Source organism: Benincasa hispida, chromosome 12 (assembly GCF_027475165.1).
Source record: "Benincasa hispida cultivar pf3 chromosome 12, pf3_genome.v1.1, whole genome shotgun sequence".
In the NCBI taxonomy this organism is placed as follows: domain Eukaryota; kingdom Viridiplantae; phylum Streptophyta; class Magnoliopsida; order Cucurbitales; family Cucurbitaceae; genus Benincasa; species Benincasa hispida.
Window position 1 is genome coordinate 52,568,840 of NC_143489.1, and position 72,089 is coordinate 52,640,928.

A 72,089-nucleotide genomic window follows, 5' to 3' on the forward strand; every position below is an offset into this window, starting at 1 on the left:
AGTGGTACAATTGTATATAGTCTTAGGCTAATTTACAATTAATAAAATTAAAATCTTTATGACATAATTGTAGGGTATTCTGATTTAATAGACTTTTTATTATGTTTAAATGATAAATTATTTTCATTAAATTTAAAAGTGAGAAAAGAGAAACAAAAATGGAAAAAGAAAAAGAAAAAAAAAAAGATGGACAGATAAAATTAAAATCCAATTGCGACTAAAATACATATTGAATCTGTCAATTTTCGATTATTTAAGTTAAGAAGACAATAGTTTTTTTTTTAAGTTAAGAAGACAATAGTTTTTTTTTTTAAAAAAAAAAAAATTATTATTATTATTATTATTAAATTATTTAAGCTTGTATAAGTGGCTAGGTGTTACTGTTCTATTTAAATTATAAGATGGGGTACGTTAGTTAAGATTTTGCAAATTTTTTTTTTGTTTGTAAAAAAATAACTTTTAATATTATATATTTTCTTACAATTTTATCTTATTTTATAGAAAACTAATATCCTATATTTAAAATTGTAATACAGATACAATATACTTGCTTAACTCGTTCTATAACGTTAACTTTATACTTTATATCCGAATTTTTTTTATATATATAAAAAAATATATATATCAGATATACAAAAACACATATCTAACACGTATCCAAGGTGTATCTGGATGAATTTATTGGGGATTGTGCACTAAATTTTGTGGTTTGTAATGTATAAACGAGATTCATTTATTTAATAAAATAAGGAGTTATTTTATTTGATATTTATAACTGTGTAACTCAATCTAATTAACTAGATCCAAGGTTATTTAATATAACTTAAACATGCATGTGGTTGGCATAAGAGTGGATCATAATGACCTAAATAGTTTGTAGTATATGGATAAGGTTTGGTGCATTATCATGGTGACACTACGAATACGACCCACTTGGTAATTGTTACAATACTTGTAAAGTGTTACAATGATTTGATCCTAATCGTTCATGCGGAGACGCGGATGGAGGTATCCTATACAAATATTTTGTATAAAGTCAGACAGTGAAATGATTAATTTTTCTTTATAACGTCGTTATTTGAAAAAACTTACATTTTACTAAGATGACCATAGGTAACTTAACCTTAATTCTGAGTAAGTTGTGAACTCCTGCTTATGAGGGCAATCATTTGATCTGTACAAGTGAGAGTAGTCTGATTTGTTGACTCAATATGCCTACCATTTAGGGGATTCCTCTGAATGGGGAGTTGGGAACACAGTTATATAAGATGGAATTCGCTTCTTTCCGGCCATAGGGTAAGTAGATGAATTTCTCCTTTAAGGATTGATTCCAGGTATTGAACAATGAGGTACCTTACCCTCTTACCCTCTTATTGGCCAAAAAATGGTATAGTTTATAGTTGGACTATAACTAGTTGTTCATTAGAGGAATCAGTGGTACTTAAAGAATTAGATGTAATTATAGAGGTAAAATGATAATTTTGACCCAACTATAGTCACAAGCGATTCATTAAAGGTTGACTCACTGTTGATTGGTTGTATCTATGGATACAGAAATATATCTACAACGTCAATAGTGCAACTATCAATCATTAGTGGAGTCACCAACAGTTAATAAATGTTGATTAATTAATTAATTAATTAAAGAGTTTAATTAATTAATCTTGTATCATTGAAGCTTCTAATCTATAGGGTTATTAGGTCATTCTACTAGCTTACTAAGGATAAAACAAGGAATAAATAGTTTTGAAATAATTTGAATTGTTCAAATTGTTTAAGAAAAATTTTACATTAATGTGATTAATATAAAATGTAATGTATATTGATATATTATAATACGTATTTTATTATGAACATGATTTATAATTAATACTGTGTAAAGGAATTAATATAATGTATATTGATACATAGTAGTTCGTTATGAATATAGTTCATTTTGAATATGGTTTATAATGAATGGGAAAGATAAATTTTTGATGAGATTCAAATTGATATAATGTATATTGATACATTATAATATATAGTTAATTATAAATATAATTTATATTTAATAGTAATATATAGTATATGGACGTGATATATTTGAATAAGATTCAAATATTATTTATAAAAATACTATAGGTTAAAATTTAATGTGGATATGATTCGTATCAAAATTACAGGTTATAAGAGATGTGCATTTTAATGTGATCAAAATGCATATCATATGATTAATTAAATTACTTAATTATTCATATAATATATAATGTATATTAAATAATTCCCCATTACATGGGAGTTATTTTCTTTTCACGATGGATGAGAGTTAAAATAACTTTCATTCTCCCTCTTCCTTGAAGATCTATATTGTGAATGCATGGATAAAAGGTACGTTGAACGTGAAAATGTGTTTTTTCTCTTAAGCTCTCTTACTTCCTCTCAAACTTATCGTCATTCTTTTCCTCTCCCAAAACACAACTTGGATCCCAAAATCCATTATTACTTATCGGAGAATAGCAAGAAAGTCCACGTGGTGGTAGTCATGAACAATTAATGAGCATGCTTCAAACTCATCTCTCAATCACAATTGGAGAGAGATTCAAGGTTGCTAATGATGCTAATCATGTAATAGGTGCGTGTTTATCTGCCTCATTCCCATTAGAAGGAAAATAATATCATTCTTGGATAATAGATTCAGGGCATTAAGTCATGTATGTTTTGATAAATAATAATAATAATAATAAACATCTGAAATGCAAATAATGTTGTTTTTATTTTACCTTATCAGCATCAAGTTGTTGCTGAAATAATTGTCGATGTAAAGTTACAAAAGATTTTGTTCTACATGATGTCTTATACATGCTGAATTTTAAGTACAACCCATTATTCCCAAGTCTTATTATACTCGAGACAAGTCTCAATTGAAGAAGATTGGCAAAGTTGGACTATTGGAGGTCTCTATCTCTTTTATAAACCAAAAGAAGTTGTTCATTCTGTCCATTCGGCCATGTCTACCCCTATATAAGAATCTGTTGATATTTGGCATAAGTGGTTGAGGCATATATCTCTAATCCGTCTCAATCATTTGAAGGATTATTTGGAGTTTACTGTTCCTAATAATCATGTTTGTCATATATGTCCATTAACTAAACGAAAAACGTTTAGTTTTTCCCTTCAATAATCACGTATCCCCTTTTTATTTTTTATTTAGTTCACTGTGATGTATAAGGAACCTGTAAAATTCTAACATATGCTGAGTATTCCTACTATTTGACTTTATTGATGATTGTTCTAGGTAACATGGGTATATCTCGTGAAAAATAAAAGTGATGATTTACATATTATTCCTAGATTCTTTAAACTTGTAGAGACACAATACATGAAGACCATTAAGGTTTTTCTTCAAACAATGCACTTGAACTCAAGTTTGAATAGTTTTTTGCTGCAAAAAGAACAATCCATCAGTTTTCGTGTGTCTCTACATTTCAACAAAACTCAATCGTTGGAAAAAAACATCAGCACTTACTCAGTGTTACTCAAGCTTTTATTTTTCAATTGAGACTTCCTATATCTTCCCTGAGAGATTGCATCCTCACAACCATTTATTTAACCAACAAAACTCCAGTTCCCTTACTTTCAAACAAAACTCCATATTATGTCCTGACTGATTTAGATATGGATTATATGCATTTAAGAGTTTTTGGATGTCTAGCATACGCATCCACTATTCCTGTTAATCGTTCGAAAGTTAATCCAAGAGCCAGAACAAGTGTCTTTGTTGGATATCTAGTCAGTATAGAGGGATAAACTTTATGCCATATATATATATATATAAGGAAACAATTATTCTATTATTGAGATGTCATCTTCTTTGAAGAGTTTTTTTCTCTCTTTCACGCTCTAATGAAGGAAGATAATTGCTCTTCTATCTTTGACAGACTTGTCTAGCCAAGAGATATTGTTCCTATTGTTGTTGAAAATCATCCAGGTGAGATTCCAAGCATTACAAATGATGATCCATTGCCTACATTATAACTACCACTACTGATATTGGTTAAAACAGTCAATTACCTTGATTGCTATTGATCAGGTAATTCAGAGAGATATTTCTAACCAACCTAATACTTCACTTTATTTAAGAAGACATTCCCGTTTTAAGAAACCATTTACAAGACTAAAAAGTTTCCACTGTAACGTGTTATCTCATGGGAAACAATTGCTATGTTATTCTCCCCATTCATTGGAGAATTTTCTGTCTTGTCACCAATCAGCTCCTTTTTTCCCATCGGTGTAAAGCTATGGGTGAAGAGATTAAAGCTATGGAATGCACTAGAACATGGAGTACTGTTTCTTTGCCTCAAAGGAAACATGTTGTAGGTTGCAAATGGGTATACAAGGTGAAGTATAAGGCAGGTGGATTTGTTGGAAGACACGAGGCAAGGTTGGTTTCTAAGGGATACAATCAGTTAGAAGGAGTAGATTATTTAGATACATTATCACCTGTTGCAAAAATTCTTACTGTCAAAATACTTTTAACCTTAGCTACCACCTATAATTGGCCATTGACATAGATAGATGTAAATAATGCATTCTTGAACGTAGTTCTTGATGTTTACACCCCAAACTTGAGGGGAGTATTACACAAAGTGGTTAAATGTAAATAATTAGTTTAAACCATTTTCTTGTATTATGTTTTTTTTTTTACGTCATCTATTTATATGTGACATATGATGTAATCAATAAGGAGTTTTAGTCGATGAACTCTTTTATACTCAAGCCCGTGTACACTTGTTAAACAGAAACGATATTTCATCCCATTGGAGTGCTTGTCATCTATAATATTCATGCATTATTAGACCAATTTAATGACCATATTCATAGCAAAGAAGAGGGAAAGATGGTGTTACATTGCACCACTAAACTATTTTAATGGGTCTTTGATTTGAGCAAAACTTAGTACTTTTGTTCTCATCTATGTTTATACTATATATAAAAAGGCGATGAGAAGAGAATCTTTACGTCTCCATTTTACCTTTCTAACTTTTTGTAATTCCTATTTTGTCCTTTGTCACAATTATTCGGTCGAGACGATTACTTTATAAGTGAAGTTATGTATTTATTTTATGCGTATGGATGTGATCTAGATCATAAACATGGAACATCATGATCTAACGATAGACACATGTTTAAACCGACAGCTTTGTCATTTTTCAGTTGTAACTATTTGAATCGAAGTGATAGATATTTTTGCTACGCATAAATGTGATGTAGACTATGGAAATTAATGTTGAGTTATATGCCCTAAAACTCATAAATAGTAAATGCAATTAATTGACTGACATCAATAAAGAGTTATCGATGTTATCTCAATAAATGTTATTGATTATGTTACGTCAATGAATAAAGAGTTATCGTTGTAATTTCAATAAATGTTGTTGATTGTGTTGTATTCTATTTTGTCTTAATAGCCCTAAATCCAATAAACTAATATCTAAGGTTGTCTTATGAGTCTTGAACACTATGTGGAGACTGAAAGAACTTTTTTTTACAGAGAACCTTTGAGCGGAAGCGAATCGTCCAAATCCCATTTCGATTGAACGCAACATTTACAGTCAAGAAAACAGATTATGCATTATAAACATAAATTACAACATGCTTTCTAAATAATAAATAAGAGTTTAAAGATTATATCTTTGAAGAACCGTTCTTCAAGTAAATCTCTTGATCTTACTCGTTCACAAGCGCGTCGAACAAGTCATGAACTTCCTCGAACAGTAGCAAGCAAGCTCGAACCAAATAGGGACACTACCACTTAGTGACCTTGGTATTCTCGGTGTGAGAATCTAGGAGTGGTGGACTCTAGCTAATTTTGGTTAGAGGGGAGTTTGGAGTTGAAGGAGAAAGATAATCGAGGAATGAATAACACTATCGTGTAGACGATTAAGTCTATCGCATAGACTTTCTTACTCGATCGTTTAGTCTCTCAATGAGTCGTGTAGAAGACTTTCTTTTACTCAATCGTGATAAGCCAATCTCTCAAAAATAATTAAAAATCACATTTTTTATTTATCCCACATTTTCCATAAAATCAAATAACTCCCAACTAAGGGTGGTTAGAGAGAAAAATGGATAATTATCAAATAATTAATAAATTATAAATAAATATGATAACTAACTTATCATATTATATTTATAACCTATAGTTTTAATATTGCATCATATACAATATATAAACCATTGTTCTTTTTCTCTATTTTATGACATTTAATATAAATCATATTTATTTTAAATTTAATAACTATGAATTTTATTCATAGAAAATATATTTAAATCATATCCAAATACTTATTCTTCTAATTAAACAATAATGTATCAAATACATTATATCAATTATATAATATATAATTAAATTCCCTTTATTAATTTGAACATTTTAAATTAATTCAAAAACTAATTCTTAACTAAATCCATGAAGCTACCAAGGGAACCCTTATGGACCTATAGCTTGAAGCTCCAATGGTACGTGAATAGCTGATTAAACTCTTTAATCACATTATCCACCCTTCGGTAACTGCCAAACACTCCACTAAAGACCGACATCTGCACTCTTCATACAATAGATATATTTTTGTGTCCATTGGATATAACCAATCAACAGTACGATGACTCTTCACAAATTGCTCGTAAGTACAGTTGGACCAAATTACCGTTTTGCCCCTGTAGTTACATCTAACTCCTTAAGTACCACTGATCCCTTTAATGAACAATAGATCATAATCCCACTATGACTAAACCCCTCTATGGCCAAGAAATGGCGTGACTCCATATTGTTCAAGACCCGAAATCAGCCATCGAGGGAGCAATTTATCTATTTACCCCTGCTTCGGGGAAGGAGTGAATTTCATCTTGTGTAGTCGATTTTCCAGCTCTCCAATCAGACGAATCCCCAAAATGGTAGGCTTGTTGAGTCGGCGATATGGTCATTCTCACCCATGCAAATCAAAGGACCGCCTTCATAAGCAGGAGTTTACAACTCACTCAGGATTAAGGTCATGTTACCTATGGTCATCCTAATGAAATGAAAGTCTCAATTATGAACGACGTTGTATAACGAGACTAAATATTTCGTGGTCTGGTCTTATACAAACTCTTTTGTATAGAATATCCCCGCTCGCATGTCTAATACATGAATGATCAGGATCATATTATTTGTAGCACTTTACAACATTTGTAACACCTACAAAGCGGGTCATACTCGTAGTGTCACAAGGATAAGGTACCTAACTTTATCCATATACTACAAACCATTTAGGTTATCACTCAAACACGGTCCACTTGTATGTCTCTATATACATGTTTAAGTCACAACGATAACCATGAATGTTAGTTTATTGGTTTGTGGTTAATGCAACTAAAATATCGTATATTTCATAGACAAAGTGAATCATATATTATTAATCACAAAAATTTTTGTTCATACAAGGTTTACAGACTATGGAACCCTACGAGATTTAGGGCATCAACTCCAATAGAGACATACAAGGATCAATGTTCAAGCTACAACCTAAAAGGTTTATAGTATAGGGATAAGGTTGGGTACCTTATTATGGTGTCACTTGGATATGACGCATTTTGTATTTGATACAAATGCAATGATCCAATACGTTTTTGTAGGTGAAATGCGAGTGAGGGTATCCTATGCAATGAGTTTGCATAAGACCGTAACACGTTATGTTTCTCCTTATGAGTTCACGAGGGATTGCCCTCTGATCTGTATGGGTGAGAGTGTCTTATGAACTTCTATTCACGAGGGATTGCCCTTTGATCTGTATGGATGAGAGTGTCTAGTTTGTCGACTCAATAAGTGTATCATTTTGGGGACAAAATTGAGTAGGGAATTGGGAACATAATAATACAAGATGAAATTCACTCATTCCCGACTTTAGGGTAAGTAGATGAGTGTACCCTTAAGTGGTGTCTCCAAGACTTGAACAAAGGGCTTTGCACTCTCACTGGCCTGAGAGGGTTTTTGTTTAATGGTTGGACCATAAAGAAGTTGTTCATTAGAGGAATACTAGTATTTAAGGATACAGAGGTAACCCAAGGGTAAAAAAGTAATTTAACCCGATTGGTGTATGAACGCTAGTGAAGGACTAACTTGCTGTTATTGATCTATACTCGTAGATACATAAATATATCTACAGTGAGAATACTGCATTTGTGAGTCTTTAGTAGAGTGTACACCACTTAACGAATATTAATTAATGTGGTTAATGAGTTTAGCCAATTAATCTCATATCGTTGGAGCTTCTGATCTATAAGTCCATAAGGTCTACTTGTTAGCTCACTAAATAAAATTGATGGGGAATGGTTTGAATTGTTCAAATAAATTTAGGAAATTGTATATTGATGTGATTAATATATAATTAATTATAGATGTGATCTATAATAAAAATTATGTAAGAGAGATATATTTGAATGAGACTCAAATATTAGATTTATATGAATTGGATTACTAAAGAGATATATACATATAAACATGTGATATTTATATGTTAATGACTCTATATTAAATATTATTTAATATAGTTACTTAATTGATTAATTAATGGTTAATTAATTGATTAAGAAATGATAGAGAAGTGGAAGAATATAAACATGTGATGTTTTTATATATATCAATTAATTAACTATATATTAAATTAGATTTAATATATGGTTATTTAATTAAATAAGAAGTTATTTAATTAATTGGTATCAAGAGTAAAAAGAAAAATGCTTGGACATATATAATCATCTTATTAGCCCATTTAGGGCAAGAAGTGTTTTTGGGTGAAAAACATAACCTAGTCTCCACAAACAATTCTTCTCCACAATCTCTCTACCTCTTCCTCTTACAAGGGTTGGGGACCAATCATTCAACTCTTGGAATCCTAAAGAATAAAAAGATTATTCTCGTGGTAGTGTCTGTGATCGTTGAGGAGACGTTCGTTCGAAGAACGAGAGGAATTTATAGGAGTTCGGGAGTCTACAAAGGTAAGAACCATTCTCATCCCTTTGTTTCTCCTTTTACTGCATGTTAAGTATGTTGTTTATCCTATTTATGTTCTGTTTGGCTCACTGTTTTTGTTTCTTTAAAAAATAAAACAATTGAATGCAAGACGATCCTAACGCTTTCGCTTGGGATTCGATCCATACAATCAAAAATCTCAACTTAATAATGAGTATACGTTTAAACATAGAGTTGTGTCATTTGTCACGTTACAACTATTCATGTCGAAGTAGTATATATCTAATGGTGAAAATATGATTAAACGAATAACTACATCTTTTACTTTTTAAAATTTCATAAATTTATATTTTATCATTTCTTTTCAAATAGTTACAAATATTCGGGTCAAACAAATAAATAAAAAAAAACCTCTTTTATATGTTAATTAAAACTCTTTAAAACTTTTTCTTCGTGTACTAAAATGAACTATAAATCACACATGCATTGCATGTGTTATGGACTAGTGTATAAAAGGAGGTTAAATTAAATCGATTGAAGATGATAACTTTATATTAAATTTTAGTTTTTTAGACCTTGAAGTTGTATTTGGTTTTAATTTTTCAATTGTTTGGTTTAACTCCAACACTTACCATCAATGTGTTGAGATTTATGCCCTAAATCTCGTATTTTGTAAATTGTAAGCAAATTATTCATTAGAAGAAATTCGGGCTTTAAATCGACATTAAAGGGCTTTAATATCGGTTGACAACCGACATTAAAGATAGTGTTATTAAAGCCCTTTAATGTTAGTTGCCTTTAATGTTATTAAAGCCCTACAAAGGTAACTAATCTTCTTCCCTTTTCTCTCAGAAAGCATGCTTATTCTCTGTTTATATGTTTGTTATGTATTTTCTTCTTGTAACGAAATTAAGGTAAAGGCGATCACACGCTTCCGTATAGGATTCAATCCCTTCATGACAACCAACTCCGACGACCACTACTAATGACCACCTCGAGCAACAAACTCTGGTAAGCACCTCGAACAATCAACCATGACGACCAACTCCAACGACCCCCTCCATCAACCAACTCCAACGACGGTCACCTTTGCCAGCCAACTCTAAGGACCAATAACGTCAACCGACTACATTAATTATCTCGACGATCAAATGACTAGCTCTAATGATCAATTATATTGATTATATGCTAAAAAAAAACTCTGACCAATGAAAGTGTTTATAAATTTTTTTTTTTTTTTTTTTTTTTACAATGCATAAGTTATTAATTCTTAGTGTTTAATAGTCGTCCTTTATGGTAATTTAACATCAAAAGAAACACTTTCAATATATAAAAAACGAAACAAACTTATATATAAAAAGACATATTTGAGAAAGTGTAACCAAACATGTGCTATTATTTTAAACATTTTTTTCAAAAAATGTTTAAGTGAAAATGACTTGCCAAAAAACAATTTTTTTAGTCAATTCAAACAACTTTTTTTTTCCCGTTTTTCAAAAGAAAATAAAACCAAGAACAAATTAGATACAAAGAAGATCCTTAGATAAGACATATGAGACTCTATCTCAAAACCAATCACCCTGAGAAGTTATTCAAGTCCCTCCCCAAGGGAAAAGGAACTACAAAAGAAGCGGAGGGGAAGCCAGGCCTTCGGCGACACAAGGGCACGAGCAACCTTATTCTAACCCTGCTATTAAAAAAAAAAAAAACCTAAAGACATGTACTCGAGGGATAAGAAGAAGAATATCCTCAACAAAATTCGAAGTCTTAGATTTGTCCACACAATTCTCGCTAACTATTTTGATGATCTCCAGAGATTTCAGCTAAACCTCCAATGGGGGTAATAAATCTTCAAATATTTCTTCAAGACATCTTAAGCCCTTAAGAAGCGCTAAACCTTTGAGATCTCTTATTGACCAATTTCGACGAATGACCTTAAAACTTGTCCCAACTAGAGATTCCTTGTCACGTATAATCCAACACTGAGCCTCTCTTTGCCTTCGATTTGGCCCGAGATGCATCATAGTTGAGGCTTCAACATTTGGCTGTAGGAGAACTCACTTCTCTAGATTTTTGTGGGCTTGAGAATGGCCCTAAATTATGAATAACTATTTAAATAATTATCATTATAAATTAATTAAAGTAATATAATTAAACATTGGAAGAGGAACCAACCTAAACTTTGAAAATTGCAACAATTTCAATTTTTTAATTTAACCAGAATTTATAGTCAATAATAAAATTTCTAACCTTTGCACTTTTTATTGTTTTGATATATAATGACAATTTTATTTTTTAAATATCTATTATTTCAAACAAAAAATGATTCACATAGAAATTAAACCGGCAATAAATTTTAGTTCAATTTTAACCTTTTACTTCTTAGTTAATCATATTCGAAAGATTGTTTTAAAACAAATATAATTTGATAGAAAATCATATAGAATGAGCTAGGTGAGGGATTTATTTGACATGCAATTATTTATTTGTTTTCAGACCAGTGAGGAAGTAATTGATTTTTTTTCTTCCACCAAGATCATATTAACAGCTATTAGAGTCGTTTCTATCTCGATTATTGTACTAAAATATTTTTTTTAATTAAATTAATACTTATTCTCAAATTTAGAACTCTCATAATCTAAGAAGTTCTAATAAGATTTATTGACGAATTTATTATTGTTTACACATGTTTCTCAAATCAAAGTTTAGACTAAACCAAAATATCATATCATATCATTGTCATTATTATTATTTTTAATTTTGGCCTGCATAATCCGATTATACACTCAGTTATAAAACTTTAATTTAAAATAAAATGTAAATTTTTAAAACCGTGACTATTATATAGAAAATAAAAAAAATTATTTTTTAAATGTTGATTTGCATCCTATTATCGCCTACCAAATATTTTCATTTTTATTTTTTTTTTAAAGTTTTATATTAATGATCAATTAATTATTTTGTTTTTTAACATTTTATTTGATCTTAAATCAAACTTGGAAAAAAAAAAAACAAGCCAAAACTCTAAATCTAGTCTATATATTATTTTGAAATGAATAAATTGTTAATCCTTACAACTTAAATAATGTAATATAACTATCAATAAAAGAACAAAATAAATAAAAGATTTGTTAAGTGTTTCTTAGATTTAGATAATATATATAAAGACTATTTTTTCTTAAAAAAAGATTATTTTTTTTTCAATTCTAAAAATTTATCGACTAAATTATTATGTAAATTAAATTTAAGGTCTAAATTGTTTATTTATTTGTTTTTTTGCAAAAGGTCTAAATTGTTATTTTTCAGAAATTTTTTGAGAGAATATTATTTCAAAACGTATATCACCTAACTAATACGCAGTATTTTGAAATTGTACAATAGAATTAAGGTTTTTTTGAATGAAATTTAATTTAAAATAATCAAATTCGTAAATTTTCAAAAAAGGAAAAAAAAATGATGGTGGCCGCTTCTCAATCTCGTGGTGTGCCGTACGACTGCGCCTCAAAGTATATCCGTCGAAGATGAAGAATTAGGGCAAGCAAAGAAAGGCTATTATCGTAATTATGTTTCACGATCGAGGGATAAAGTTGTAAAAATGCAATAAAAGCGATACCACGGTCTCATAGAAACCCTAGACGCACTTTGGCTATAAATATATCATAAATCTCAATGCTAATACCTCGCTGCTTGCTCCTGCGTGAAATTTAGGCTGCTTCTTTCTTTTGATTTCTCTGCAAATTCTTGTGGGTAAGCTTTCGATTCTTCATCCTCTTCGTTGTCTTTGCTTCACGTTTCTGTCTTGTTGATGCGTTTCTTTGTAATTTTTATCCAATTATAAGTCCTCAGCATGTCATGTTTGTTCCTCGACGTGGTTTGTATGCTTGTTTGAATGTTTTGAGTCAGATCTAGAACTATGGCGGTGTAAATCGATGACCCTTTACGGATCTTGGTTAAACTTTGAGTGAATGTATGCTTTTTCAATTACTGATAGCATCTTAGGTGTTCGACAATCGACCATGATTCAACGTAGCATGCTTAATCTTTTGTTCTGATTTACATCTTTCTGTGAACGTTCGATAGCATCGTGAAATCCGATGGTACATGTATGTTGTTTCATAGCTAAGATTCAGCATCTTTCGGTTTCTAGAATACTTTCATAGGTTGTTTATGGTGGCTTTATGTTGTTGTAGACCAAAATAAACTTTGGGGTTATTAGATCTTCTGCTTTCATGACACCTTCGTAGGATGTTTTTTAACCCTGTTATATGTGTGAAATAGCAGTTGATTTGTGTTAGGTCAAATCCTTTATTGGTGTTATGTTAGATGATTTTGTATATAGGGGAGTTTTAATCCTTCCTTTGTTTCTTTGCTTGCAGTTAGATTTGGTTAATAGCAAATGGGTAAAGAAAAGACTCACATCAACATCGTGGTTATTGGCCATGTCGACTCTGGAAAGTCGACCACCACTGGTCATCTTATCTACAAGCTTGGAGGAATTGACAAGCGTGTGATTGAGAGATTCGAGAAGGAAGCTGCTGAGATGAACAAGAGGTCATTCAAGTATGCTTGGGTGCTTGACAAACTTAAGGCAGAGCGTGAACGTGGTATCACCATTGACATTGCTCTCTGGAAGTTTGAGACCACCAAGTACTACTGCACAGTCATTGATGCTCCCGGACATCGTGACTTTATCAAGAACATGATTACTGGAACTTCACAGGCTGACTGTGCTGTCCTCATTATTGACTCCACCACTGGTGGTTTTGAGGCTGGTATTTCCAAGGATGGTCAGACCCGTGAGCACGCTCTTCTTGCTTTCACCCTTGGTGTCAAGCAAATGATCTGCTGCTGCAACAAGGTTGTTATATGCTCGTATTTTTTGCTATTTCGATCTAACAACTACTAATTTCATATTTGCGTTTAGGATTTATAGAATCAATTTCTAAATTCGCCAGAATAATACATGTTAAACTCGTTATACTCTATGTTTAATCTGATAATGGGTCACACAAGATGTAATGTGACTATTTTTTTTGGCATCAAAGGACGTTGTTTTATGATTGTCCTGACTATGATATGTGCCCACTTTATTAGCCAAGTAAATCAATTCTGATGCCTTGAGGAGAGATTGGCCATTTGGGTGTTGGCTCCGGTCCCTTAACTGGTGTGATTCCCAATTGATGGATACTGATACATTGTTATTTGTGCTATTTTCACCTCTTTCTAATGTTCACTTTCACATGCTTAGTTCCAAGATAGATTTTTTGAGATTCAATTTGCTTACTTTTCTGGCTTTTTCTAGGTTCTTAGAATCTTTTCAAATAGGGAATCCAATTTGACTAATGTATCTTGCTGTTGCTTTTCATTGTTGGTTTCTGTAGATGGATGCCACCACTCCTAAATACTCTAAGGCAAGGTACGATGAAATCGTGAAGGAAGTGTCATCTTACCTCAAGAAGGTCGGATACAACCCAGACAAAATCCCCTTCGTTCCCATCTCTGGTTTCGAGGGTGACAACATGATTGAGAGGTCCACCAACCTCGACTGGTACAAGGGACCAACCCTTCTTGAGGCTCTTGACTTGATCTCTGAGCCCAAAAGGCCCTCAGACAAGCCCCTCCGTCTCCCACTTCAGGATGTTTACAAGATTGGTGGTATTGGAACTGTCCCTGTTGGGCGTGTTGAAACTGGTGTCCTCAAGCCTGGTATGGTTGTTACCTTTGGACCAACTGGACTCACCACTGAAGTTAAGTCTGTTGAAATGCACCACGAGTCTCTCCCAGAGGCCTTGCCCGGTGACAATGTTGGCTTCAACGTGAAGAATGTTGCTGTCAAGGATCTCAAGCGTGGGTTCGTTGCCTCAAACTCCAAGGATGACCCTGCCAAGGAGGCTGCCAACTTCACTTCCCAGGTTATCATCATGAACCACCCTGGCCAGATTGGTAACGGTTATGCACCAGTCCTTGATTGCCACACCTCCCACATTGCTGTTAAGTTTGCTGAGATCCTGACCAAGATTGATCGTCGATCTGGTAAGGAACTTGAGAAGGAGCCTAAGTTCTTGAAGAATGGTGATGCCGGTATGGTTAAGATGGTTCCGACCAAGCCCATGGTTGTGGAGACCTTCTCTTCATACCCACCATTGGGTCGTTTTGCTGTTCGTGATATGCGTCAAACTGTTGCTGTTGGTGTAATCAAGAGTGTGGAGAAGAAGGACCCAACAGGAGCCAAGGTCACCAAATCCGCTGTCAAGAAGAAATAAGCCAAACATTTAAGCCCTGCATTTTGTGTCATTGAGAAGAATGGTTTTAATTTGCAAAATATGAGAAGACTTTTGGTTTTTGGTACTCTTAGTAGTTCTTATTTATTTAGTTTACATGTCTGTTTTTTGTGTTTTTCTATTTTTAATTTTGGTATGCTGTTTTTGAGTCATTTTGAGACATTAAATTGTTGGATACTGCTGAGGGTTAAATGTTTTTAATCTAAGTTTAATTTCTCTTCTGCCTTTTCTTTAATTGTTTTTCTACTATCTTACTGATATTTTTCTGTGATTTATAATGGCAGTCTAGATAATGGCGATGGGTCATTATTGAGAACTAAAGCATTGCACACTTTTATTTTAAAAAATAAAAAATAATATGAAAAATGTCATTTGCAAATTCTATTTTTGTTTTTAAATTTTGGTTAATTTTTTAAAACAGAATAATCTGCATTCCTAGCATCACCTGGCCTTTAAAAGATGACACTAGGAATATTGATAAACGACTCACCCTCCAAAATGAAATGATCATCTTAGATAGCTCCACTTTGATTAGGGCAACTTGTAGTGGCCAAACCTAAATTTGATGACACGAATGTTTAGAGATTAACGTCAATTAGAATTTTGAATCTTCACTTTCACATGTCATTAAAATAAAAAATAACTATCTCAATCTTGTGGTAATTGACAACTATGTTAACAATTACAACAAATGTCAAAGCACATTAGTGCTTCTCCACCCAATCCATACTAGTGGGAGTCACTATACTGTGAAGAGAATGAAACAAGCAAATGATTGCTAACACATACTAAAACTTTGTCATAACTCACAACATGTAATTGATTTATGCATTTTTTATTTTTTATTTTGACAAATATCACACTTTGTGTCAAATATGTTTTATTTTCTATAGTATACTTCTCCGATTATTATATCTCTAATTTATATCCATTTTAAAAAATTGATAGTTCGATTCTCAACATCTTCAATGGTTGAACTAAGAAAAAGTTAGGTCATAATGCATCAAACCATCCATCATTGCCAAATTTCTACAACAAAGCTATTCCTAGAAGGAAAAAAAAAAGAAGAAAAAGAACTACTTGTTATTCAATGTTTTTTCTCCCTAAAAAAAGTCCTAATTTTAATGAGATAATAATAGGTTGCACTTAAAATTTTTAGGTTTGTATGAAAAAAGGTATATAAGTGAGGTTTTTTAATATTATAAATACAAAATTGAAAATTAAATGACCTATTATATATATATATATATATAATAGGTCATTTAATTTTCAATTTTGTATTTATAAGGTGTTAATAAGTTTTCAAATTTTCAATTTTATGATTAATAAGTCACTAAACATTCAATATAGTATCGAAAAATTCCTCTACCTATTCAAACTATTTTTAAAATTCACGAACCTAATAGATATATAATGGGATGTCTAAAAGTTGATTAGACAGAAAATTAAGTTCTATGTTTAGTAAATTTGTTAATTTTGAGAGATTGAATATGACAAGGTCTTAAAAAAAAAAAAAAAAACATATTTGAGTTTATAAATCTATTAAAAACAGCCCATAATGTAAAAAATATTAATTATAATATATTCAATAAAAGGGTAAATTTTTATAAATCAAATTAGTTTCCACCATTTATCAATTTTCATTACATCTCATGATCTCAAAGCTTCATCTTCTTCTTTCTTCTTCTTTCTTCTTCTCTCCCTTCAATTCTCAGAATCCGAAACCTTTTTCTCTGTGAAAAAGATAAAGAAAGGAAGGTATTCCAATGGTTTCTTGAGGCTTTTATAGTAGTTGCGTACTGGAAGGACGATGACGCCGAGCCGTTGTAACTTCTTGAACTCGAAGATCGTCCTTTCTTTTCAACTCCTTCATGGAACGCGGCAAACCCCCTTCTTCTTCTTCTTCAGAATCCAGCAGGTTATCGGATCCGGATAATGCGAAGGTTATTGAATGGGAGGACTTCGAGCAGGAGCTTGCGAGGCTATGGAGTCTCTCTTCGGCGCTCGAGGAAGCCAAGCAACAGAAAGAATCTCTTAAGCAAAAGCTTGATTCTCTAATTCAGGTTTCTTTTTCGCCTAGCAGATTCTTTTCTTCGATTTGAAATTTGTGGCTTGCTAGTGTTTTATCTTCTTCTTGGGAATTTTGGCAGCCTGCATTTTTCATGTGCTGTGTGAATTGGGGTTTTTGAATGGATCTATTTAGCTTCTTAGTGATGTTGGAGAAGTGGAGCGCGAGAATTGTTTCGTTTATGCGGTGTTATACTAGACGAGGTTAAGGGTTTTAGACCTTTTTTTTTTCCTTGCGCATTTCGATTTCGGGCCCTGGCATTTGTCCTGAAAACTACAAGTTGAGTGCGTTGTTGAGGTCGAATTTTTCGTCATTTACATCTTAGGAAATATATTTTGCCGATTAGTTGCATTTCCGTGTTGCACTAAAAGGCCAATAAGTGAAATTTGATTAAGAGAATAGTTAAATAGATGACTATTGGCCTTCTCGATTTGGTTTTGGTGCCTTCCCTCTTCGGGGGATTGAAAGGTTTTGATTGATTTTGTTTAGGAGTTTCCCTGTGAGTGATTCCAAACCATGTAGACAAAGTTCATGGACTTTTGGTTGTTATTTGCTGAGCAGGTTGATGCCGAGTCAGTTAGTCGATCAAATGAGCTTGCAGAGATGCGCGAGAAACTTGAAGCGAGGAAATGTATTGTGGAGAATATGGGCATGCGTTCTAAACTTGCATCAGAGGATGTGAAGAAACAAGAGGAGAGTCTTAGCATTGAAGTTAGATCACTTTTGGTTGCTGGAACTGCTTTATCTAAAGCTAGGAAACGATTGCAGGTAAAATTATCTGCAGTATGATTAGAAGTCACGTCAGAACTTTCATTAATTTTTGCAAGAAGTATGTTGAGCACATTAGTGATCACATTACAAAACTAGTAGAGGTGAAAATAATCACATTTGTGATCCACGCAGAAACATGCAATAGCCATACTTTGTAGAGATGCCTAACTTCTTAATAGCATAAAAAAAGAACAACTCTGATTTAAGGTCTCTGGTATTTTGAAATCAAAGAGATGCAATTTTAACATATTATATCCTACACCTCTTTTGTCTCCTTAAAATGGCATGTTGCTTGTATGATATTTGAATTTTTATAGTGTTCTGTAATTTAGGATGATTTAAAATCGAAGCTAATGTTTCATACTGATTGTTTGTTGAAAATCCTAAAGATACCAGTTCATACTAAATGCGGACATGATGCCTCAGGCCGCTAACAGGCCCTCAGTTATTATTGTCTGATGAATGTAAATTTGTGAATTCCATGTCCTAGGCATCTGATGATTGAAAATATTTATATTTCTTTTATTTTTCATTTCTTCTTTTAGTATTTAAGTCATAGACTCTCCACCACAAAAATATAAATAAAGTTCTCAGAGAAATCTTCATTAGGCTCTCTACTAACTAGACAACTGGCATACTGTTATGAAACTCCATCTATGACAGGAATCAAATAGATTACTCTCTGGGGAAGAAGGCTATGACCGTCTTAAAAGCTTACAGAAGACGCTGAGAAGAAGACAACAATTTATGATTTCACAAGTTTCATTTCTCTATCCTGTAAAAATCTCAACTGGACCTGCGAAGGATCAGGAGCTCGAATCATTTCCCAGCACTAGTAGATTAGGTATATGCTAGTAAGTCTGAGACAGTCCGTAATTTTTCATATACAAGACTTAGTTTAATCCAGGTATTGCAAGATAGTTAGAAGAATTATTTAAAAAATCTGCACAATTTTTACCTCTTTTGAAGTGCAGTTAAATTGATAAGAATTAGTTAAAATATTTTATGTTTTTCACTCACACTACTATTTATGAACCAAAACCTAGCCAATATTAGTTCTGTTAAGCCCTTGTATATAGGATGCATATTATGCTAGACTATTGTACTTTCCCTGTCATAGCTTGTTAATGTTATTGTTTTCGTCTTTACATAATTTTTTATGCTGTTCCAAGATTTCATATGAACATGCTTTTTTGATCATGTATTTTTTCATTCCACCAGGGAATTCTTCTGGATCTAAACCTGTCAATCATGGATCTTTGACAATATTAGGTTTAAATTTGAATGTGCTTCCATTTAAAAAGATGAGCTTTTTCAGCGACAAGAAAGAGACTCAGAGGTCTGCATCTGCCTTGGGATATGTAGCTCATGTATGTTCTCTCTCGTCTTGATATGATTGTGCTGTCAACATGTACTTTCTTCTCCTCCTCCTCCTCCTGCTACTTTACAAGTTTCTTAATGCTGGCTACATTATTGAATATAGGGAAAAATGCACTTTTGGTCCCCCAAGTTTGGAGTTGATGTTTATTTGGTCCTGAGGTTTCAAAACACACTTTAGTCCTCGAGGTTTGCAAAATGATTCTAAATAGTCATTGACTTAACTTTAAACTAACGGAATGCTAACTGGACTATTAAGTGATGACATGTATGCGATGCAAGTTATTTCAATTAACTATTTGACAAAATTAAAATGGGTTAAAATATATATAAATAATATTAAAATAATAGACAACCCTAAATCGATATCTCCTACGCTTTCTTCATACTCTTCTTCCAAACTTTCTTCTACAGTCAATTGTCCACAAATTTCTTTGATTTTTCCAACCCATTAACAATCGCAATCTACATTCTTGCCCCCTTCTTTGCCAGAGATTTCAGACTCCGCCAGAATTTCGGCATAGTTTTTGGGCAAAAATATGTCCCAAACATTAGATTCCGCCACCGACCGAAACGCCGATGAGACGAGGGATAATTTCCCCGTCGGATGAAGTTGAGTGACAGAATCGCTGAAACATAGTCCTCCGGCAACATTCCAATGCTGGAAATTCCGGCCATTTTCTTTGCAAAATTTCAATGTCTCTAGTTTATCACTCTTGAATTTAGTTGGGTCTGTTAGAGAAGGAATTTGGAGGAAAACAGGAATTGTAACCTCCTGGTCTGCTGTAGTCAACCTCACGGTGTGCCTGACTGGCGAGTAAGCCGTCTCCACGGCTTTCCCTTTTGCAAGTTAGGTTTACATCAAAACACTGTTTCTCCCTTTATTTGTTCAAGAAATATGTGGACAATTGACTGGTAGAAGAAAGTGCGGAAGAAGAGTATGAAGAAAGTGTAGAAGGAGATACCAATGGTTTTCTATTATTTAATATTTTTTTTTTATATTTTAACCCATTTTAATTTTGATAAGTAGTTAATTGAAACAACTCGTCACCTGGTCCACATTAGCACTTAACGGTCCAGTCAACATTCCGTCAATTTAAAGTTAAAGTTGGGGACTATTTAGGATCATTTTGCAAACCTCAAGGATTAAATTGTATGTTTTGAAACCTCAAGGACTAAATTGTATGTTTTGAAACCTCAAGGACCAAATAGACATCAACTTCAAACCTGGAAGATCAAAAAAGCATTTTGCCCTTGAATGTATTTAGTCTAGATTGTTGTGAAATATTGTGGTCTGGTTGTGGTTAACCTGTTATGCTTGATGCTGTTTTAACAGTCAATAATGTAAAATATAACACGCTATTGTATTTTCTGTAGGCTGTCTCCCTTATATCTTCATATCTAAAAGTTCCTTTACGATACCCTTTACGCTTGGGTGGTTCTCGTTCCTACATTTGTGACTATGCACCTTCAATAGAGCCCACATCATCTGTTTCCTTATCCACCGCCCTACCTGACACAGATACAAAGCATGTCGAGTTCCCTCTCTTTTTAGATGGACAAGATACAACGAGAGCTGCTTATGCCGTATTTCTGTTGAACAAGGTGTTTCTTTTATTCTGTCTGGATTTTTATGATTCATCAAGTTCCAAAATAAGTAGTTGGTTTTTCATGCAAAGTGGCAAGAAGATGGTCAGCTCATATAATTCAACTTCACCATTCTCAATTTTCTACAGAAATCATTATTGTCTCAAGCATTTTAATTCTACTTCTTTTGTTGGTTTTTCATCCCTAGTCCTTAAGAACCATAATTTGGACCTTTTACGTTTACTAGTTATTGCTTTTAACAAGCCGCATTGTGTTGATCTTTTGAGCTCTACTTGTGTCATAGTTTTACTCTGTGAATCTGTTGCAGGACTTGGAGCAGCTTCTAAACTTTATTGGTGTGAAGAGTTTGGGCCCACGCCATATTTTGGCCAACTTGAAGGAGCTTCTGAGGATCATCCAATCTGCAGATTATATTGATAAGTGATCAAAATTTTCAAATGAAGTTAGGCTTGTAGGTTGAACAACATTGTAAATGGATCGGTTGCATATTCTTACACAGGTGCGAATTCGTTTTTTTTGGTCAGCACCTTTTTCATATCATATACATTGTTAGTTGTTGCTGATACTGATATACAAGGCCGAAGCGTACAATTAGTTTGTCTACGTACTCAACACTGAAGAAAAAGGATACCAAAAATGCATAAAGGAAGATTTGAAGATGATCATCATGCAATATTGTCATCTCTTCTATCTTTTCTCATTTCTTGGTTTATACTTGATATGATGCTGTCTATCAGTTAGCGTAAAAATTTGATTAGTTTTCCATTTCTTGTAGTGCTTTTAGATTATTAGTGCTTAATACTTTGATTAGCTTTGCTAAAAAATAATTTGAGGTTTTGAGAGCCTCACTCTTTCCATTATGTTCATGGAACACCATTTTGATCTTCAGATGCTTCACTCACATCTTGATCAATCTGAGAGCAAATTTGTTGAAGTAATGAAGTTTTTAGCCTTAACTTTTTTTTTAAAAAAAAAAAATGCTGGCAATTCTTGTGACTGACAGTTTCTTTTATTTAGAGTACCTCATAAAATAAAGACCAGACTATAAAAAATATAATTGAATTTTGTCCACTTAAAAAAAAAATGCATTCTTTTAAACATTGCAACAATATCGTTAAACTTTTGTAAACGTATAGCAGTAACTGGGATGGTAAAATTTTTTCTAACCTAAAAGCGGTATTGAAGCCCTTATAAAAGGTCGAGGATAGTATAATAATTTTAAAAAACAAAATTTTATTTTAAACAAAGAACAAAATCTAAACTTATTATTATTTTTTTTTTATAATTTAACCTAAAATAAATTCATTTGTGATCTCCAATTACAAGAGTCACCCGTTTTGTCTCAAAAGTAAGGGTGTTCATGAGTTGGGTTGAAAGACTTTTTAAACTAAATTCAATTGTTTGGATTATAATTTTTTTCAACTTAAATAACATTTATTAAAAAATGAACTTAACCCAATCATGAAATATTTGGGTTGGATTGGTTTGGGTCAATCGGGTCATTTATTTAAAATTTTGTTCTAAAAAGAAACAAAACGTAAGTATGTAAAAATCTAATTTTATTATTTTCATATATTAAATTAAGATTAACATCTCAATTTCAATTTATATTTTGAAATTTTTTTTCTAAAGTACAAAGAAACTACTTTTAATAGTTGTTCCCAATCATGAAATATTTGGGTTGGATTGGTTCGGGTCAATCGGGTCATTTATTTAAAATTTTGTTCTAAAAAGAAGTAAAACGTAAATATGTAAAAATCTAATTTAATTATTTTCATATATTAAATTAAGATTAACATCTCAATTTCAATTTATATTTTGAAATTTTTTTTCTAAAGTGAAAAGAAACTACTTTCAATAGTTGTTGAAGAATAAATTATTAAAAAAAATATTGAAATTAAATAAAAATAAAATCAATATATATATAAATAATTGTATTATAAGTAATAAAAAATATATATTTTAAAGTTAATAATAAATTCAGGTAGGAGAGCGGAAATGAAAGCGCCGGATACTTTGGAAAAATATATAATTGACTACCTCGTCCATTGAGTATAAGAGAACAAGGGGGTTGGTTCGAGTTAGTTTAAGTTATATCAGGTGAACTCATGAACCAACCTAATCCCTAAAAGAGTTGATAACCCAATCCAAACTGCATGAGTTAGGTTGGGTTGATCGGTTTTTTTGAATATTCCTAAGAGGCAGAAATAAAAAAACATCTCATCTTTGAAAAATAAAGCTGTATATAAATTAATAATTTTGAAATTGGACTTCGTTTAAAGAGTGTAAACTTCCAAATGGATGAAACTGAAAGCAAAGGAAGCAGAAAGACTATATTTATAAGGCTACCACCAATCAAAGTCTTCTTAATTTAAATAAAGTCCCCAAACTACAACTAATTCAAAACTAACAAAAAAGATTAAAAAAATAAATAAAAATACAAATGCAGTGAGATATTCAAGTCCTTCGCCTTCTGCCAAAGCTTAATACAATTCTAATCCTAATCTTGTTAAGCTGGTAACTCAAGCTTGACGTTGTTCTTCCAGCTGAGAGAAATCAATTAAAATGGAGTCAAGGTGGAAAATCATCCAAGGATAGAAGACGTGTGTATTATGTACAAAGCATCAAACATTATGTTGTTGAACTTACCTCAGGATGTAGTAGTAAAAGAAATCGGCATATAGCAATGTTTGCACGAGACCAGCTATCCAAGCTGCAAGAGCAAATTTGTTAGATGACGAGTAAGGAATATTTTTGCCTGTGTGTGCATGTGTGCGTATGTGTGAGTATGTGAGAATGAGAGAGACATACTTATCCAACGGACAAAGCTAGGTTCGGTGAAATAACGATAGATCCAATTCAGTATGTACAATGCCCGGTAGGCGCTGAAATGATAAGAAAACAAGGAGATGAATGTAGAAGTTATTTTCAGCTCTGCCTCATTTTCAATGAACGGAATTCAGAAAAGTTTATCAAAAGAGGTTACAAAGTATAATTCAACAAACTCAAACTTCTCTTTTTCTATTTGGTAATGATAGAATAAGTCTCAAAATCTTTTAAAGGGGCATTTGGGCCCCAACTTACCTTGGGTAGACTTGACTATTATAGTCAACTGAATATTTGAGCCTCTCATTATAATAGTTGAAATTCCCAATTATTATAACCCCACTTAAAAAACTATTCGAAAATCCCCGTTGCTTACCGTGTTTCTTATTTTGTAACCATCATCTTTTATCACTTGTAACCCAGACTAACATAGTCCGCATTCCAAACACTGGCGATTATAACCAAAACTAAAATAGTTTGTGTCTTACACATAGACTATTATAACCAACTCAGTGTCTAAGCAACCTCTAAGTTTCTCCACAAGATAGCTTCCAAACAACAGATCCCAAAGACCTAAAAGCATTACCTTGAAAAGGTGATCAGGCCAACGCAAAATATTGAATCAAGGAGAGAGAAACAATATTCTAATTAATACTAAGTAACCATTGGGCATCATCATAACTTCTGAACATAATTTGCAGATAAATTAGACAATTAAATACACAACATTTCTTGAGTTGAAACAGAATGGTAAGAGACGAAAACAAGATGTTTTCACCTTCACGGATGGAACATAAATTCCCTCAGAATCCCTCAATATCATATGCAGTTTATAATCAAAATATAATATGACAAGATAATTGGAGAAGACTTCGGAAATGTAAAGTTACCCAAGAAGGAAGACATATTGTCCTGTTAAATTGTCGATATTCCTTGTCCTTTGTAGCAACACCAATTGAGGAAGAATGGCAACAGCTTCGAGATAAAGGGAAAACGTCCACATCACCTATGCATTTGCATTCATTAAGAACATAGAACATGGGTAGAAAAATGATGCAGAGCTATATCTATAATGCTACTCATGATGGACTCGATAATCAGTTTCATATGAACCACTTCAAAAGAAAAAGAAGGAAAAGGAACAATGTATATACCTCTTTAAATGTAAACCTATGATTAATAACTAGTGCCAACAGCAGACAAGGCAACACGATAAATTGGTAGCGAAATGTGTCCTGGTCCTTGTCGTATGATCTACGCACGATTTTGTGACGTCGCATGTACCAAACAATGGAGAGAGAACTCCCCAGGAATATTAATTTCATTATCAAATTATATATTGATGCAAATCTGTCAAATATGTCCAAATAACGGGTAATAAACACCAGTGCATAAAGTTCTTGGGTCTTCAAAGAAATGCCTGCGGAATCAATCATCAGATTCAGACATGATAATGCTAGTAGACATGGCAGCTCTAATCAGAATAGATTTCAAGCTTTCACAACCAACTATATATAACTCATAGTTCAGTAAATATAACATTCAGAGACTCGTCAAACTGAACAATTCTATGATGAAACAATCAATGTAGAAAATCCAGAAACAACAGATTGGCTAGATTATAATGATGAAAACAAAATTTTTGAAGTATAGAAGATATATCCTGACCCACATCCTAAGAATTTATGTTTCATAGTAAAAGAACATCAGTTAGTGACAGGAGTAGGAGTTGTAACTCCACTCCTTGTTTGGCTCAAGGAGTTTGTAGCCCCACGATTAAAAAACATTATGTCCATGACTTCTGACGCCTGTGGTGGTTTCATTAATCAAAGACATTAAGATTTTATAAACCCAAGGAATAGCTGCATACACTTTATAACTTTTGTGATCCATATTTGAATGGTAGGAATAGGAAGCTTGGACTTTTGCAATGTATATTTGAATTTGTAAGTTTATGATATGCAAAATTTAAAATGCGAGTTTATAAGTACGAGTTTACATAATCAAACCCCATAAACAAGTCGAATCCATGACTCGAACACCTTTACAACATCAACTTCAACATCTTTCTTCAGTTTAACACCAAGCTTCTGAAAACTCGAATTGGAACCAAATGTACCAAAAGAAGAGGAAAATCAAGAACTAACCAAATCAAACATCCCGCCCAAAACCAAACCCTTCTCCATATTCTACTCTAATTCAACACAATGAGGCACCAATAAGTCATCATCATAATCAACCATACGAATAATTCAGGGCAGAGTTCACAAAGTTCACAACCAATAAAACAGTGCTAAAAGCTTTAATTAGAGAAAGAAGACGAACCAGCACAAGACTTGATAGTATGAATTTTGAGAAGTAAAACCAGAATGCTGGCCAAATGGGTCATATCCCCAGCCAATCTGAACACATTCATCTTCTTCCTCTTTTGAATTTCCCACTCGGAAGATTCTGAATTTCTCGGCGTTTGAAACAGCCGGAAAATGAGCACGTAGAATCGATATCGCAATTTCCCACAGCCCTAATCGATTAACAAAAAGAGAGAAGGATATCAAATCTTCACAAGAATACAAAGGGGAAGCTAATTTTAAAATGTAATTTATCCAAAGAGTTGGGAAAATAGTTAGAAATAGTCCTTTTAAGTTTTTATATTATAAAATTAACTTATATTTTTAAAAATTCGTAAAAATAGTTTTTCTCGGTCCATCTCGGACAAGATCGACCACAAGATTTTAGTTAAAAAAATCAGTTTTTTTCCAAGTTATCGATTGTTTGGAGCTTTCTCGGTACATCTCGCCAGATTTTGCATCGAAATTATGTGTATTTCGGTGTTAATCTTGGACAAAGTAACACCAACATTCTATATATTTTAGCTTTTTTTTTGATGAAATCTCAAATATAATTAATATTGAAATTCATATATTTGAGTTTTTTCGGTGAAATCTCAGACAAGATTAACATCGAGATTCTATATATATCCCAAATCATCTTTCCCAAAATTTAAAAATATTGAATCAATTTAGAAAATCTATTTTGATAATTGGAAAACTCATTTGGAGTTTGAAAATCGTGAAAACATAAATTTTGCTAAAGATTTGAAAATTTACATAACAATTTGATATAATATTTAGTAAAACTAACCGAATTTGGAGAAATTTTGAAAATAATATAAGATTTGGAATATTACATAAAAAAAATAACAAATCTCGATGTCTAATCAGGTGAGATGTATCAAAACAATCGATAAGTTAGAAAAAATTGATGTTTTAACTAATTCTCGGTGGTCGATCTCGTCCAAGATAGACCGAGAAAAACTATTTTTACGAGTTTGCAAAAAGCATGCTAGTTTAGTAAGGTGAAAACCTAATTGTGCTATTTTTGACAATTCCCCAAAGAGTTTCATTTTCCCATCTTTTTCATAAAGATTTTGTATTTGACCTTTGTTTTTTAGCCGTCGTATTTTAGAACAAAACCAATTAGCGTGGTTTTGTCCCAATCGGATTTTTTTCCTTTAGATTGGCTACTTGGGGCGGATTTCTAGGGCCTAAAATGGCGGGTCACGTTTACGGAAGATTGTTAAGTAAGTTCCTGATTTCTTGACCAAATTAATGATGGTTAGTCATTATAGGAGCAAGAGTTGTTCTGGTATTAATGATTGGTTGAGGATTTCTCAATTCAGAGGAGGGATAATTGATCTCCCTTCTACGACTTTTGTTCTAAACCTTTGAAGCGTCATTGCGAAACTAGATGTCACATGGGGTTCATGTTAGTTTTGCTAAACCTTATTGGATGTTGTATGTTTTTCAACAGGTATTTTCTTAAAACCTAACGTAGGTCAATGTGTTTTTATTTTCAACAATGCGTTAGTATTTCCATTTAATGCCTCTAATTTGATCAATTACATACAGTGGAAAGAGTCTTGTAAAACGTATTTCGTGGTAAACGACCTCGAATTTGTCATGGTTGAGGAATGTCCTCAAGTCCCGATCCTTGATGCACCGCGAAGTGTTCGCAATGCATATAAGATGTGGATGAAGGCTAATTCATTGGCCCGACTTCACATTTTAGCTAGTATACCTGATGTTTTGGCCAAAAGAGTTGAGAACATGGTCATTCCACGCGAGATCATGGATTCGTTGCAAGATTTGTTTGAACGTCTGTTCTTACTTTTCGAGCACAAAGGGATGGATGACAAAACCAGTAGTGTCAATTTCAAAGTTAAACTCCAGGAAGAGGAAACAATTGTTGCTAACTCTGTTCAGGTTCATAGAAGAGAAGTATTATCTGACATGGAACTTGGAGCTTATTTAGGTCTTGATACTGATCCTGCAACTCTCTAAAAGAGGAGGATGTCTAACGACAACAAATGTGATTTATTGTTCTTGGAGACGTGTTTGGTAGAGAATGATGATTCTACCTGGATCCTTGATTCGGGCGCTACTAATCACATCAATTCCTCTTACCAAGGATTCAGTGTTGTGATTGATGTCCTAATTCTCCCGGAGTCTCGTTGTTTGTAATTATACCCATTGTTTTATGAATAAAATAATTGTTATTTCATTCTGACATTTACTCATATCCAATAAACAAAACTCCATGGTTATCTTATGTAAACTTAAGCATATATATGTGATATACAAGTGGATTATGACTTAAATGATAACCTAAATAGGTTTGTAGTTTAAGGATTAAGGTGGGATACCTGATCCTGGTGACACTTGATCATATATATGTGATATACAAGTGGATTTGCATGTGTTGTAAAGTAATATAGATGGTAGATCATGACAATTCATGTGGAGACATGTGAGTGGGGGTATCCTATACAAAGAGTTTGTATAAGACCGGACCACAAAATGACTAGACTCTGTATATAAAGCCGTTGATACTAGAGACTTACATCTAACCTAAACGACCATAGGTGATACGACCTCAATCCTGAGTGTTTTGGGAACTCCTGCCTTTGAGGGCGGTTCTTTGATTAGTATGGGTGAGAGTGGCCAAATTTCCAACTCAACATGCCTACCTTTTTGGGGATTTTTCTAATCTTGGAGTTGAGAACTCACTTACACAAGATAGAATTCACTCCTTCTTGAAGCAGGGTACGTAGAGAGACTGCTCCCTTAAAGGCTGATTTCAGGGCTTGAACATAGTGGCCACAACTTCTCTTTGGAAGAGAAGACTCAGTCATAGTAGGACTATGACTTATGTTCATTAGAGGAATCAGTGGTACTTAAGGAGTTAGATGTAACTACAGAGACATAACGATTATTGGCCGAGTTGTACTTACGAGTGATCTGTGAAGGGTTGTCACACTGTTGATTGGTTAAGATGGACACATAATATATCTGTGGTAAGGAAAGTTCAGCTATCGATTTTTAGTGGAGTGCCTGGCAGTTAACGGATGGTAGATCCCATGACTAAAGAGTTTAGTTAGTTATTCACGTACCGTTGAAACTTCGAGCTACAGGTCCATAAGGTCTCCTTGGTAGCTCAATGAATTCAGTTGAGGATCAGTTCTTGGTGCTGATTTGAAATGTTCAAATTGACTAGAGGTAATTCGATTATATATGACATAATCGGTTTGATGTATGAGATACATCTAGTGGAAAATTAATGTAAATGAGATTTACATTAAGTACCATGGAATAGAAAAATAGCTATAGTGTTTATATGTTTCATGAGATGAAATATTAAAACTATAGGTTATAAATATATTATGGTAAGTTAGTTATCATTTATATTTATAATAATATTAATTATTGGATAATTATCTCTTTTTCTCTAATAACCAATTGAGTGGAAGGTTATTGGTGGTTTCATGGTAACCGTGGATAAAAGGAAAAATGTTTTCCTAATTTTAGTAAGAGAAAGAAAATTGTTTTTTTGAGATTTGCAACCTCAGAAAATACTCACGGAGAAGTTGTCAAGTAAATAAGATTTACTAAGCGACAGCTTGGAGTTAGCTAAACGATCATGGAGTGTTAGTACACGATAGACACTCAACTAAGCAATGAGCTAAACGATCGCATAGCTTTTGCTAGACGATCACTTAGCTTTTCCTAAACGATTGGGCATCGACCTATACGATATGTTGTTCCATCTCCCACTTGCTCATTTGTTTACACGATTGCGGTTCTTCCTATTTTCTACCTCAAACCAAGTTCACACAGAGTCCACCCTCTGGATTCTCATACCGAGAATACTAAGGTAGCCTTCTTGGTGGTGTCATACTCAACTACACTATCGAGATTCTATGGAGGCTGTTCATGGTGTTCGTGACCTTGGCGATCGCTAAGTTTGAGTGCGCGGTGTTCGTGCAGTGTAGCGGTCGTGTTGGACGAGCGTTCATGTGTTGTTGTGATCGAGCGTTCTTGATCAAGGAACTCAAAGATGAGTCTACAAAAGTGTGTTGATTCTTGTCCTTGGACTTTTGTATAGCATGTTGTAATTTCTGTATTTTAGCATAACCGCATGTTTTCGTTTGTGATTGTAATTGTAAAATTCATATACGATTATAATTTGGAATGCTTCTTTCGCTGCTCATGGAAATCCTCATATTCGATTTCCTTCATTCAATTCCTGGCAAACGTTGCCATAAGGAGAGATAACTCTTTGAGTCGATACTTGTGAGGTTATTTCAGCTGTTGCTGTAGGCAGGCTGAAGTTATTTTTGGATAAGAAACGTTATCTGTTACTGGATAATGTTTTTGTAGTTCCTCATATCAAGAGGAACTTAATCTCGGTTTCTTGTCTCATTGAACAAGGTTATATCGTCTCATTTTCTGAGAATAAAGTGTTTATTTTCAAGAATGAAATGGAGATTGGTTTTGGTTCAATGGAAAGTAACTTATATGTACTAAAGTTGTTAGTCATAAAAGCCTTGTTTAATATTGAAATGTTCAGTACAACGAAACAGCTAAAAGACCAAAGGTTTGTCCTAAGGAAAACGCCCATCTTTGGCATCTAAGTTTAGGTCACATCAACCTCAATAGGATTGGGCAGTTGGTGAAAAGTGGACTTCTAAAGAGTTTAGAGAAAACTCTTTGTTGGTGTGTGAATCATGTCTCGAAGGCAAGATGACCAAACGACCTTTTACTGGAAAAGGTTACAGAGGCAAGGAAGCCTTGGAGTTTGTACATTCAGACCTCTGTGGTTTGATAAGTGTTAGAGCTCGAGGTGGGCATGAATATTTCATCTCTTCCATAGATGATTATTCAAAGTACGAGTATCTCTACCTAATGCAACGTAAGTCTGAAGCCCTTGACAAGTTTAAGGAGTATAAGGCTGAAGTTGAAAACTTGTTAGGTAAGAAGATAAAAATACTACGATCTGAGCGTGATGGAGAGTATATGGACCTTCAATTCCAGAACTATATGATAGAACATGGGATTATGTCCTAACTCTCGACCCCAGGTACACCTCAGCAGAATGTTGTATCAGAAATGAGAAATAGAACCTCGTTAGACATGATTTGGTCTATGATGAGTTATGCTCATCTTCCAGACTCGTTTTAGGGTTTTGCAATGAAGACTGCATGCTATATTCTGAACAACATTCCATCGAAAAGTATTTCTGAAATACCTTTTGAATTGTGGAGAGGCCATAAAGGTAGTTTACGCCACTTCAGGATTTGGGGGTGTCTGGCACATGTGCTTGTGACTAACTCGAAGAAGTTGGAACCACATTCGAAAGTTTGCCTCTTTATAGGCTACCTTAAGGAAATGAAGGGTGGATACTTCTGTGATTTGAGTGAGAACAAAGTGTTTGTTTCTACACATGCTATCTTTTTGGAAGAAGACCACATCAGGGATTATAAACTACGAAGTAAGCTTGTTTTACGTGAGATTTCTAGTAAGACTGAGACTACTAAGGGTCCAACAAGAGTTGTTGAACAGACTGACAGATCAACAAGGGTTGTTGATGTCGATACATCTAGTCAATCAGCTCAAGAGTTGAGACTACCTCGATGTAGTGAGAGGGTTATGAACCCATTGGATCGTTACATGGGTTTGACTGAAGCCCAGAACATCATTTCTAATGATGAGGTCGAGGATCCATTGTCTTTCAAGAAAGCAATGGAGGATGTTGACAAGGATGAATGGATTAAAGCCATAAACCAGAAGATGGAGTCTATGTACTTCAATAACGTTTGGGAGCTTGTGGATCCACCTGATGGGGTAAGACCTATAGGGTGTAAGTGGATCTATAAGCGAAAGAGATGTATAGATGGAAATGTGCAAACCATTAAGGCTAGACTTGTGGCAAAAAGTTATACCCAGGTTGAGGGAGTGGACTATAAGAAAACTTTCTCACCTGTTGTCATGCTCAAGTCTCCACATTTTATGATTATGAGATATGGCAAATGGATTTCAAGACTATCTCTCTTAATGGTAATCTTGAGGAGACCATCTACATGACTTAACCAGAGGGGTTCGTAGTTCCAGATCAAGAGCAAAGAGTTTGCAAGCTTAATAGGTCCATTTATGGGCTGAAACAAGCGTCTAGATCATGGAACATTAGATTTGCACTGTGGTCAAGTCGTTTGGTTTTTATCAGAACGTTGATGAGTCTTATGTTTGCAAGAAGATCATCAACAGCTCAATAACTTTCTTGGTAATGTATGTGGATGATATCCTACTCATTGGGAATGATGTAGAGTTTCTGACTGACATTAAGAAATGACTATCTACCCAATTCCAAATGAAAGATTTGGGTGAGGCACAGTATGTTCTAGGGATCAAATTATTCGGGATCATAGAAACAAGAGGTTAGCCTTGTCTCAAGCATCGTACATTGATTAAATGTTGATCAGGTACAGGATGCAGGATTCCAAGAGGGGTTTGTTACCCTTCAGGTATGGAATGGTTTGTCTAAGGATTAATGTCCTAAGACACTTCAAGAGGTTGAGGAGATGAGACGGATGCCCTATGTTTCAGCTGCAGGAAGCTTAATGTATGCAATGTTGTGTACCAGATCCGACATTTGCTATACAGTAGAGATTGTCAGTCGGTATCAGTCCAATCCAGGATTTGATCACTAGATGGCGGTCAAGACGATCCTCAAGTATCTTCGAAGAACGAGGGACTACATGTTCACGTATGGAGATAAGGATTTGATCCTTACAAGATACACAGACTCTGACTTTCAGACCGATAGAGATTCTCACAAATCGACATCGGGGTCAGTGTTCACTCTGAATGAAGGGGCTATAGTGTGGTGAAGCATCAAACAAGGATGCATCGCGGACTCCACTATGGAAGCCAAATATGTAGCCGCTTTTGAAGTAGCTAAGGAGGCTGTTTGGCTGAGGAAATTTCTTACAGAATTGGAAGTTGTTCCAAATATGGATTTGTCTATCACTCTTTATTGTGATAACAGCAGAACTGTGGAAAATTAGAAGGAACCTCGGATTCATCATCAAGGCAAGCATATAGAGCGAAAATACCAGTTGATCAGGGAGATTGTGCAACGTGGTGATCTGATAGTCACGAAAATCGCATCAGAGCACAACGTTGCTGATTGATTTACAAAGGCTCTCACAGCTAAAGTGTTTGAGGGTCACTTTGAGAGTCTGGGTCTGCTGGACATGCGACCTCTTGTCTAGGATAACTAAGAGATGATACTGAGGTATGCCCTACTTCATTATATATTATACATGTATTTATCTTGTATTGTATATTAGTCTCCCGAGACATTAGGACAAGTGGGAGATTGTTGGGAGGTGTCTTAATTCTCTCGGAGTCTCGTAGTTTGTAATATATACACATTGTTATGAATAAAATAAAATTTATTTTATCTGGCATTTACTCATATCCAATAAACAAAGCTCCATGGTTATTATATGTAAACTTAAGCACGTATATGAGATATACAAGTGGATCATGCCTTAAGTGATAACCTAAATAGGTCTGTAGTATAAGGATTAAGGAGGGATTCCTAATCCTGGTGACACTACGGATACGACCCGTTTTGTAAAGGTTTGCAAGTGTTGTAAACTACTATAGATGATAGATCCTGACCATTCATGTGGAGACATGCGAGCGGAGATGTCCTATACAAAGAGTTTGTATAAGACCGAACCACGAGATGATTCATCTCTGTATATAACGCTGTTGATATTGGAGACTTACATCTCACTTAAATGACCTTAGGTGACATGTCCTCAATCCTAGTGTTTTGGGAACTTATGCCTTTGAGAGCGGTTCTTTGATTAGTATGGGTGAGAGTGACCAGATTGCCAACTCAACATACCTACCTTTTTAGGGACTTGTCTGATTTGAAAGCTGGGAACTCAGTTACACAAAATGAAATTCACTCCTTCCCCGAAACAGGGGTAAGTAGATAGATTGCTCCCATAAGAGTTGATTCTGGGGTTTGAACATAATGGCCATAACTTCTCTTTGGAAGAAAGGACACGGTTATAGTAGGGTTATGACTTATGCTCATTAGAGGGATTAGTGGTACTTAATAAGTTAAATGTAACTACAGGGGCATAACGATTATTAGCCCAACTGTACTTACAAGCGATCTGTGAAGGGTTATCACATTGTTTATTGGTTGGTATGGACACATAATATATTTGTAGTAAGGAGAGTTCAGCTGTCGGTCTTTAGTTGAGTGTCTAACAGTTAATGGGTGGTGGATTCTGTGACTAAAGAGTTTAGTCAATTATTCACGTACCGTTGGAGCTTCGAGCCATGGGTCCATAAGGTCCCATTGGTAGCTCAATGGATTCAAATTGAGAATCAATTATTGGTGTTGATTTAAAATGTTCAAATTGACAAGAGGTAATTCGATTATATATGATATAATCGATGTGATGTATGAGATACATCCAGTGGAGGATTAATGTAAATGAGATTTACATTAAGGACCATGACATAGAAAGAGAGCTATAGTTTATATGTTTAATGAGATGAAATATTAAAACTATAGGTTATAAATATACTATGGTAAGTTGGTTATCATATATATTTATAATAATATTAATTATTGGATAGTTATTTATTTTTCTCTAATAACCAATTGAGTGGGAGGTTATTGGTGGTTTCATGGTAATTGTGAGATAAAAGAAAAAATGTTTTTCTAAATTTAGTAAATTTGAGAAAGTTGCTATTCTCTGCAAGTTACTCACAATGACTACCAAGCAAATTATATTTACTAAACGACAGCTGAAGAGAGACTAGACGATCGTGGAGTGACTCTACACGACAGTTCACTTAGCTGGCCGATTAGCTAAACAATCGTGCAACTTTTGCTAAATGATCACATGACATTTGTTAAATGATTGGGCATCGTCTATGCGATAGACTTGTCATCTCCCACTTGCTCAATCGTTTACACGATTGTTCTTCCTTCGGTCTCGTCCTCTAACCAAATCCACACAGAGTTGACATTTCTGGATTCTCACACTGAGAATACTAAGATAGCCATTATGGTGGTGTAGTACTCAACTCGACATAGTCGAGGTTTTTGGAGGCCGTTCACTGTGTTCCTGATCTGGGTGATCGTTGTGTTCATGATCACTGTGATCATACAGTGTAGCGGTTGTAGTGTTCGAGCGTTCGAGTTTGGAGTCTTGTTGTTTGTTCGAGCGTTCGTGATCAAGGGTAGTTGAAGATGAGTCTTCAAAGGTATGTTAATTCTATCCCTTGATCATACGTAAAACATGCTGTAATTTCGTTTTATGCATAGCCTGTATGTTTCCGTTTCTTGATTGTAATTGTTAATGTTCATATACAAATGAAATTTGGAAAGATCCTTCCGCTACTCATGGAAATCCTCATGTCTGATTTCCTTCAGCCCTGAGATCGGGGAAAGAGTGAATTCCTTCTTGTATAGCTATCCCTGCTTCTTAATTAGACGAATCCCCAAAATGGTAGGCTTATTGAGTCGATAATTTGGCCACCCTCACCCATACAAATCAAAGAACTGTCTTTATAGACAGGAGTTCACAATTCACTCAGGATTCAAGTCATATTACCCATGGTCATCCAGGTGAAAAGTAAGTCTTTATTATGAATAGTGATATATAATGAGACTAAACATTTCGTGGTCCGGTCTTATACAAACTCCTTTGTATAGAATATCCCCGCTCACATGTCTCAACATGAATGATCAGAATCAGATCATTTGTAGCACTTTACAACAATTTAACATCTACAAAGCGGGTCATACTCGTAGTGTCACAAGGATAAGGTATCCAGCCTTATCCATCTACTACAGATCATTTAGGTTATCACTTAAACATGATCCACCCGTATATCTCTACATACAGTTTTAAGCTACAAGATAACATTAGATGTTAGTTTATTGGTTTGTGGTTAATGTAATGAAAAATTGAAATAAAACATCATATATTTTATTAAATTAATAAGATGTTTGTACATTACAATTCCAAACTATAGGACCCTACGAGATTTAGGGCATCAACCCCACAGTTACTCCATGTCGTCCTACCATCACAAAGAATATCGATATTGGTAGAAATGAACCTAGGCCATATATCCCTTGTAATCAGACATTTCCAAACTAAATGCATAGTTGATTCCACACGTTTTTTTTGTAAAAAAAACACACTAAATATCAGAATCAATCCCTTTCTTATTAAGGTTTATATTACAAGGAATAAAATCTTGGATAAATTTTCAACAACATATCTGTTGGGATTGATGTCCCAAATCTCTTATATTTTCGTAGTTTGTAAACTTCTGTAAATAAATTGTCATCAATAAAATAATTGTCATTTTATGTGCATTAACTTCCGATAAATTGATATCACATGTTATTTTATGAAACTTAGACATGTATGTGGAGATATATAGGTGGATCATGTTTAAGTAATAACCTGAATGGTCTGTTGTAGATGGATAAGGTTGGGTACCTTATCCTGGTGACACTACGAATACGACTCAGTTTGTAATTGTACAATTGTTGTAAAGTGTTACAAATGATTTGATCTTGATCATTCATGCGGAGACATGTGAATGGACTATTCTATACAAAGAGTTTGTATAAGATTGGACCACAAAATGATTAGTCTTTCTTTATAACGTCATTACTTGAAGAGACTTACATTTCACTAGGATGACCATATGTGACTTAACCTAAATTCTGAGTGATTCGTAAACTCCTATCTAGAGGACAGTTCTTTGATTTGTATGGGTGAGAGTTGTTGGCTTTTTGGCCCTTAACCTCAAATTAATTAATTAATATTTTGATGATAACAAACATGTTTTTATTTATTGGAAACTTAAGTGTTTTGAAGTGTCTATTGCATAGTGCTTGAAACAACGACTCCAAAACAATTTGAATCGCCCAAATAGGAGCTCAAACGAAGAAGATGTAGGCGAAACAAGCTTAACAGAAAAATCCCGAGGGGATGAAGTGACTTTTTTTTAATCAAAGTGGGCCAATTAAAGGTGCCACTTCGAGCATGAGAGGAATGACACATGATGGAATTTTATTTTTGGATTGGTTTTAAAATGAAAATGAATTTAAAAAGAAAAAAAATTTAATATTATTTTATGTCTGTGTCTATTGGCTAGTTGGACACATGATAAATTTTTACTTTTTGTTGTCTATGTCTATTGGCTAGTTGGACACATGATAAACTTTTACTTTTTGTTGGGTTTTAGATATATATATTATATATATATATATAATATATATAATATATATATATATATATATATATAATATATATATATATATATTATGCTCGTGTTTAACGACTAGTTTGGTTTAAATTTCCACCATTCAATTTTCTTTTCCAAGACCCAATGACCCAATTAAATGTGGTTTCTAACAAATTTTCTTCTTTATTTAAACTCATGTTCTTCTCCAAATGTTTAGAACAATTTTCATAATTTTCAATCCTCTCCAAAAGTACAAAGCTTCCATTGTTGCTTTCTCCAAGCTTCAATTTTCTTCTTTTCATCTTTTTCTTGAGAGAGATATTTTAAGTTGTGAGGATTGATTCATTGAGAGCTTTAATCTGTAAATCTACTATTTGAGAGAATTTTTCTCATATCGTGCTTCATTCCAAACCCATTGTAAGGGTTGCTCTTGACCTGAAAAAAGAGTTGCAATGGTTTGATCCTTAACTGTGGAAAGGTTCGAGTCTGTTCTTGTGTCCAAAAAAAAAAAAAAAAGAACGTTATAACGGTTTGAGTGACAAACCCAAGAGGAGCTTGGGAAGTGGATGTAGGCCAATTGTGCTGAACCACTATAAAATTCTCAGTGTCAATTTCTCTATCCCTCAACTATTTAATTTTACAATTAATTTGTTCTTAAATTTTATTACTTGAAATTATTTGCAATTTTTCTTCTTAAATTTAATTGCTCATATATGTTTATTTTGATTGGTATTTCTTAAATTTATATATCATTTACCAATCATTTTATTAGATTTAAAAATTGTGCTTTAAAGTGTGATGATTAATTTCTTGTTTAATTCAAAGTGTGATGGTTAATTTCTTGTTTAATTCAAAGTGAAATTATTTGCATAAATTTATTATTTAAATTACTTGTTAGCAAAAAGTTTGTTAATTTGTTTAATTGGGCTCACATTAGTAAAAAGTTTTAATTAGTTTGATTAAACCCTATTCACCTCCTTAGGGTTGCTATACTGATCCTACAAGAGTGGTCAGATTCGCTGACTCAATATGCCTACCATTTTAGGGATTCGTCTGAGTGGGGAGCTAGGAACTCAACTCCACAAGATGGAGTTCACTCACTCCCTTTGTTAGGATAAGTAGATGAAGTGCTCCCTTAAGAGCTGATTCTGGGTCTTAAACAATGAGAGCCCCCACCTTCTCACCGGCTAAAGAGGGGGTACGGTCGTTATAGTTGGACTATGACTAATGGTTCATTAGAGAGATCCGTGGTACTTAAGAAGTTAGATATAACTATATGGATAAAATGGTATTTTTGACCCGTAAGTTAAATATAACTTACGAGTAATTCGTGAAGGGTCAATGCATTGTTAATTGGTTATATCCAATAGATACAAAAATATATTTACAGTGCGAATAGTGCAGCTGCCAGTCTTTAGTGGAATGACTAACAATTAATAAATGTTGATTAATTTGATTAAAGAGTTTAATCAATCAATCGCGTATCATTGAAGCTTTAATCTGTAGGTCCATAAGGTCATATTGTTAGCTCAATAAGGTTTAATGAGAATCAAATTAATTTTGGTTTAATTTGAATTGTTCAAATTAATTAAAGGGAATTAATTGTATGAGATATAATTAATATAATATATGTTGGTCAGTACATTATATTATAAAGTATAATGTATGTGATACATTATAATATAAAGTTTTAATGAGAGAATTAAACATTTGATTATGATTCAAATATTGATTATATGAATATGATTCATATAAAACTATAGGTTAAAATTAATATGAATATGATTTATATTAATATTATAAGTTATATGAGACAATTATAAACTATAGGTTTTATTATATGTGATAAAATAAACCATAGATTATATATTATATACTATATAATATATAGTTTAATTATATTAATTAATTAATATGATTAAATTAAAATTGATTTTTGAATTTTGAATTCAAAATCAATAACTCCTAGGAGTTATTAATTAAATGAAACATAATTTCTATCAAATAAAAATGCATTCCCTTCACCAAAATTAACGTAGAAGCCCACTCAATTTTTCTGTGATTCTTACCTTGAAAAGAACAAGGAAATCTCCTTTGTGGTGGTATTTAAGGAGTTCGTGTTGAATTCGAGAGAAGTTCTCTATTCGAGGGAGTGGACATCACGATTCGTGATCACACCAAAGAGGAAGCGAGAGGAATGATTCTTCAAGAGTTAGTATTAATTTCTTCCATTTTCCTCTCTAAAATCATAGTAGATGCATGCTTAAGGGTGCATGTTTCTGTCTCCTTAGTTTAATTAAGATTTTGTAAAACGAATATCTAAGACACTGACGTTCTTACGCTTCTGTGGTGGGAATTTTAATCCTTTCAATATCTTGGTCTTTAGAGGGGCCAGGGCCTTCCAAAAGGATGTCCAACTATGGTTCGAAGACTTTTCACTAGAGGAATATGGATAAAAAAAGCTTAGAAAGATGTAATCCGAAGTATGCACTTTTAACTGTAAATATTCATTTTTTTTTTCAAAATCCCAAATGATCCATTGGTTTATACTTTCTACTTTAGTTTTTTTCCTCCTTTTTTATTATTAAAATGCTCAATACACTTTTCTAAAACCTTCAACAACTTTCATATTTTCAACACCTTACAACTCTAACACATTTTGGAGTATTAATAATAGTGCAAGTGGAAGATGAAAGACCCTTTCTTTTCCTCTTCCAAATAATAATGAGAGAATTTATGAAAGAAAATGAAAGGTTTATAAGTTATTTGAAGAAAAAGAAAGGTTTATGTAATTAACAAATACATATAATTATGTAAAACTAATTTTCATTTAATTAATATCTACTTTAATTAAGACCTATTTTATGTAATTAGAAAACATACATGTAATTAATAAAACTACTTTTTTTTTATTTAATTTATATATATACTTTAATTTAATATCATACAAACAAATTCTCTCTATTATTTAATATGAATCAAATTCATATTAAGTTTGATATTTTCTCTTAAATTATATCTCATATAATTTTATATAAATAATTTCTTTTATTAGTTTGAACAATTTAAATTAATCCAAATTAATTTGATTCTCATTTTTATCCCAATTGAGCTAACAAGGAGACCATATAGGCCTATAGTTTAAAGCTTCAATAGTACTCGATTAATTAATCAAACTCTTTGATTATAGTAATCAACTTTCATTAACTTTCAGTCACTCCACTAAAGACTAACAACTGCACTTTTTCATTACATATATATTTTTGTGTCCATTGGATATAATCAAGGTGCGTTGACTCTTCACAAATTACTCATAAGTACAGTTAGACCAAAAATTACCGTTTTGCCCATGTAGTTACATCTAACTCTCTAAGTACCACTGATCCCTCTAATGAACAATAAGCCATAGTCCAACTATGACCAAACTCCTCTCTCGTTAGGAGAGGGTGTGACACCACATTGTTCAAACCTCGAAATCAGCTCTCAAAGGAGCAACTTATTTACAGTTTCTAACTATAAATAAATAATTCCTTCTTGTATAGCTGTGTTCCAAACTCTTTAATCAGACGAATCCCTAAAATGGTAAGCATATTGAGTTGGGGAAACTGACCATTCTCACCTATACAAATCAAAGGACCGTTTTCATAGGCAGGAGTTCACAACTCACTCAGGATTCAGGTAAGTCATCTAAGGTCATCTTGATGAAATGCAAGTCTCATCTATCAGTGACGTTATATAGAGAGACTATACATTTCGTGGTCTGGTTTTATACAAACTCTTTGCATAGAACACCCCTACTCATATGTCTACACATAAATGATTAGGGTCAAACCAGTTGTAGCACTTTACAACAATTGTAACAACTACAAAGCAGACTATATTCGTAGTGTTATCAAGATAAGGTATCTAGCCTTATCTATCTACTACAGACTGTTTAGGTTATCACTTAAACATGATCCGTCTGTATGTCTCTACATACATGTTTAAGTTTCAGAAAATAACTCTGGATCTTAGTTTATTGGTTTTTTTTGTGGATAAATGCAACTAAATCATAAATAAAATACCTATTTATTTTATTAGATAAATAAATTGTTTGTACAATATAATTACAACTACAAGACTCATGAGATTTAGGGCATCAACCCTAACACCTTCAACTTTTCAAATATTTGTTTTTGAAACTATAGAAATTCACAATTGAAAGTTAAAATACATCTTGTGTTAGAGTCATAAATTTTTATAGAAAGGAAAAAGTTTTTTCCCTAATTGTTTATATATGATCTTTCTCTTCTTAACATTTGAAGATTCTCTAAAATAAATACATCTCAATTACTACTTAATTAAGAAAAATTTAGCAAAATAAATAAGTAAAATTCAAAGGATATTTTTAAACCACAAATTTATTTTGTCAATGCCTTCGCTTTTCCTTAACTACAATATTAAACAATTGACTATATTCATATGATATTTATTAGCCTTATCCTATTAAATTAAATTATATAAATATTAAAAAAACTCAACTATCTCTATCTTGATTCTTTTAAAAGTTACAATATTATCATTTTTTCTTTATTCATGTTCTTTCATAAACTACTATAGTAGTAGAAATACTTTAAAATTTAAAATCATACATGCAACTTAAAATAATTTGATAATGACTTAAAATAAAATCTTGAATCCTTAGAACATTCAAGATCTTCGTCACATTATTTTATATTCAAGATCTTATTCGAAAATTTAAGTGATTTTTTATGCAAATATAATTTTGAAATGTTGACCAAAGATGAAAATTAATATTCTAATTTGTACTAGAATAGGACTAGTTTTAGAACAAAGATAAACTTTACATATATATATATATTTTTATTATTAAAAGAATTCAAAGATGTATTAAAGAAAGACCTACTCTAAAGATTGAGGGGTAGAATGGTAATTTAACTTACAACTGAAACACGCCTCGAAACAATAAATGCCGTTCGGCGTTTAAAAAATCTCTTTTTTCTTTTTTCTTTTTTTTATGAAGGAAAAAAGACTCAAGTTTTTGAATAATACAGAATGCTCCTGAATTAACAAAAGAAACCGCCAGCATAAAGCATTTTTTTCAATCTGTCAGTCTCGAATTCGTAGTTGTGGAGAAATTCGCTCTCTCAGAAAGGAACCCATTCGCATGATAGAGAAGAATGGACGTCATCTCCTTTGTCGCCATTGTTCATTGCCTTCACATGGGGATTCCACCATGTTTCTTCTTTTCGCCCCCTCAATTTGATCGCCATTTAAATCCCCTTCCCTCTCGTTTCTCCTCACCCCACTGCTTAATTTTCATCTGGGGTTTCAAAATTCTCCAGCCAGGCAAATGGGTCTCTTCCCATTTGCCGTTCTTTTGCTCTCTTCCTTGTTTCTTTTGAGGTTTTCTTCGGTTTATGGAAGAATTCCGACTACCGTTGAAGGGCCGTTTAAGCCTGTGACTGTCCCGCTTGATAAGAGCTTCCGAGGGATGGCCGAGGACTTGCCGGAAACTGATCCCAGAGTTCAGAAAAACGGGGGTCAGTTTGAGCCGGAACAGATTTCTGTTTCTCTTTCTGCAGATTATGACTCCGTTTGGATTTCCTGGATTACAGGTTTTTCAAATACTTCTTGTTGATAGTTTTGGATATGACTAATTTAATTGTGTATTTGCTTGTTTGTTTTGCTTAATTGCTCGGTTGAAGATGCTTTTGCTTGCTTAAATTATCAATTCCCCTGTTATGAGATTGAATTATGTGAGATTACTTTGTTGGCAAGCTTCGTTGAGTTAAGCTCTGGAAATTCTATCTGGACTGATTGTGTGTATGTTTAGTGTTTGAAAAAACGCATAAAAGACACCCCTTCTGACATAAGCTTCAATTGGAGATAGTATTTGGCAAGGATGGCCCACGGTTTGACACTGGTAGAACTATTAGAGAGAAATTAAAAAATGTAATATGTGAAAGATGGATGGAATGGAAGCTAAGCCAAGCAAATGGTATAATGCTCCCGACAAAGGTAGTAACAACAATAATAAAAAAAAAGAAATGAGAATAGACACAAGAAAATGATAACCCAGTTTGGTGTAACCACACTTACGTCTGGGAGGCTTTTAGCTTGGATGGAAAGAGTTTCACTAGTGATGATAAGCGTTTATAGAGTAACAAATAACCGATAGTTACACTATCTAATTTTACATGTAGCTAGCTACTAGTGAGCAAATAAGGCTCCCCCAACTATAATGCTTCTTGTAGATGAGTCTACAGATTCAGACTACCCCTAACTCTGATGTCGTCTTACATAAACTTCACCATTCAACTAGTTCTTCACATCAACTGAATAAACTCAAATAAAATTACTCATGCAATATAGCAACTTAGACAGACCAATGTCTTCAATATCGAAACACACCACAACTACCTTTTTACCATCAGAATTTTTCTTTCAAAATCAAAAGCGGCTTACCCTAACCACCAGCAAACAGGAGAAATATATGAAACCCCAAAAGGAAAAAATCTCACATACATAAGGAAAGAATGCAACGGCCAACATAAAGGCAAGCAGACCGAACCAAAACTTGCAACAAATCAGGAAAGAATATTCAGCAACCATACCGGTACATGAAGTCAGAGACAAAATAAACAACAAGAGAGATGAAAGAAAATATAAATGCCAAGAGTAGTAACAAATGAACATAAATTGGGTGGTTTCTCGAATTGATATTTCTGCCGAGGAGTTGGCCATTTTTTATTGAAAGGTTGCATGTTTTGCACCTATGAAATGCATGGTTCACCCTCTGCATCGGACACTCTAGTTTGGCTAGTGGGGCCAACAGGTATTGAATATTTGGATACTCCGATACTTATGTGACATGTATTGGACTCTTTATTGCACAATAGGTATGTATTAAACACTATTGTACGATGTCAATGTAAGCCCAAAATTTGTTATGAATGTATTGAACACTTGTTAAATATACTAAATAGACACTATGGTGACCACCTACCTAGGATTTAATATCCTATAAATTTCTTGACACCCAAATGTCATAGGGTCAGGTGGATTATCCCGTGAGATTAGTTGAGGTGCACGTAAGTTGGCCCGAACACTCAAGGATATGAAAAAAATAAAGATATACTAAATAGACATATAATAATATACGACAGAGAAAATTTGTAACCAAAATACATCAAACTCATTTGTTTTAGTATATAAATGTATAATCTTGTTGAGGTGTATATTTGAGAAAACGTGTCCTTGTCCTATATTTTAAAAAAAGTGTGTCAATGTATCCATATCTCGTATCCGTATCTATGCTTCTTAGGTCACCCTTCCCCATATGAGGAGAATGAATAATTTTTCATTGGAGAGTTTTTTCCCCCTCTTCCTCTTCCTCCAAAGAGATTTGAATGTAACGTTATGTGAGCCATTAGGCCAATTCAGTGAGATTTGACTGATGTGCAGGGGACTTTCAAATTGGAGACGACATTCAACCACTAGATCCTGAAAGAGTTGCGAGTATTGTCACGTATGGGGAGTTCAGAATGCCGATGAATAACCAAGCAGAGGGTTATTCCCTTATCTATAATCAACTTTATCCTTTTGAAGGCCTCAGGAACTATACTTCTGGAATTATACACCATGTTCGTCTAACGGGTATGATCAATTCCAATTATAACTCTAATGTTTTACTTTCTTAAAATACCTGGTTTCATCCATTAGAAGATTTCTGGAGCTCTCTTATTATTATTATTTTTTTCTGACAGGATTGGAGCCTGATACTTTGTACCAATATCAGTGTGGAGACCCTTCAGTTGCAGAAGAAATGAGTGATGTATATTATTTCAGAACTATGCCTGTTTCTGGGCCGAAGAGTTATCCTAATAGAATAGCAGTGGTTGGTGATTTGGGTCTTACATACAACACTACATCAACAGTTAATAATATTTTGAGTAACCATCCTGACCTTGTTCTATTGATTGGGGATGTGAGTTATGCCAACTTATACCTTACAAATGGCACTGGCTCTGATTGTTACTCTTGTTCCTTTCCCAAAACTCCTATTCATGAAACTTATCAGCCTCGTTGGGATTACTGGGGAAGGTGAGTCGGGTTTTCCTGCTTTTCTTCCTTTATTTTGAAAATCGAAACTTGTCTTGCAAAATTGTTAAGTATTCAAATATTAGGTTCTTTTAGAAACCGTTATGCAACCTTCTTTAGCTAGTTGAAAAGAAAGCACCTAGCGCAATTTTAGGAAATGATCTTTTATAGCTTTTCTATTGTCAGGTATATGCAGCCTCTAGTATCCAAAGTTCCATTAATGGTGGTGGAAGGGAACCATGAGATAGAACCACAAGCTGAAAATCAAACATTTGCAGCTTATAGTTCCCGATTTTCATTCCCATCTGAAGAGAGTAACTCGTATTCGACATTTTACTACTCTTTCAATGCAGGTGGCATTCATTTTATAATGCTTGGTGCCTACATTTCATATGAAAAATCAAGTAAATCCACAACCTGCCCCTCTTTTCTTAATCCTTTAGATTAAAAAGCTTGATATTGACTGTTTTTCACCCGGTGCAGGTGATCAATACAAATGGCTAGAGCAAGACCTGGCCAAAGTTGACAGGAAAGTTACTCCATGGTTGATAGCTACATGGCACCCACCCTGGTACAGCACCTACACTGCTCATTATAGAGAAGCAGAGTGCATGAAAGTGGCAATGGAAGACTTGCTCTACAAGTATAAAGTTGACATAGTTTTCAACGGCCATGTATGTCCTCTTTATTTCATAATTTTTCTCGTTCTCTCTATTTCGGCATTTTTTGTCGCGACTAATTGGTCTATTTTAGAAAACATAACTTATGACTTGAATTGTGTTGATTGGTTCCACTCTTATAGCATTTAGAATGAACTACGGATGACCTTTGAAAATAGTGGTGAAATCTTAGTGCTTTCAAGTGTTTTTAGAATTTTAAAATTCATTTTTTTAAAAAAATGTAATGAAACTTATGCAAATTTTGAAAAGTGGTTTTAATTGCTTTGAAGTATTTTTCATTATTTCAAAAGTCATACCAAATCACCCTTAATCCATTTGAACTTTTATGTTATTTTTCCTATTCGATGCTGTTTCGCCTTCTCTTTTGCTTTTTTTTTTTCTTCACAATTTTTAAATCGTAAGCATGTCATAAGCATCTACAGCTTTTCTGCAATTAGCTGCAGATGGTCCTCTCTCTCTCTTTCCTCTCTCTCTTTTTTTTTTTTTTTTTTTCGCCCAATTTAAGTACATAACAAATATTTGAATGGTTAAATGCATATTTACATACACAACATTGTTCATATTTGTTAGGTCTCCAAACCCATAAAATATATGAAACTAATATAGTGCAATATTAAGAATAAATTACGACATAAAACAAGATATTTGAGGTACTTGCACCCTCCCTCTCGAGATCTCTCCCAAGCCCTAATTTACGCACCCATTGCTTTAACTCCCTCTATTTATAACTAAACTCCTCATGACTATCTCCCTACCTAATTACTAATATACGCTCGGTACTATCCTACTAATATTTCCAAACGTCCCTTACTATTAACTCTCACAATATTGTTTCTGATTGGGGGTATAAATTCACGATCCAGGTTCATGCCTATGAGAGGTCAAATAGAGTATATGACTACACTTTGGATCGTTGTGGTCCTGTCTACATAACAGTAGGTGATGGAGGTAACCGAGAGAAAATGGCAATTGAACATGCTGATGAACCTGGGAACTGTCCAGACCCATCCTCGACACCAGATGAATACATGGGCGGCTTCTGTGCATTCAATTTCACATCAGGCCCAGCTGAAGGAAAATTCTGCTGGGATCAGCAACCTGATTACAGTGCATATCGTGAAAGTAGTTTTGGCCATGGCATTTTGGAGGTTCACCTTCCCCCTCTCTTTCTCTCTTAGTTGCTCGAACAATATTTCATTTCTATGTCATATCGATAATGGTAATTTCATGGCAAGGATGGCAAAAGAAACCCACACACACTCGCATACCAAAAAGAAAAATACACTCTGGAAACTTCTTTCTGTGTTCAGGCTGAACGTGATGTTCGAAGTGTGGGGAACTAAAGAGTATTCTTCGCAGGTGAAAAATGAAACTCATGCGTTATGGACTTGGCATCGAAATCAGGACTCATATAAATCAGTTGGGGATATAATCTACATTGTACGACAACCAGAAATTTGTGTAATTGAGCAGAAGGTACATACATACAGACATGGAAAACAAGGAGATATGTGACAGTATAACCATGGTACATATTGTTGATAGACACCCTGGTGTTATCAATTGCCATATAGAAAATTTTCTGAGCTTCTCATCATGTTCTTATTTAGGTTCCTACTCAATGAATTCAGCCACCAGTCTTGAGCACACAAAGAAAGAAAAACAGGTAAGCTATATAAGGAGGTTCAGAATTATACTTGGTTTCATCAATTGGGTTTGTATTCTTTTGTAACTCTACAGTATTGATGCTCTCTAAAGTTTTCTTGAGGCATTTATAATAGAGATACATTAGGATGTGATTTAACACTCCAATATTATTGCCTGAGGTGAACCATAACTCTTTATCCATTTCATCTTAGCCTCATTGAAGCATTTTAGTTTAGTCTCTTAACTTCACCTTAAAAAAAAAGTTTTAAACTTTTGGTATTGTCAAAATACCATTTTAATTTCCATACTTTCTTTTGGTATTGGTCAAAATACCATTTTAATTTCCATACTTTGAAGTTTGTTCAATTTTAGTCTTTACATTTTTATTTTATTACTTAGACTTTTGCAAAAATGAATTATTCGTCTTTGTTTATCTAATTATTTAATAGACATCGACCAACCTAATTGTTCAATTTCTGCATGAACAAGTCTTATGCATAAGTGCAAGTGAACTCTTGAGTTTAGGAACTAAAACAAAATATTTGAAAGTCGTGACTAATTCACAATTAAAAAGGGTAATTTTAGGACTGGAGAAATTGAACTCAATAGTTGAACCTTCAAAACTAGAAGTTAGTCATGTACATAGTCAAGTACAAGAATCAAATTAAACCATTGAATTGAATGGGTAAATCCCCTAAAGAAAGTGGGAGACTTGTGAAACCTTAACTAAACCTACCTGATTTTACCTATGTCATTTAGTTTTCACCAAAAAAAAAAAAAAAGGTTTTAAAACATCCAAATAAAAACTACATTTGATCAAACCTTTGGAAGCCTCACCATTTCTAACAAAACTGAATAAACCCTCTGCACATTCCCACCCCATCTATAGCCCTCCTACATTGTTTATGAAGGGAGTGAGATAGCAATTGAAAACAAGACTAAGACTAAGAGTTTCGGGACCGTAAAACTCGAAGACGCTCTCGAGTTGGTTGGAGACGAGGTTGATGTCGGATTGTATACTGGATTTAGTCCATTCGTGTCACTGGTACCACCATTGTTGAAGCTTGGTGTGGTTGTAGCTGGCACCGTTATTGTCGGGCTTGTGTTTGTGGGAGGGCTCGGTGTGATTGCTCCTCCTGCAGCACTGGAAAAGAATCACAAATGATCTTTGTTAGATAAGTTTCTCCAAATAAGACAGATATAGAACAATATTGTGTAATTTGGGATATGTGGGACATAGAAAGATTCTTGAATAAAACATGGGCCAAACGAATGAAGGAAAGAAAGAGAAGCAAAAGATTTGAAGACAAAATGGTCTCAAAGAATAGATTCTTAGGGGACAAAGACAACCCAACAACATCTTCTGATACATTACATCTTTCCCATCATGCCACTCAATCTATCATTCTTATTCTCTCTCTTTCTTCTTTCTATTAAAAAACATAAAAGTTACAATATCCACACTATTTTAGATGAAAATTTATTCAAATAAGTAGTCAAGATGTAGCTGTCTTAGATATAAGAGAAAGGAACACCAAAAATATTTCAAATTTGCATTAAGTTGTCATCAAGGAGTATTTCTATTTTCCAATCAACATCTTTTTTGGTTCTAGTATTGATTCCTTTTAATTTTCATATATTTAAAAATTAACCATTTACGTTCACTTATTTTCTTTATTTTACAATAATATAGACCAAAACAATTGTTAGATTGAAATTACAACAATAAAAATGAATCAAAATATTGTAGATAAAAGGCATTGAATTTGATAAAGAGCTAAGAGGGACTGGATTCAATCTATGATGACCATCTACCTATAATTTAATATCCTACGAACATTCATGGATATAAAAAAAATACAACAATGAAAATGAACATTATTTTGAAATACAAAGTTTAATAGTTAGCTGAAATTTGTTTTTATAAATTAATTAGGGCAATATCTTGATACATTTTTTAAGGTATCTTTATGCATTACACTCTCATCTTATCGTAGAAGTAATGAATTAAAATATTATAAAAAAAATAAGAAGTTTACAAAAATAGTTATGGCGGGAGCGGGATAAATAAGTATTTTTTTAAAATTATAAAAAAAAGAAAAGGCAATTCAGAAAAATAAAAAGACAAGGCTGGTAGGGTCTGACAAGGGCAGTAATCAATGACCAAGCAGAGTCTGAAATGTACTACTATTGACCAGCTTTGTAGACTCCCCAAAACGCACCGTTCTGTGAAATACTCAAAAAGCTGATTTAAAAATTATAAAAGTAAATCCATGCCATCCTCACCGTTGGATCTCACCACTACCTGGGCCCCAGCCAGACTGATCCAACGGGAATATTGTTTTCACTCAATTTAAATTACTAATTTATTACCTTTAAAATCAAGCATCCCATATGTGATGTAATAATTTTTTCAAGAACATATATATATATATATATTCAAAAAATACAATATTTAGATATTTCATAAAAATTTTAAAACTATTTTCGAAATAAAAAAAAGATGGTTAGAATGTTGGGTAAAAAATTGAGTGTTTGAATATTATTCTTAGCGTCTTAATTACTCACGCATAATTTCAAGACAATGTCATTTCGATTTTCTATCCAACACACTTTATTTTAAAGTAGTTTTGAAATGTTTATAAAAAAAATTAATAGTCCTTTGAAACAACGAGTAAGTTCACAGTTTTTTCTAAAAAAAATAAAAAATTAGCCTATAATTTCACTCTTATACTTTCACTCTTTCGACAAGTTGACAAAAATTGTACTAAAAAGATTGAAAAAAAGAAGATGTCTATTTTCTTTACAAGAATAATGTTGCCTAAGAATCTTTATTTTAAAGTAGAACATAAAAGAACGAGAATTTTGGAGACAAGATGGTAAAATTTATACTTAACCTTAGCAACTCCATCACTTCAAATTTTTGGGAGAGTTTCTTATATTCTTAAATCTCATCCCAACACTATTTTTCTAAAGATAGATTCAGGAAGAAAAAAGAGGCATTATTCTTATATTCGTATTATGTCAATGAAATCTTTAGTTGAAGAACATAAACTTTTATTAATATGTTATCTTTACCTTAATATTATACGAAAGAGATCCTATTTAAGAAATCACTCGATTATAATTTAATTATTTTAGGAATAAAACAATGAAATATTAAAAAGTGTATAAGACAACGTTAAATTTCGAAAGAAGAAAATCAAGTATGGTATATTTAATGGTTAAATAAAAAAGTTATAAAAGCAACTCATATTTTTAGTGCAAACAAAGAAAAAACCCATAATGATATAAAATAATTTTCTTCAATTTCTCCTATTGATATTTCCTATTTTCTCCCCCAATCTATTTGTAAATTGACCCTAGATTTGTTGACTTAATGGGATGGGAGACAGCAAGGAAAGCAAATATAAGATTTTCATAAGACTCTTAAAAGAGAACTCATTTACTTGAACATGAAGAAATATCCACCAATTATTCATAAATACAGAATAAAATAAAAGGTTTCTATTTCCAACTAAAAAAATATTTAATATTTCTTTTTTTTTTAAGTACAATCGAATCATATTATTAACATATTCGTATGTCAATTGAGTTATATTTATTTAATTTAATATTTCATTTTAAAAATATAAAAATTAACGTACCTCGTGGAAGATGGATAAACACAAGATCCATAACCTGCACAGAACAACAATGTCAAATAATCAAACCAAACATTTATCCATTTATTCCCTTCTTTTAATACTTGTGACTCCCAAAATTAATTAAATAAAAAAGATTTTACTAAGAATTATAATACAAATAAACTTCTACACTAATTTAAATCACTCCTATGCCCAAACTTTAAAAAATTTCTTTTTGACTAACTCAAACATTATTGGATGACACACAATGTAATTAATTTGAAAACATTACTAGAAAAATTAAAATACACATTATGAGTTGTGCCACTTTGATTAAGAACAAACATATTTTGAATCTAAATCCAATCCATTTTAGTTAACTTCCATATTGTGGTAGAGAAAAAGATAAAAGGTATAAAAATAATTTAGTCTAACATAACTAGAAATGTTCCACTACAATCAAAATATGGTCCAACAATGCATCAAATTATTAAAAAAAAAAAAAAATTACCATAAATGCATTTGTTTTTAGATTTAGTATTTAAATCTTTGGCTCGTCAAAGTGAACTTAGCTTAAACTTAATTGATATATATATATATATATATATAGATTAAAAGTTGGATTTCCTTCTGTTATCTTCAACCTACATTTATTGTACTAAAAGAGTTTATAAACATGTTAATAACTAATTGATATTTTGTTTTTAGAAGTAATCTTACGAACGCTACTTCAATTTCAAACCAAAACAATGAAAATTAAAAATAGAGTTATTGTTTAGAAATTTGGCTAAAACTATGAATAAAAATTTAATTTTAGAGCCAATCCGAGCAAGCCCGACACAAAAAGAACAGAGACCCAAAAACGGAGGAGGAAGGTAGAGGGAGAGAAAGGAACGAACTTGGGTCGCTCTGGGCGATGGTGGCGGAGCCGGCGAAGTCACAGGAGCCGGGAGCCATAGCCTTGCGCTGGAAGAAGCTGTTGAAGGCGTAGGAGGCGTGGGCTTGGATGGTGTTGGGGAGGAAACAGAGTCCGTTCAACAGAATGGGATTACAGTCGGCGCCGGTGGCGCAGGCGTAGTCGAGGGCGGCTTGGAGGGCTTCGTAGCTGGCGTCGCTACGGGCCACGCACCAGTACGCGCCGTCAACGGCGGAGGTTCCGATGAGGAAAAAGAAGAGGAGGAAGGAGTGGGAGAAAACAAGTGTGGCCATTTGGGAAAGGAAAAAGAAACAGAGGGTTTGGGATGGAATGGCTTGTGTGGAAACACACAATGACATCCTACTTTCAGCTTTTTCACTTTTTTTTTTCTTCCCTTTTTTTCTTTTAAATTAGGATTTAAATATTATTGTGGTTTATTCTCGAGTTTTGTTCATTTTCGTCATTGAACTTTGAAAAATAACTCATTTCAATCCTGGTTGTTAAGTCAATAAAATATCATACGTATAGTGTGGTTTTTGAATGATTTGCCACTATCTTCGTTATGTTTAGGGATGAATAAAAATAATTTGAAATCAACCTGACTCGACTAAGATCATACATGTTAGAAGTGCAAACAAAGCCCCATATTGATTAGAGAAGAAAGTAATCATAGAGATATAAGTGAAGACAATTATCTTCATTGGCAAGTGGTCGTTTGGGTGGTACTAAAAACAAAACCATGAGAGTCTATGCCTAAAGTGGACAATATCATGTTATTGTGGAGGTTTATTGTTTTTATCAATTGGTATCAGAGCCTTTGTCTAAATCCAATTGTGTGGGTGAAATTCTCAAATTTCGAACAAAGAAATTTAAGGAACCTTATTCGTGCTCTATTTGGGTAACCTTGATTTCCCTACCTTAATAAGAGTAAGTGTGATCCGTATTTGTACTTGTGTCGGGATAAAGAGCAAGTTGACTCAATATGAAGGAGAGGTGTCTAACGATGAAAAGCAAGTGACTCGAGATGAACGAGAGGTGCCTTGGGATTTAGACTTAGAGCAAGCTCTCATGGTTGGGAGTGGACGGATTTATTCATAAGGATGCTCAAAGTGGTACTTTGTTCGTTCGGAGGATTGTTAAGAGTGTAAATAATGTCTCACATTAGTTAGATAAGAAAGTGATAATGGATATACAACTGAGGATAATTATCTCCATTTGTAAGAGATATTTTGGGTGGTACCAAAAAAAAATATATCAAAAGAATTTATGTAGACAATATCATATAATTGTAGAAATATGTAGAGGTTCGTTGTTCTTATCAAACTCGATGTTAGCTGGATTTTCCAACATTGAATTGATTGGTTGGTTGGTTAACAATAATATGCTCTCGAAAACGGTCAATTTTCATCCATGGAAACCAACTGATCAATTGTTAACATACAAGCTTAATTATATTTGTTTATTTAATGGTTTGAATTGATTAAGTTTTTTTAGTTTATATGTTTAATTAAATTTATAAATACTACTCCTAAGATAATTTTTTATTGGCTGACTGTCTGGCTCTATCAAAATAGACCATACCTAAATCTTTCTCTATTTTCTTTATTTTGTTTTTGGTTTTCTATTAATATTTTTAAAAACTAAGAGAAAGTTGAAAAACTATAATGAAGAAAATGTTGGACCAAAAATTCTTATTCCCATGGCTTTTGTATACCCATGAGCAATGACATTCGATACCCTCCAAGAGGATGAGTTTTTCATATCATTCTCTCTCATTTTTATAGAAATTATAAAGATTTTTTTTTTTTTTTAGGGATGGCTATTCAAACCCAAAAATCGAATCATTTCTAAAAATCGAACCGAATTGAAAACTCAGTGAAACAAAAAAATGTGGTTTGGTCCGGTTTGAAGAAAATTTGAAATCAAATTAATTCGGTTCAATTCGATTTCAATTTCGAAAACTGAATTTGAAATCAAACTGAACCATTTTTAACTAATATATATATATATATAAATAGTAAAACCAAATTTAAAATCTAACCATTTTTAATTTAAAGAACAAAACTGAATCTAAAATCGAATTGAACTGAACCATTTTTCAATTAAAAAATATAACATAGATTTTTTTTAAAAAAATACCAAAACTGAATTGAATTGCATATGTGTGGTTTGGTTTGAACCAATAAATTGATTCGATTTAGTTTCACATATTAACAAATTTTGTTCGGTTCGGTTTTACCATCAAAGTGAACCGAACCAAACCATTTCCACCCTTACCATTTTAGTCCCTGAGTTTGAGGAATACGTGCATTTAGTCCCTCATGTTTTAAATTGTCTACTTTAGTTTCAAAGTTTTAAAGAATATGTTTAAAAGGTTCATTCCATTAGAAAAAAAAAAAAATCATTAAGGGAGCGTTTGGCCCCCAAGTTGAGTTGGGTTGGATGGGTAAAAAAAACTCACTCACCGTTTGGTTCACCAATTATTAAAGAGTTTTATTATCTCGTTATTCACGTTAACTCACATTCTTCACCTCGTTATTCACATCAATTCTCTCAATTACTCTCCTCTTATAATAATTACGAAACAAACTCAACTCTGCGTGCCAAACGTCCGATTTGAACAAAAAAAAATTGAAAAAAACATTTTTTTAATATTATCTTGTCTCTCTTCTATCTCTCTCCCCCTCTTCGTCTCCTTATCTCAATTTATTTATTCCCTTCTATTCTTTCTCCTCTCCTTCCATTGTTAAATTTTTAGAAAATTGAAGATAAAAAAAAGTTTAGTAAAGAAGTTTGGGCTTACCTTTTATGAGTAGAATATCAGTTGAAAGCATTCTAGAAACACAAAAGCAAAAAAGAGAAAAAGAAAAAGAAAAAGAAAGGCAGAATTCCAAGCAAATTCCAATATGTAAAACTCTCATAAACATAGATCAATCACCTACTTATCTTCTTTTCCTCTTATTCTTTCTCTCTCTCACCGGGTTCATTAGAGTCAGGGAGGACGAAGAGGGCGAGACAAAATAAGAGAGATGATATAATATTAAATTTTTTTTTTTTTTTTTTTAAAAATCATCGTGCCACTTCAGTATTTAGTCAAATCAAATTTTTATTCAAATTTAATAATTTTTTAGTATAACAATCTTTTAAACCTATTCTTTAAAATTAAATTGGCCAATTTAAAACATGAGAGACTAAACGCACGTATTTTTCAAAATTTAAGAAAAAAAAAATATTTTTCCCAAATTATAATTAAATATGGGGAGATTTTAAAAATATGGTGCAATGTATCACTCAATAAATTTATCTTCCATCTTAAATTTAAATAATTGAATAAACTAAATGTTAAAGTAAGCATGAGTCAATGATAATTAACATTCTTCCTCCATAGAAGTCGTTGAAAGTTTGATCTCAATTGTTCTATTAAAACACAATCAAACTTAATTTCTTTTTTTACGTATATGTTTTGTTTTATATATTATGTTTACAAAATGGTGGATATAAATCCCTATAATTTGACTTAATTTTTTATTAAAATAATATTTTAATTTCAAAATTGTTTAGATTTAATTCATTTAAAGGTTCAAATTTTAGTCCATGTATTAATAATCTTAAATTTAGATTTTGTTAAGGAAAATCTTAAATTTAAATTTAAAATTAAAAATTATTGAAAATATCTAGAATAAAATTCGATATTAAAAACTGATTTTTTTGTTGGGGATAAAAAAGAATTCCGAATATTTTATATTCATGAGTCAAGAGAGATGAAAAAAAAAAAAAAAAGAGGGAGAGAGAGAGAGAAATTCAAGAATCAATTTTTCATCCACTATCACATGGCCGAATATTTGTTTTGGTTGATTTATTTTTTGATTATCATTGTTATTTTTATTCGTATGAATGAAACCCATGGGCCGGCAAAATATATTTAAGATTAAATGATACAAAATACTCTTGAATTTTATATTTTGGGTTAAAAATCTCCTTCAACTTTTAAAAATTTTAAAAATATCCTTTAATTTTAAAAAAAAATTAAAAAAATACCTTATCGTTAGTTTTGGATGAAAAATGTCAATGTTTTGTTTCAAAAATAACTTTGAACATTCAAAAGTTTCAAGAATATCCTAAAACTTAAAAAAGTGTTTAAATTCTAAAAACACCTTACGATTAGTATACGAACACAAACTTTTAATAGTAGTTTAAAAAATATTCTTAAAGTTTCAAAAATTGCATTAATACTCCTATATTAAGAGCATTTTTAATTTTTAATTTTTAATTTTTTACGTAACGGTACTAATGTAACTTTTGAAAATTTAGATTTTTGTAACGAGGTATTAATGTTGATTGTTCATATATTAATAATAAGGTTATTTTTAATTCTTTACAAGTTCAAAAGTATTTTAAACTTTTGAAAGTTCAAGGTATTTTTGAAACAAAATACTAACAATTTTCATTCAAAATTAATAGTAAGAATATTTTCAAAACTTTTGAAAATTTAAAGATATTTTTTATACAAAAATCAAATATATATATTATATAATAATCTAGCCTATAATTAAAAGTGTGTGTATATTTGTATATATTTAAATATATTTGCCCTAACTTGAACCATTAACTTGGTAGTTTACCCTAAATCGAATATAAGTGTAGAAGGTATTTATAATTAAACTCTTTTAGATCGAGAAGAGATACCTGAAACATAACTATTAAACTATTATTAAATAATAAGGAAAGGAAAAGAGGTTGCTATTAACTAAACTAAAAAAAAACTTGAATGCTACAACATATATATATATATATATATATATATATATTTTAAAAAATAGAAGTAAAAAAAAAAATGTTAGGGAGAGTGGGTCAACAAAATTTTAAAAAATATTTTAAATCACAATTTGATTTTATTTTCAAACAAATTATAAGGTTTGTTATTCAATATAGAAAAATGAATCAAAATATTTACAAAATATAACTATCAATGATAGACACCAATAGACATTGGATGCAGATAGTTTTAAAATTATGCCATATCTTGTAAATATTTTTAACCGTTTTACCATATGAAATAATTTCTTTAAATTATATTTAAATTATATTAACGTGATATAACATTAGATATAAATAAATTATTAGAGATAAAATGTGTGTGTGTTTTTTTAAAATCTTTATTTTAAAATGAATTCGAGATTTTAAAGATAAGATATGATTTTTAAAAAAATTATATTTTCCTTTTATTTAATGTGCATTTGAGATTTTAAAGATAAAATGTGTTTAATTTAAAAAAGTACTCTTTAACACAAATGCATAAAAATAGGGACATAAATTTTTTTGTTTAATAATTTTATTGTTGAATTATACTATATAATCTATGATCATCAACTAAAAGGGATATCCCAAAGTGGTAGATGAATCTCAATTATTGCCATTCATTTAATTACGAATGTAAAGTAAATAGCCTCAATCATAATGAGTTTGCAACTAATTAATGAAGTCTATGTTACACCAATTTTAATTAAAAATTGGTAACATATGATCCAAATTCAAGACTTAGAAATAAGAGTGTAATATTTTAAAATTTAAAAGCGATAAAAATTGAAACTATTTTTGAGTTTTAGGTGTTTTTTTTTTTTTTTTTTGAAAAAAAAGAAAAGAAAAAAAGGGAAAGAAATTGAATAAGTAGAATAGCAATACAAGTGGAGCACTATATAAAGAATCTCCGATTCCCCTGTTCTTTCAATTACCCACGGTTGACTCTCTGTTTTGGAGATTGGATTGTTCGTTTCTTCGGCTAAGTACAGGCCAATCCTCCAATTCCACAAGTTTCTTCATCCTCTACAATCTCCCTCAAATGACTCATATCCTTCTCAATCTTCAATTCTACTTTTCGTTTTTCTTCTTTGTTTTTGTTTTCGGATTTTTTAGCTGCTTTTGTTTCATTGATTTTGAAGGTTTCTTCTTCTTTCTAGTTTGTTTCCCTTGACTCAGATCTCTACGCGGAAACCAGAGGGAGAAGGACCGAGAGAGGTCTCAGGCTCGCAACTCTGGCAAGGGTAAAACCAAGGACGATGGTTTGACCCCCGAGCAGCGCCGTGAAAGGTTCTTCCTCTATCTTCTTTCTTCTTTCTTTTTCCTTTTTTGTTTTGATTTGCTTTTTCTGATTGCTTTTTCGATTTTGTTCAGGGATGCTAAGGCGTTGCAAGAGAAGGCGGCGAAGAAGGCGGCTCAGGCGGCATCGGGAGGTAATTCATCCGGAGGTAAAAGTAGCACTAAAAAGTAATTATGGGTCCTGGGTTTAGAATCGTGAACTATGTCGATTTTTCTTAGCTTTGTTCTTGTTGGAACGCTGAGATCTCGTGGTTCTTAGACTGTTTGATTATTGGAGAAATAACCTTTGTATGTTTCAGTAATGTGAAGGGATATATATATTATGCTGTCAACGTTAATTGTTGATTATTGTTTTTCATGATCTTAGTACTCTTGATATGTACTTGCTGTTAATGCTGATTTTGTTGAGATTGGATCTTGATGAAAAGTTCTTGTTCATCTATTATGGCATCTCACACGATCTCATTCCATTATTAGTCTTGGGGTAATAGCAAATAGTTACGATCCTATCATTGAGTTAGATTTCTGTAGTTACAAATTAAAATGTTAAACCAATTTTCATTAAAATAAATGAAAGAGAAAGCAAAGGCAAAACTAGAGAAGGAGATTTCTATTGGCAACAATTTAGTCCTTGACCCCTAGAGAGAAGCATTGAAATAGGGCCAGATCCGACATCTTTTTCCCAAGGTCAGCACCTTTGAATTTTCTCTAGTTCATTTTCCACTTTGTGTACCACAAAATAGCCAACAAAAAAACTAGCCAAGGTACAACACTTCAGGTTCTAAATCATATGCCAATACTTTCTTAACTAAATCCTATGCCACATTGCTTTAGGTTCTAGAGGGATACATTTCACAATTCATTGGCTAGAAAGGACATACTTCTTGTAGGACCAATTTTCTTCACCCAACTTGCCATTCTCACACATTTTCTGGACACGACCTCCCATCAAACCAAATGAGAACCACCCCTTTAATCTGCTCTTTGTGAAAAAGAAAAACCCCTCATTCTCCAACTTATTGCTAACTGAGGATGGAATCCTAAAGAAAGGCTTAGGTCATAGAGAGTCGAAGAAGGTTTCTTCCAAGCAAATAAACGTTTTTAACCTTTTTTTTTTGGAACCTTCGATCATTGTATCCTAGACTAGAACAATTAAGATCTCAGATTATTTATGACTGAAGAGAAGGGGGGTGGGGGGTGGGGGAGATTAGAAAAAGGTAGGCACGGCATCTCACGCCCACCAAATTAGCCCACCTTGATAGTTTAGCTTGACTTCAAATTTCCCAACTACAGGTATACAATACAGTTTTCTTTGTTGGTTTTAAGACATGAAATGCCTCTTAAAGAAAGGACCTGAAATGTATTCAAGGACCTGTAAGATAAGATTGACATTAATATCATCAAAGGTATCCTCTCTCCAGGAGAAGAAGATAGTCTCATCAACAATGTGAAGATGGGTAAGATGAACTATATCTCTTTCCTCCATGGAATCCTTCAGCTAAACTGATTTCTAACACCCTAGGAAACAATCTTGTCGAGGACATTAAGAACTAAATGGAAAAGGATTGGAGACAAAGGATCTACAACCTAGAGTATCCAGTATCCAAATCCACTTGAAACCGAAACCCCTCTTCCATAAAATCTTATCCAAAAAACTTGGGAAATTCCTGAATTACTTGTATGTACAGTCTAGCTGCACTTAGACTAGATGGGGCATAAAGGGGGAGAAAAACCCAACCCCTACCTAGTTGAATTCGCAAATGATATTCATCAAACTATATTCATAACAGGATTTGTAGATAGTGGCCTTCTGTTGTGTCTTGAAAGTCATAATATATCATCCTGTATTCGTTAGTCCTCTTGGAATTGTTTAATACTTTTACTGCAATATTTTTTCCTCTCGAATCTTTTCTCCTACTTTGCCTATCACCTCGTTGTTGAAACACCATTATGAAGGGAAAGAAAAGATGGTAAGTCTTGGAATAGTAACCTTCCTAAATGGGGAATTGATGAGATGGTCTCATTTAGTGGATGAAGGAATAGCTTTTCTCAATCAAAGTAGTTCCAATTAACAGTGACAAGGTGGGAGAAATCTTAGGCTACCGGTGGTATTGATCCCGTGTCAGTTTATTCATTGCCAACACTGCTCAAATACAATGTTTGGTTCGTTTTGCGAACATGCTTACAACACTAGGAGAACAGATCCTGGTCAAGAAAGGTCATGGTTTATAATCTTACTCTTGCGCTGCCCTCTTTTGCTTCTACGAGGTGCTTATAGGCTTCAATTCCATGAGTCATTCTTATTGGCAGTGGTTCGATCCATTTAAAGCTGTATCACGTGTTGAACCAAATATCAGCCTAACTGGAGTTTTATCTTTTACGAGCATTTATTATTGCTGACAATGGAATGGAAAGTGTAGAAAATAAGAGCTTGCAGAATGGTTAGTTTGAAAATAAAATTGCTGAAAATGAGAAGCTTTTGTGGGAAGTTGTGAGATACTAAGTATAGTTTGTACAGAATTAGATAGCTTGAGAAGAGAAGACAGGAATAAGGTGGAAGCTCGATTTCATCAACCTCCTTTTACCAAACACACATATTGGGTTGTGAAAACTTATTAAATTCAACTTGTTAGTTGTTCTTGGAATTTGGATTTATGTTTTGTCCTTCGGGATAACAATAAATGTAACCTTTGTTTTAAACATGCAATTAAATGTGAAATTGAACTTATCTCAATGGTAAGTGACATAATTTTCTTCCCAATTATCTTCATCTATGCAATTATTATATCTATGTTTGTTTTATAACTTTATAAAATCTGGAAGCTATAATACATGAACTAAAAAATAAAATTGGTTGTCAGATTAATGTCGAGTTGCCATATTACTTATAGCTATGAGTTATTTGAGCAATTTTCAATCCATAAGGGCTTAGTTGCAACAATTTTATAACTTTACTAATTTATGTTTGTAGCTATGCTTGGATTGATTAGGGGTGTTTGGTTTAACTTTTCAAATATTTGATTTTGAAAATAAGTTATTTTTTTAAAGACAATTGAAGTGTTTAGTAATCACTCAAAGTAGTTTTTGAAACACTTTCAAAGTGTATTTAACCAATAAGTCTTTGCATCAATAAGTTTATAGGTAAAAGAGTTTATCAGAAGAGTTAGACATAAAAGAATAGTTATTGTTAGCTTAGAAAAACACACTTTTGATCCTATGTATTCATCTCGTTCCTTATTTACCTAGGTGAAAGAGGGGTGGGCAAGCTCGACATGAAATCATAAATAAGCTCTACCAAGGATTGCATTTCCATTCTTCATATCTTTCTTTCATTGGAGATTTCTCATATTTTGAATCTTTCTATAGAAAAAGATATAATAACGCTTTCTAAGTGGACTGAAGAAGACCCAGAAATTAGACATAACTTGAAAGATTCTAATCGAAAATTGCATAAAATTGCTTAACGTTCAACTTTGTAGGATGCTTGATATTTGAAAGTTTCTAATTGACTTATAATCCTTCAATTTAGTGTCTAATGGATTCATAATCTACTTAGTATTTTTTAAATTCCATAGACTTCTTAAATACAAAATTAAAATTTGCACATAATAGGACCACGTTCATGTACTTTATAAGTCTTATTTTAAAAATTATTCAATCAATTAGAGGTTCATCAAACATAAAACTTAAAATTTAAAAAATTATTAGTCACAAAATTAAAAGTTAAAGATTTGATAGAAACAAGGCTAAATTATAAAAAAAGTATTCTTGAACTTTGCATTTTGTGTAAAAAATATCTCTAATCTTTCAAAAATTTCAAAAATATTTTTAAACTTTCAAATTGAGTTCAAAAATACTATTACGATTAGTTTTAGATGGAAATCGTTAAAGTTTTGTTAAGAAATACCTTTAAACTTTCAAAAGTTTCAAAATTATACTAACTTTAAAAAATTTAAAAAATACCCTCACTATTAGTATATTGCAAACAATAACTCAAAATTATATTGATATCCTCATTTTGTTTTTCCATATAGATACTTTAATATATATATTTTTTTTCATATAGATACTCACATTTTTCTCCATTCTTTTCAATTTTTACACCGATTTTCTCAGGAACCAAAAAAGAAAAAAAAGTTAAAATATAAAATTACACAAATTCTCACAAAATTCCAAAATAAAACATCCCCTTAAAACATACCAAAAAAATAAGTTATCAAAAAAAAAAAAAAAGTATTTGGCTATTAACACACTCAGCTATTACTGTACAACTTTGTTAAAATATTTAAGTCCTACAATCCTTTGGTACTTCCATTGATCTCTTTATTCTTAATCTATTTGATATACCTTAAGTGAAATATGTAGTTTTATTTATTATTATTATTTTAGATTAAAAAAAGGTTAAATAGTTAACAAAATGGATAGTAAGAGAGTATTGAAAAAGAGTGGGAATAAAAAAAAAGAAAGAAAGAGTTTTTGAAACCTTTTTTAAAAATTTTGAAGATGGTATTCATGGTCATATAACAGTAAGAGTTTTTTTTTTTTAAAAAAAAACTTTTTTAAGTTGGTATTTTTGAAACTTTTGAAAGTTGAGTATTTATCACTAACGGTTTCATCTAAAACTAACAATGGTAAATGTATTTTTTTAACTCATTTTGGAAGTTTAAGGATATTTTTAAAAATTTTAAAAGTTCAAGGGTCTTTTTGACATAAAATACAGAGTTTAGGGATATTTTATATAATTTAAACTAGAGATAATGACAAATTTTAGGACAAATTTTTATTTCTTATAAGTAACTAAAATAAGTGAATGCAAAGTCTCAACCATTGCACTCGAGTGATCAACTTAGAGAGTAACAATATGAATCTTAACTAGTTGAACTATGTTCATGTTAGTTGCTCAATTCAATTATAGTCAACTTTTTTTTTTTTTTATTATTATTTTAAAACTACACTATTATAAAATACAACAATAAATGATATTTTTGTCATGCTAAAATTTCTTGCTCTCATCTCACTTATTTTCCACTCTTTTATGTGGTCCAAAATCATTTTGCTTTCTACTTTGTACTTCAAAAAACCTCAAAAAACTTTATCTTTTTCCCCTTTCGATCCTCACCCACTATTCCTTCTCCTTTAATAACATTCTAACATAAATAAAAAGAAACTCTACTTTGTGGTTTATGTCATTTTCTTCTTTACAATCACATTATTTAGAATCATTATACCTCTCTAAGATTAAGGTAGAACTTCCAAACTAGCTTACAAGTTTGAGTTAAATTGTTCGATATAACGATAAAAAAGCGACATAATACAAAATCAACTATACAAATTATAGTTTTCATTCAACAAATTTATAAATATGATAACTAGTTTTGTCGACTGTTATAAATTTCAATTTTAAATGGGTTAAAACAATTAACTATCTAGTTAGTACTATATTATTCTATAATACTTCATTTCACAATAGACATGTTACTTAATCTCATGATAATGTGTATCATATTACTCGACTTATTACAAATTAGGGTCAAATCTCTTTTGATCTGTGAATTTTTTAATGTTTATCTTAATCTTTGAACTTTAAAAATGGTAATGATTCTAGTTTTTACAATTATTTATTATTTTCTTCATTGAAAATCCTCTCATGACTTCAACATGTTATTACATATTCAAAGTTACCTTATTAGGATGGAAATTAATTATAACAAACAATGACAATAATCATTTTTTTAAAAAAAAATATTTAATATTTGAAAATAAGGTTTTTATTAAAAAAAAAAAAGTAAAGTGAGAAGAAAAAGTGATTGCTTTGATCAAAACTAAAAAGAAAATATTCTTTACTAGGAACTTGAAAGCACTTGCAAATATGTTAACGTGCTACCCACGCCTCTTCCCTTAACCAAAAAGGCTACTTAATAATAATAATAAAATTATTTTTATTCTTTTTTCAAGGCATGCATGGTTTAATACATGCATGTCAAAGTCTCATATGATATTTATTTTTAAAGGTTAATAAAATTCTGTTTTCGATATTTCAATTTTGATTTTAGTAGTTTCTTTATTAATTAAAATTTACAAAATGTCTTTGTCATTGGCAATGAGCAACAAAAATCTAATATATATTAAATGCACCCTCAAGTCAAAATAACATTTGTTCGTATAACCAATTATTTTGTTTTTTCAATCAAATAGTGCCTTACATTGAAGCTAAAATAATAATATTATAAGAATTTCCCTAGTTTTTATCAACTAATGTGAGTAATTTCCACGTCAATAAATGAGTGTTTATATCATTGAGCTATCATTTTCAATACAGGAAAAAAAATTAACCTAAAATTAATATTATGAATTACAATGATGATTTGGTAATCATTTCATTTTTTTTTTTTTTAAAATTAGGCTTATTTCATCCATATTTATTACAATGATTTGTATTTTTCTTAAGTACAATTGTTGAATTCTTAGCCAAATTTCAAAAATAAAAATAACTTTTTGAAAGCTAATTTTTTTAGTTCTCAAAATTTGGCTTGATTTTTTAAATCATTTGTGAAAAATAAACAACAAATGAAGAAATTTGGGAGTGGAAGTAGTATCCATAGGCTTACTTTTTACCAAAAAAAAAAAAAAATACTAATATTATACTTAAAATAATTAATAGAAGTGTTACAAATGTTGTTGTGAAATGTTTGCTAAAACCGTCGCAGAAGGTCTCTTAAAAATGTTATAATTGTGCGTAACTTCCAACCGTGTTATAAACCATAACAAATGTTGCTATAAATGGGAATATATGTTGCTATAAACAAAAAAAAAATGTTGCTGATTTGGATATTGCAACGATTTACAAATTTGATTCCAACGGTTTCAAAAACCGCTACAATAGACCCTTTCAATACTGGCTTTGTCAGCGGTTAAAAGACTGTTGCTATAGATGTTGTAGCGGTTTTTAACCATTGCAATAGGCTAAAAAAATCGCTGCTATAGACCCGTTTTCTTGTAGTGGGGACTTAATTTTTTATTTTTAAAAATTAAACTTATAAGCACCAATCTTATCCATTGATTTCTATATTCCTTTGTCTACATTTTAGGAGTATTTTAAAAAATGAAAGCTAAATTTTACAAACTAAAAAATTGAGTAAGAATGAAATTCAAATGTTCACATATAAAATATGAAAACTATGAGAAATTAAATTGTGAGAAAGTAAACAAAATTTTCAAAAACTAAAAATATAAATCAAATAGTTATCAAATAAGATATAAATAAACTAAAACAAATTACCATTTTGATTTCATATAATGTCCCTGTCGTAAGAAGAGGTTTTTATCAATTTAAAATTAAAAGTCCGTTACATTTTATGTAGAAAAAAATTTAGGTGCATTAAGCTGTCCATCATTTTGCATTTCACTCAGTAGTCCAACTATAATTTACCACGTGATAAACTCTTTCATTTTTTTTCTTCTTTTTTAAAAATATTTTTGAATTTTTATACTACTTGATTGAAGTGGGTTGTAGAAAAATAGATGTTGCTTAGAATGCACTTAAGTATTACTCTTTTATATCTATATACACAATAGATATTAATTTTTAGGGTAGTTATATGTCCATAGACGAGATATATATATATATATATATATATAGTCATTCTTTTGTAGGTGATAATAATCTAAAGTTAATTAAACTAAAATTGATCTATAGTTTCTTTATCTTCTCAGTGAGAATTTCAAAGAAAGATTAAAATATATACATTGTTGTGAACTATGTTCATATTAGTCTATCTCATCCAATTAGAGACCAAAAGTTTATTTCTTTAAGATATTGACTTTTATTAACTTAAACATATTTATATTAAACACCTCAAACATAAAAAATAACCATGTTATAGGCACTTTTGTTTAAATTATTAGAAAAAAACAAGTTAAAAAATTTAATCAAGGAGAGGGGAAAAAGAGCAAAAACAAGGTCAATGTAGGGGGTAATGACAAAAGATTAGGATTAACATTCTAATTTTTTAAAAATTCATTTATGGGAGTTGTTGGGTATTTGAGGCTTTTAATGAATTTGGAGGTTTGTTTAATTTGTTATGTATTAAAAAATTATGGGAAAGAAGTCATGAAATGATGATAGTTTTTGTCATTTTAGAGGAAGAAAATGGTTTCAAATATTAATAAATTAAATTATCCTAAGACCTTCACTTGTCAATGGGGAGGGAATGTGACCACATAAAAACATCAACTACAACTCATACAAACTATATATATATATACATATATTGTTTTTCTAGATCAACTTTCTCTATCACCTTATGAGAGAGAGAGAAACATTTTATTTTCATCAAATAATAACATTTTTTAAAAATATGTTTAATTTCTTAGGAGGGAGGGGTTGAGAGAGTGAGGTACTTTTCTCATAAAATAATGTAATGTTTCAAATTAAAAGCCTATTAAATTAGTAATTTTTATTTTTATTTTTGCTTTTTTTATTTTTATTTTTTTATTAGAAAAATATGTTTTAGTCTCTAGATTTTGGGTTTAATTTCCTTTTGGTTCTTGTGTTTCAAAATGTTACGTTTTTAGTCTTTAAGTTTTGAGTTTGATTTCAATTTGGTCCCTTATGTTTCAAAAGGTAGCAATTTTACCCTTGAGAATTGTCGTTTGTTTCAATGTCGTCCTTAAATTTTAAGATTTACAATTCTAATCTTGATTTCTCATTAATCACTCACTTTCAGTTTTTAGTGTTAGTATCTATTAATTAATTTAATAGTATTAAAAGAATTGTGATTAATTAAGTTTCACTATTTTTCATTAATAATAATATTAATATTAAAATTTCACTTCAAAATTTTTTGAATTAATTAATAGACATTAACGCTAAAGACTGAAGTGAGTATGTAGTAACAAATCGAGATTAAAAGTGTAAATCTTGAAACCTAAGGACCAAATCGAAACAAAACTCAAATTTCAAACGTAACCTTGTAAAATTTTGAAACAAAGGGACTAGATTGAAATCAAACTTAAAACTTGAAGACTAAAAGTACAATATTTTGAAACCTAGGGACCAAATAGAATAATCTAAACTAAAAACCTAGGGATTACAAAAGTATTTTAGGAGGCGATGATTTTAAACGTATGACACATGTATGAGAGAGACATAGATGTTTAACCATTTGATAGATACTTTGATTTTTCTTTTTGATTCAATAATTGCTGAGTGAGAGATTGCACCATTGACATTTTGAAATGATAACTAGTGCATTGTTTATTGAACTATGTGATGGATGGTAAGTAGAGGGTGTCAAATCCTCTCTCACGTCTATCAAATAGAATTTATATTTTTGCCGACTCTTTACTACCTATACTATTAAGTAGTACAAGTTGCAAGATTGGGTCAAACCACAGGGAAGTATAAATATTAGTTCCGCAAAACCCATTTTTAACTAAAGCGATAAATTGGGGAGAGGGGTGGAGGGTTGTGAGTGAATTTGATAATTGAAGGATAAATGAGCTAAAGAGGGTTGGTTATTCCTTTAAAATATAAAATGACAAGATGTGTTTAGCTTACAGAAATGAATCCCCCAAATTCGTGTTTATGGTCTTAGGATGTCACTTAATCATCTCGATCACATGGTCTACTTAAGTAGAAAAGTCGATATTAAGTGTCCTAAGTTGTTAATTAAGACTCACATCTTAATTAAACTACATGTCGATTAACAAACAATGAAACATATTAGTTAGTCAAAATACATAAAGACTGGGTCCATGCAAATCCATAATCTAAACAAATCCTCACATAAACATAATTTGGGTCCAACCAAATCCATAAACTACACAAATGTTAGCCAAAATACAAACCGAAGTAGCAATTGAAGCTCGCCAACATCGAGCCATGTTTACAATTTAAAGAAATCAACCTAAAACTAAGAAAGTAGGTAAGGAGAAGATGAAGAACTAAAAAAAAAAAAAGGCTATAGCTCGGAAGGGGCCTCCCTCTCAAACCCCTCATAACAAACGAAAAAAATGAGATGATTTTTTATAGAAATCGACGGAGTGTCGCTGCACTGTGGGGTAGTGTTGCAACGCTAATGGCCTTCAAGCATAGTGTCGTGCTGTAGCGCTCTGGAGTACTATGGCGCTATGCTTCATCATGTGCATGCAGATGTGGATAACATTGTGGCGCCGAAGTGCTTGACTTGGTAATAGCCTTTGCAGGTCGCGCCGCAGCATTGCACCATTACCCGACTCCACCCTTTTGCTCCTATTTGCTTGTTAATTGCTCTGTTTAAGTCTGAATTGCATATGAATCGTCTCGATGGCTTCTTATACTCAATAACCTATCTAAAAACTCAATTAAAGATTAAATTCATGGGAACTAGCATAGATTTAGGCTGAAAAAGATAGTTCATTTGAAGAGTTATCACTATGCTTGGATTGACATACTCTAACTTGCCTTTCATTAAAAAAAAAAAGAATATTAAGTATGTAATTTTTATTAATTTTCTTCAGAACTTAAATACCAAAATAATAGAAGCACAAAAAGTAAGGTCTTCTAAATAACATTTAATAATAAAAACAAAATTATCTTACAAACTCCTCTCATGTTTGTTTATTGCTATATGCAAAACACAAGCATAAACAAACCCATAAAAATACCAATACATTTATTGGCCAAAAAAAAAAAAAAAAAGAAAAGAGAAAAAAAAACTCCTCTCAGCCACACAAATTTTAGCAATTAAACTGGTGGCTCTAAGTTGTTGACCACCAAAAATTTGACAAGTGGAAGAAGCTGATTGGTCAGTTCTTGCACTTTTTGACATGATCATTTCCTCCACCCAATCCTGATTATTCCAATGAGTAAGCCACTAAGGCTGTCCTTCTCCAATCCCCATTACACCTAATTAATCACAAGAAGATGATAACTTAAACAAATGCTTAACATTAATTTAATCCTAAACTTTTCTACTTATTTTTGGATATTTTAATTCATTAGATCTCGTTAAATAATCATTTAGGCTCCGTTTGTTAACTATTTTGTTTTGATTTTTGATGATTAAGTCAATTTTTGTCAATTTCATTTTATGCATCTTACTTGAGTCCAATAGTTATATTCTTAGTCAAATTTCAAAAATAAAAACAAGTTGTTAAAAACTATTTTTTAGCTTAGCTTTCGAAAATAATGATAAAAATTAAATAAAAAAAGCAAGAAATGTAGGGTTGAAATAAGTACTTATAAGCTTAATTTTCAAAAACATAAAACAAAAAACAAAATAGTTACCAAACAAAGCTTTAGATTTTAAGTTTTTGAAAATTGTGTTTATTCCTACAATTCTTTTTACAACGATTTTTATCTCTCTTTCTTTTTAAAAGAAAACATTTGAATACATAACCTAAATTCTAAAAACAATAGTATATTTTAAACTATTATATATATTTTTTTAGTTTTTACAACATAGGGTTGAATTTTGAAAACATCCATAAAATGTAGATAACAAAACAAATAAAATTATAAATAGAAGTAGTGTTTATAAGCTTAACTTTGGAAATCTAACTCAAAAACCAAATAGTTATTAAATTGAACTCAAACTCTAGAATGTTGTATCTAGTACACACTTTTAACTTTCAAATGTTATACTCTAGTTTTCTAATTATAAGAACTCAGTCTAACACTTACTTGACATTGAATCTCCTACCCATATAGTATTAGAACGTTGGTATAATATTAAATTTACTTTCATCCATCAATTTAAACTTTTGGATCAATCGATTATTTATCATAACTTAAATACTTGACCAGTATATACATATTGAGGGCCTTAATTAAGATTTAGATATTATTTTTGTTTAAGAACTAAAAATTAAAATACGAAAAATGTAGTAAGGTCATGCAGTGGTCATGTGAGAATTAGTCTAGTTCGAAAAACAAATGATTAGGATCATAACCCTAATAATACAATTAAAATATATTTGTTTGACATTCAAATCCAAGCTGTTCAATAATATAAGTAAAAAAAGATCACTTTTTTTTCCCCCCAATTGTTTGCACTTTCATCTCCTTTGCTTGTTAGTTAGGTGGAAGTGGATGTCATGATGGCTATGGTGAGCTAATGGCTTATAGGGATCCACAAGCTTTCATTTGTTTTCATAGCAAAGGGATAAGTTTTTCTAATTTATCTTCAAACTCTTGCCTCTTGCTGCTTTCTCAAGTCTACTCTTAATCTAAATATAGAATAATCTAATTTAATTTTTCTCATATGTTGAGGGTATTTAGCTATTCTTTCATAGTGTACTAAGATCATCATTATATATGTAACTTCATTAATCAAATTCGATAAAATTTATTATTCTCTCTCTTTTACGAGTTTAATCTCAATTACATTTATAGTTCTTTGTTTGTCTTGTTTAGAAATATACCCAGATGTTGATGGTTGATCTTCTTGGTCTTATCTAGTTTGTTTACATATGTTTTTTCTTTTTAAACTTTACGTTGTTCTTTGTTTTGCTGTTGTCCCTAACTTGTGGGGTTTTGGGTTCATTTCTCTGACTTTCTCCCGAGTGGTTTGCGAGTTTGCGTTTATGTGTTGGTTTTGTTCTGGGCTTATCTTGTTGGCTTTGTTTTGGTTTTGTTGCCCTGTCTTTACTTGTGCTTTGTTGCTTTGATGCCTTGATCTTGGGCTGTGTGATCCCCGTTGTTGTTATATAATAATATCACCTATTCTAAAAAAAGAAAAGAAATATACCCAGATGCACTATGAAACATTTTGAAAGAAAAATATTCGTTTAGGGTAATGAAAAGTTTCAAAAGAAAGCGAAAAAATGGTCATTTTTTTAAGGTGTAAAAGTTCATAAATAATGAAAATGTTTTCTTTTCCTTAGATAGATGATATAATATGAGTGTGTGGAGATGTTTTAATTTGGGTTGATAGATAATGCAAAGATTCTAGATTCTAGTATAAAGATGGATTCTATTCCTTTTGAAAGAGCTCTTAGCTTACATTGACAAAGAAAAAGAGGGAAAGAAAGATAATGGAAATTCTAGAGAAATATAGAGGAAAAGAAAGAAAACAAGATTGCTTTGGTTTCAACTTTGGTTCAATTCTTTTCATCTCTTTTTAACCTTACTTTTTATCTTGTTTTTGTTTTGTGGCCCTCCTTTCATGCCTTAATTTAAAAAATGGCATGATCTTATTATCTACAAATATATTCACATGCATACATATACAAACAAGTTCTTGAATATTTAGTTTTATAAAGTATTAGTGTTTCACATAATCAAGATAGAAAGATTGAAAAGATGATGACAATGTTTTAGATCTGGTAGTTCTACAGTCGTTAATATACTTAAACAGTAGTCCTTCATATAATTAATTTTGATTGCATCGTCAATTTTAAATTATATATATAAAATTATTTTGTTGACTTTTTGGTTTCTAGAGATAATTAAGGTTATCCTAATTCTCGTTAGCATAA

At 32.0% G+C, this 72,089-nt stretch overlaps 6 protein-coding genes across 7 annotated transcripts; 4 read left to right on the forward strand and 2 right to left on the reverse strand.

The window, feature by feature from the left end:
- The first annotated feature begins 12,671 nt into the window (after positions 1-12,671).
- On the forward strand, positions 12,672-15,491 carry LOC120092954 (elongation factor 1-alpha). Its single transcript, XM_039051220.2, has 3 exons — positions 12,672-12,736; positions 13,366-13,847; positions 14,371-15,491. Exons 2-3 carry the CDS (start codon positions 13,386-13,388, stop codon positions 15,250-15,252), a joined length of 1,344 nt encoding a protein of 447 aa, XP_038907148.1. The 5' UTR covers positions 12,672-12,736; positions 13,366-13,385; the 3' UTR covers positions 15,253-15,491.
- A 1,351-nt stretch (positions 15,492-16,842) lies between these two features.
- Positions 16,843-21,759, forward strand: LOC120092437 (UV radiation resistance-associated protein). The gene is made up of 6 exons (XM_039050525.2): positions 16,843-17,333; positions 17,900-18,106; positions 18,773-18,953; positions 19,331-19,479; positions 20,864-21,091; positions 21,402-21,759. The coding sequence occupies exons 1-6, from the start codon at positions 17,142-17,144 to the stop codon at positions 21,516-21,518; spliced, it is 1,074 nt and encodes a 357-aa protein (XP_038906453.1). The 5' UTR covers positions 16,843-17,141; the 3' UTR covers positions 21,519-21,759.
- Positions 21,760-23,402: 1,643 nt separating this feature from the next.
- Positions 23,403-26,501, reverse strand: LOC120092794 (ER lumen protein-retaining receptor-like). Its single transcript, XM_039050999.2, has 6 exons — positions 26,246-26,501; positions 25,075-25,340; positions 24,811-24,926; positions 23,906-23,979; positions 23,744-23,807; positions 23,403-23,640 (listed from the first exon to the last, which is right to left on the reverse strand). Exons 1-6 carry the CDS (start codon positions 26,334-26,336, stop codon positions 23,604-23,606), a joined length of 648 nt encoding a protein of 215 aa, XP_038906927.1. The 5' UTR covers positions 26,337-26,501; the 3' UTR covers positions 23,403-23,603.
- A 16,155-nt stretch (positions 26,502-42,656) lies between these two features.
- Positions 42,657-48,194, forward strand: LOC120068195 (purple acid phosphatase 15). 2 transcript variants are annotated; one of them, XM_039019905.2, is made up of 8 exons: positions 42,657-43,178; positions 45,028-45,219; positions 45,330-45,666; positions 45,850-46,067; positions 46,147-46,337; positions 47,207-47,491; positions 47,703-47,871; positions 47,954-48,194. In XM_039019905.2, exons 1-7 carry the CDS (start codon positions 42,914-42,916, stop codon positions 47,856-47,858), a joined length of 1,644 nt encoding a protein of 547 aa, XP_038875833.1. In that variant the 5' UTR covers positions 42,657-42,913; the 3' UTR covers positions 47,859-47,871; positions 47,954-48,194. The 2 variants fall into 2 exon arrangements, with proteins under 2 accessions (XP_038875833.1, XP_038875834.1); XM_039019906.2 differs by having other exon boundaries at positions 47,703-47,819.
- Positions 48,195-48,578: 384 nt separating this feature from the next.
- LOC120068196 (Carbohydrate-binding X8 domain superfamily protein) lies at positions 48,579-52,922 on the reverse strand. Its single transcript, XM_039019907.2, has 3 exons — positions 52,516-52,922; positions 51,638-51,671; positions 48,579-49,134 (listed from the first exon to the last, which is right to left on the reverse strand). Exons 1-3 carry the CDS (start codon positions 52,889-52,891, stop codon positions 48,894-48,896), a joined length of 651 nt encoding a protein of 216 aa, XP_038875835.1. The 5' UTR covers positions 52,892-52,922; the 3' UTR covers positions 48,579-48,893.
- Positions 52,923-58,218: 5,296 nt separating this feature from the next.
- LOC120068457 (uncharacterized) lies at positions 58,219-58,960 on the forward strand. Its single transcript, XM_090307699.1, has 3 exons — positions 58,219-58,377; positions 58,516-58,619; positions 58,704-58,960. The coding sequence occupies exons 1-3, from the start codon at positions 58,372-58,374 to the stop codon at positions 58,798-58,800; spliced, it is 207 nt and encodes a 68-aa protein (XP_090163825.1). The 5' UTR covers positions 58,219-58,371; the 3' UTR covers positions 58,801-58,960.
- The last annotated feature ends 13,129 nt before the right edge of the window (positions 58,961-72,089 follow it).

What these genes read in the sequence shown, in the direction of transcription:
- LOC120068195 (XM_039019905.2), top strand. Translation starts at nt 42,914, where the DNA reads ATGGGTCTCTTCCCATTTGCCGTTCTTTTGCTCTCTTCCTTGTTTCTT. An exon ending in CATTTCATATGAAAAATCAA is followed by an intron (nt 46,068 to 46,146) that starts GTAAATCCACAA and finishes CACCCGGTGCAG; the next exon opens with GTGATCAATACAAATGGCTA. An exon ending in TTGGCCATGGCATTTTGGAG is followed by an intron (nt 47,492 to 47,702) that starts GTTCACCTTCCC and finishes TATTCTTCGCAG; the next exon opens with GTGAAAAATGAAACTCATGC.
- LOC120068457 (XM_090307699.1), top strand. An exon ending in CCCGAGCAGCGCCGTGAAAG is followed by an intron (nt 58,620 to 58,703) that starts GTTCTTCCTCTA and finishes GATTTTGTTCAG; the next exon opens with GGATGCTAAGGCGTTGCAAG.
- LOC120092954 (XM_039051220.2), top strand. Translation starts at nt 13,386, where the DNA reads ATGGGTAAAGAAAAGACTCACATCAACATCGTGGTTATTGGCCATGTC. An exon ending in TGATCTGCTGCTGCAACAAG is followed by an intron (nt 13,848 to 14,370) that starts GTTGTTATATGC and finishes TGGTTTCTGTAG; the next exon opens with ATGGATGCCACCACTCCTAA.
- LOC120092437 (XM_039050525.2), top strand. Translation starts at nt 17,142, where the DNA reads ATGGAACGCGGCAAACCCCCTTCTTCTTCTTCTTCAGAATCCAGCAGG. An exon ending in AGCTTGATTCTCTAATTCAG is followed by an intron (nt 17,334 to 17,899) that starts GTTTCTTTTTCG and finishes TTTGCTGAGCAG; the next exon opens with GTTGATGCCGAGTCAGTTAG. An exon ending in CCGTATTTCTGTTGAACAAG is followed by an intron (nt 21,092 to 21,401) that starts GTGTTTCTTTTA and finishes AATCTGTTGCAG; the next exon opens with GACTTGGAGCAGCTTCTAAA.
- LOC120068196 (XM_039019907.2), bottom strand. Translation starts at nt 52,891, where the DNA reads ATGTCATTGTGTGTTTCCACACAAGCCATTCCATCCCAAACCCTCTGT. An exon ending in CATCGCCCAGAGCGACCCAA is followed by an intron (nt 51,672 to 52,515) that starts GTTCGTTCCTTT and finishes TGTTCTGTGCAG; the next exon opens with GTTATGGATCTTGTGTTTAT. An exon ending in GTTTATCCATCTTCCACGAG is followed by an intron (nt 49,135 to 51,637) that starts GTACGTTAATTT and finishes ATTCTTTTCCAG; the next exon opens with TGCTGCAGGAGGAGCAATCA.
- LOC120092794 (XM_039050999.2), bottom strand. Translation starts at nt 26,336, where the DNA reads ATGAATGTGTTCAGATTGGCTGGGGATATGACCCATTTGGCCAGCATT. An exon ending in TACTATCAAGTCTTGTGCTG is followed by an intron (nt 25,341 to 26,245) that starts GTTCGTCTTCTT and finishes TTGATTCCGCAG; the next exon opens with GCATTTCTTTGAAGACCCAA. An exon ending in TTTTACTACTACATCCTGAG is followed by an intron (nt 23,641 to 23,743) that starts GTAAGTTCAACA and finishes GATTTCTCTCAG; the next exon opens with CTGGAAGAACAACGTCAAGC.